Raw genomic sequence first — 72,089 nt, forward strand, 5'->3', positions numbered from 1 at the left:
GATAAAATTGATATAGATACCAAGATCATACATAACATAAAGACAATATGTGAGTCCTGGGACTCGAGAATTTCGCCTCCTACGTTTCCACCTAGATCGATCAACCGAGCCATGTGGTGTTATCAACTGATGCTAGAGAAATGATGAGCAGAGTATCTATTGATGTAGTCGGAGTTTCTTGATTAACCACTGCTTTTAAATATGCGTATAGGATGTTTGACTAGGTAATGAAGTCAATTGCTTAAATTGGAAATTTTCAAGTACAACTTAGATTTGACTAATAGTTTATGTATAGAAAAACGTTTGGATGATAGTTCAAGACAGGTTGACATTCATGATGGTTTCTTAGTAGTTTCCTTATATGTCTTTACATGTAAATCCCATTTCTAAGCTACTTAAAAGAAAAAAACTTTTAACATTGTTATATACATTTGTATAAGTTTAGTATGACTTTGGGGCCTAGTTTTTCCCCCTTAATTTGTTAACGCCTCATTTTGTTGCTAAAAAAATTTGAGTCAGATTTTGTTGTCGGATCATACTATATCCAGTACTATCTGATGGCGTTTACATGGCTGTGCTCATTCCTTTATCACTCACTAGGTATAACACCTAGCTACCTAAAGAGGGGAGTCACATAGGGGTGAGATGGTGTTCACGTGATTATGAGCATACTCCACTTATCTAGTTATCCCCTCACAATAAACTAGTTAGAGCAACTTCAATTGGTTGTTTGATTCTAAACTAAATCAATGCGCATTGGGGGGGGGGGGTTGATATTCAATTTAGAGAATATCCACAGAACTGGATGAAACCAAACATGATAAGTAGGCTCAATGTAATTAATTTTTATTTAAATTTTGATGCAAATTTTAACTCCAACTTTAATAATCTTTCTTTTTGAATTAATAAATAATCTTTTTTTGTTTGTTTTTTACTTTTAACTGTAAAATTAGTTTTTAATAAAAAGATTTATTGTTTATGTAACTTTAAAAATTTTAATAAATTTTTTTTTCTTTTGTGCGTGTGGTTGTTTTATTTACTGTTTATGTAATTTTAAACTTTTATTTATATGAATTTTATTATTTTTATTTAAAATTTATTTACTAGAACTTATTTTATTTTTAAAATAATATGAAATTAAAAATTAGATACCGATAAAAGTATTATAGATAGAAAATATAGAAGTGAGTGATTATGTAGAATATAGAGGTGATTAAAAATGGATGTAGTGTTGGAGGAGAAATGAAAGTTTTTGATATTTGAATGTGGATAAGTGAAAATCTGATGTGCAGCTAATGTGACACGTTTAATTTCTTTTTACTCATCCACCATTATGGATGTTCTTATAGCATACCATGATCATGTAGTCATATTAGTTTACATATTATATATTGTGATATATATATATTAGAGATCTTCTCAAATAACATGTTGGTCTGGCTATAAGTATTTGTCACGTGTATTGATGATTATAGTAATTTTACTTGGCTATTTTGGTATGATTCATATGCTAACATTGCCTTCCTCATTAATCGCTTACCCTCATGTACACTCAATCAATCCTCTCCCTTTGTGTTTCTTTTCCAAAGTAACCATGATTACTCCCACTTTCGCATCTTCGATAACCATATCCTTCGGACACTCAACGTTCGTGAACACTCGCCTGAAGGCATGGTGCGATGAAATAAAACATGTTTAGTTTTCAAGGATCCAAACCACCAGCTAATTATTGGCTCAATGATACTTTTTTAATAAACTAGTTTTCATACACAGACATGCTTTTTTTAGCTAGAAATTTTTAACTTTTTTAGCCAAAAAATTACCTCTGAGTTTAACATAGAAACTTATCATGTAATAGTGATTTAACAAAAAATAAAGTACCTAATACTTGTTGCCTAACTCACTTTATAAGGCTATGTGTAGTGGAGGGGCTACAAAATAAGCGTTTTGCGTCATGTGGTGCCCAGTCAGCAAAGAGTGGATTTTTGTTTTTGATGTGTAATGGTGTTGTAGCCCAATATATATATATAATATATATACACATATATATACCACACACAATCAATTATAATAATAATAAAATCAAAAGCGGAAGCATGCGATAAATAGATGCCCCCCTATCGCCCCACAAATCGCGCGGGGGGGGGGGAGGAGGTGTTCTCGCCCATCATCGCCGGATTTCGCCTAGATTCACCGCCCACTACAGGTGACCTAACAGTCAAACAATTAAAACGGAGCTTTCGTGCATGCATATATATACTTACATTCCTTGTAATTTCCCAATAACTTTCAACGGGTGATTTATTAAGAATGTTGGTATTAAATTATTATAGACGTTAATTTAAATTTATAGAATAACTTAAGTATCTACTAAGACCATAAGAAAACATTGATTCGGTGTTATTATATAAGTAAAGTGTCATTTTCGTCCCTGTGGTTTGACAAATAATGTGAATTCAGTCCAAAAAGTTTATTTTTTACATATGGACCCTTCATGTTTCCCAGTTCTTGTCAGTTACATCCAAATCAATAACCCCATTTAATTTAATCGTTAAGTCTGGGGTAGACATGTCTTTTCACTCTTTCTTTATTATGTAAATTGCGGTTTTCGTCCATGTGCTTTGTCCAAATTTGCAGTTTTAGTCTAGTTATAAATTTGCGATTTTCATCCCCGTGGTTTTATCTTACTTGCAGTTAAACCCGAATTCACTAACCCTGTTAAGTTTGGTTGTTAAACCCATCAGCATGCCCCTCATGTCAGGGGCAGTATTGTCCTTTTTCTCCCCAAATAAACCCCAATCTTAATTCATAAGCCCTCTCACGGAGGGGCTGAGTTGTATTTGGAGAGAAAAGACACAAATTTGCCCCTCACTTGAGGGCATGCTGATGGATTTAACAACCAAACTTAACGAGGTTAGTGAATTCGGGTTTAATTACAAGTAAAATGAAACCACGGGGACGAAAATCGCAAATTTAAAACTATTGGACTAAAACCGCAAATTGGGACAAACCACATGGGCGGAAACCGTAATTTACTCTATTATATATGTTTCTATCGGTCTGGCCGGCCGGCCATTTCATTATACCTTTTGACTTGTTTAAAAGACTTCAGTTCAGCTAATTAAGGCCTCTCATACAGCTATTACTCCATGATCAGTCTAGTTCTTGTTATTCTAATCTTCATTTGCATGGTGTGACATGTGTACATAGTACCGACAAAAGCGATGAGGCTGGCAACGTTAACAAGGAAGACGCAAAACGTGACGGTGGTGGTGGTGATGGTGGTGGTTGTGGCGGTGGTGGTGGTTGTGGCGGTGGCGGATGTGGTGGTTGATGATCCATTGAGAGCTAAAAGAAGATTAATTACAAGTGTGTTCTTCTCTTCGTACTCATGAAAAGTTCAATAATGATGTGTTCCTTGTTTGTTCAATAGTTTTAAAATTTTGTGCGAAATATTATTTGTTCGAGACTTCTTCAAATGATATTTAGTAGACATGCTTTGTAAAACATTGATATTGCACAGTTTTATGCATGATTACAAAATAAATAAAAATGATTTTATTTTCAATTCGAACATGTTCATTTGGTTAGTTTTAAGGGTTTGGTGAGGGTACGATGAGAGCTTGTGGAAGAGAAGAAAATTTTCGAAACCAACAGCGAGAAATAATTTTTTTAATTTGTTTCTGACTTTATTTGTGTTTTCCTTTTATGAAATTAGCTTTAGTTATGTGATTTGCTTTAGGTGACCCGGGGCACCGCGTGATGGAGAAACCATCACGCGTGATGGGATTTGCTACATTGCCGACACTAGCTAATCACGCGTGAAGGAGGGAGTTTGCGTGATGACCATCACGCGCGGTGAAGGGTGAAAACCAAGAAAAAGAGCCGTTGGGATGACCGTTGGAAACTTGGGAAAATTAAAAAAAAAAACAAATTTTACCTATATAAATAACTATAATATATCTTCAAAATACACAAATCCAACTCAAATCCAACTTAAAAACCTCCCCTTCATTCACAACAAAAAAATATGGCATTTCCGAATTACTTGCATCCCTTAGACACCGATAACTCTTCGTCTTCGGACGATGACATTCTCGAATGGTTTCCGTTGCTATATAACGAACTTGAAGGCCCGAGCCGTCCAAAGAAAAAAATGGTGGAGCGTGATCGTATACATGCCCACGACGTGCTAATGAACGACTATTTTATGGAGGAGCCGAAATACAATGACGAGACATTTAGGGAACGCTTTCGTTTGCCGAAATCTTTATTTTTAAAGATTGTAGCCGACGTCGAAGCAAACGAAGAATGGTTTCAAGAATCTTATGACGCGAGGGGTAAACGTAGTTTTACGGCGCTTCAAAAATGCACATCCGCTATTCGTCAACTAGCGACAGGTAACCCACTCGACCAATTCGATGAATACTTATAAATGGCTGAGAGAACTTCACGTGAATGTCTACAATTCTTTTGTAACGGGATTATAAAATTGTATGCCAAAGAGTTTCTACGAAGACCAACAAGACACGACATTACACGTCTTTACGCCGCGCACGAGGCTAGATGGCATTTTCCAGGGATGCTCGGTAGCATCGATTGTACACATATCGAATGGAGGAATTGTCCACGGGAGTTGCGAGGGGCGTATGTTAGGGGTGATATCAAACGACCGACCATCTCACTAAAAGCGGTTGCGTCAAATGATTTATGGATTTGGCATTCTTATTTTGGTGTTCCCGGCTCAAACAACGACATCACTGTTCTGTACACATCACCGTTGTTTCAGAGCGTAACAAATGGCACCGCACCTTTCTGTCCGTACTTTTTCAACGAGAGATATTACAGACGTGGCTACTATCTTGTCGACGGTATCTACCTGCAATGGTCTGTTTTTGTGAAAGCCTTTTCGTTTCCTGTCGAGACCAATGAAAAGGCGTTCAAGAAGTTGCAAGAATCGGAACGAAAAGATGTCGAGAGAGCTTTCGGTGTTTTAAAGGGTAGATGGTGCATACTCAGTCGACCGGTTCGTGCAATGAAAAACCCACGATCTCTAGCTACGTGTATGCATGCATCATATTACACAATATGTTAATAAAAGAAGATGGAAATGAAATTCTCCAGATTGGGTACCGGATCCTCCGACTCAAGTTCCCGTTCCCGATGATGTCCAATTAGACTTGCGAGATGAAGATATTCATCATCGGTTGAGGTGGGATCTTGTTTCGCATATAGGTTCTTTAGGTTTGGAATTTCCGGAGTCAGACGAGGAGTAGACGTTTATTGTAACTTTTATTTTTTATTTATAAATTTTAAGTTGAATTATGTTCTATTAAACTATTGTTTTTTTTTAAGTTTTAATAAAATATATATTTTTTAAGTTGCAAAAAAAAAACAAAAAACAAAACAAAAACAAAAAAAATTCCATCACACACCACCACACCACACCACCACCCCTAGTAAAAAACCATCACATGTGATTGATTTGGGGTTGGTGATGTGGCACCAACTGATTGGGTGGGGTGTGTGATGAGTGATGCCATCACATCCACCCAATGAAAAGGCGTTCAAGAAGTTGCAAGAATCGGAACGAAAAGATGTCGAGAGAGCTTTCGGTGTTTTAAAGGGTAGATAGTGCATACTCAGTCGACCGGTTCGTGCAATGAAAAACCCACGATCTCTAGCTACGTGTATGCATGCATCATATTACACAATATGTTAATAAAAGAAGATGGAAATGAAATTCTCCAGATTGGGTACCGGATCCTCCGACTCAAGTTCCCGTTCCCGATGATGTCCAATTAGACTTGCGAGATGAAGATATTCATCATCGGTTGAGGTGGGATCTTGTTTCGCATATAGGTTCTTTAGGTTTGGAATTTCCGGAGTCAGACGAGGAGTAGACGTTTATTGTAACTTTTATTTTTTATTTATAAATTTTAAGTTGAATTATGTTCTATTAAACTATTGTTTTTTTTTAAGTTTTAATAAAATATATATTTTTTAAGTTGCAAAAAAAAAAACAAAAAACAAAACAAAAACAAAAAAAATTCCATCACACACCACCACACCACACCACCACCCCTAGTAAAAAACCATCACATGTGATTGATTTGGGGTTGGTGATGTGGCACCAACTGATTGGGTGGGGTGTGTGATGAGTGATGCCATCACATCCATCCCCCCCCCCCCCCCTATTTAATACTAAGATAGAGTCCATGTGATACACATGTGACTAAAAAATAAAATAAAATAGTTAAATTCTACAATATAGATAATAACATATATGAATTCATAATATATAAATAATTTTCTAATATACATAAATTTAATATATTTAATGTTTTATTTTAATAATTACCAAATTATTACAATGACATGATAGTGATGTGAAAGGAAAAAAGAAATGTTTTATGCACATATTGGAAAAAATTTCAAAATGAAGTCCAAAATGATTACAATGATAGTGATAATGTTCCGACTATTGTAGCTTTTCAATTCGAATAATTACCAAATTATTACAATGATAAAAATTCACAGCAAAATGAAGTCCAAAATGCAGCGTAATTGAAGTTCAAAATGCGGCCTAAATGCCCGGCAAGTTACTGCCAAAATGCACATAAAAATGTAAGAAAAGCTACACCAAAATGCAAATTTTATTTTGAGTAAAGTATTGTAACACCTCGTAACCGCAGCGGAAACGTAAACGGGATGTAACAGACACGTCTGATATCAACAGCATTGCTTATAAAGAAAACACCACTACATTAATTTACACCATATTACATTGTTCCGAGTTTAGTTATCGTCTAGGCGATAGCACATAGGTTTTACCAACAATACATTAACATATTTAATACAAAAAGATCATTAAGCTTCCACAAATAGCACGCATCGTCAAGCATGTGACAATTATTCCAGTTTGGGGGTACCTAAAAAGCATGTAAAGAAAACGGGTCAACTACGAATAGTTGGTGAGTTTCACTAATTTAAATAAACAGTGACAAATCATTATAATAATCATATATTAGCGATGTAATTATGCTGAGCCCACAAGTGAAACCTCTGACTATCCACACACAACCCCGTGGCATACTCCGCCCACGGATCTGCCCCAAACCGCTATGCCTAACATTACATAGCAAAATAAATAACAACAAAATAGACATGTGCAACTGGCTGGGAAACATCAGCAAATCCATGCCGGACCAGTTGGGTTTGTCAGACCAATAGTACTATTCACACTCTACCGGCTTTTAGCTAATCACTCGTGTTGCGGGGCCTTACAATGTTAGCAACTCAGACAATTACCATCTTAGTACATTTCCGTACGATTCCCGTACAATAAAATATATAGAAATACACGCAAATCCATGCGTTCAGAATGTACTTAAACATTTTAATAGTAACATGCTTTCCGCCCCGGGAAAATATTTAAAAACAATTCAGAAACTGGGGCTCGTGAAACTTACCTTAACGCAAGCAAGCAGTAACACAATACGCAGCTACTAATCCGGATCTGTAATACGATCCCTAAGTTCGTTACTATACAATCACGATTAATATAACTTTAACCGTGTTAACCGGTACATCTGGGGACACTGTTAACCCAGTACTGTACCCGTTCCGGGGGCAATGTTAACCCAGAATCACTTCTCCAGACTCAGATTGTGATATCATTTAGAGTTCAATAGTTAAAACTACTATTAGATCGTTTTCCCCGTTTTGCGTGCCTAGCACGGTTATCCGTTTTTACGTTTCAAAAATGAGTTTGGTCACACACGACCCGAAAATAGCTGTTGACTGATAATTTAATTAAAGTTGTGTTAGGACATGAAATGTCATGTGTATGTCCCCAGTTCTATCAGGATGGTTCGATATGAAGATAACGATCGTGAAACTAAGTTAACGGACTGAAAATGTCAAAAGAAACTGATTCGATCGAATCAGTGACTGATTCGATCGAACCAGGTCTCGTTCGATCGAATGAGAGACTCATTCGATCGAACCAGTTTTCGATATATAAACGAAACTTAGGAAATTTCACAAGAGCACACATTCTACACACAGTCACGAACCACCACTCTGCTGAAATACTCTCTGCCCGTTCTTCACGTGTCGGTCCTTTCCTCCGTCCCTAGGTGTCAAACCGTCTTAGGAATCGTTACCGCGCGTTGTTGATCACCACCGAATCGCCGTGTTAGAGGATTCCGCACTCTAACACGTTGCCCCGTGAATCGTTGGGAAACCGTGTCCCGCACCGGTCCGACAAAGTGGTATCAGAGCCTTTGGTTCTTGATTCACGTTAGATTCGTGGTGAAATTCGTGTTTTTCTCGCGAAAATCGTTATTTTTGCCGGAAAATTCCGAATTTTTGGTGTTTTTGATCTTGGTGTTCGTCGTGTTCTTGTCAAAAACTGTTAAAATTGTCATATTTTGGTGTTTTGATCTTGGAAAAGTGTGTTAAAAGTTCGAGTTTCGTCAAGAACGTTCTTCGCGTTCTTCGTGTTCTTCGTGTTTTTGGTGTGTTTGATCCGTTTTTTGGTTGGTGTTCATCTGTTTTTGTGTTAAAAGTCTCATTTTGATCTTACTTTGCTCCTTGATCTTCTAAGATTCGTGTTTGTGGTTCAAAATTCGAAAATCCGTCAAAATCTCCTAATTTTGGAATTTCCAGATTTTCCGATCGAACCAGTCTATTTTTGGAACTCATTCGATCGAATAGCCCTCCTATTCGATCGAACCAGTTTGAACTTGGACCGAATCAGTTTTTCCCGCCTAGAAATACTCCAAGTTCATTCGATCGAACCAGATTCGTTCATTCGATCGAACCAGTCTCCAGTTGATCGAATAAGTCACACATTCGATCCGTCCATTCGATCACTGTCTTATTCGACTGTCAGAACCCGTTCGATCAAACCATACACTCAATCGATCGAATCTGTTAACCCATTCGATCGAACCAGTTACACATTCGATCGAATAACTTTCAGAAGATCAGTTCGGTTTTCCAGAGAGACATTCGATCGAATCAGAACATATTCGATCGAATAAGGCACTCGTCCGATCGAACCAGACTCATTCGATCAACAGTTCAAAGTTAACCAAAGGATCAAAAATGGCTTCAAGTTCGAGTACCAACAAGAGGATCCAATCGATTCTCGAAAGCGATTCTGAATCGGGAAGCTACAACAAGCCACCAAAGCTGATGACATTAAACGACTTTACTACCTGGAAGACACGATTCCAGATTCATCTTACAGGTGTAAATCCTGGACTTTGGGAAGCTGTCCAGACAAGTTGGGTGCATCCAACGAATGATGATGGTGAGTCGTTGAGTTACTTTAGGCTATCTGAAGAACAAAAGATAGCCTTCGATGCTGAGAAGAAAGCCTTCTCCTTACTATCACAAGCACTCTCCACTGATCTTTTTCATCAGTTTAACCAGTTTACTACAGCGTCAACTCTTTGGAACGCACTGGTTGACCGATGTGAAGGATCTGATTCCCTTAGAGAAATTCACGCACGGGAGCTCAAGCGTGAATTTGATCTGTTTAGTCCAGAGTCGGGAGAAGATATTGAGTCGTTACTGTCGAGATTTTACCATCTAATGTCAGAACTCAAGTCCTATAACGTCAAAACTACAGGGACTGAGAAAGTTAGATGTCTTGCACAAGGACTTCCACCTAGCTGGAGCACCTTCCTGACAGTAATGAGAAGAAGTCATCAGCTGGAGACGATTCTCCTGTCTGATTTTATTAAAGAAATCAGACACGAAGAGGCTGAACTAAGAGCCTCTTCCAGAAAACCGAGATCAACTTCTGACAAATCACTTTACATGTCAAAACCTCCTTTGTCAGATTCAACTGATCATGCTCCGATGAAGACTGCTTTTGTCTCCTCAACGTCAAATCAATCAAAGGGGACTGAAACGAGATCTTCCGTCCCACTATCAACTTCTGGAAACTCAAGTACTAACTCCGGACCCAAGTCAACGGAGAAAGCAACGTTGAATACTGAAGGCTTGGGAACAGTAACAGTGGAGGTTGCCAAAGAACACATGGCAACTCTAGGCACGATAATTGAGTCCTACAGTTTAATGGTGGCGGGTAAGCTAGGAAATAGTCATCTGGACAGCGATGACTATGAACAGCTTGACGAAGATGATATGGAACGCATAGACATTATGTGGGCTCTTGGCAGTGCGTTCCGAAGGGCCAGAAAGTGGACGAAGAAAACAGGTCAGGCCCTCTCAATAAACAACAAATCCAAGTTCGGCTTTGATAAAAACAAAGTAAAATGCTACAACTGTGGCGAACTTGGTCACTTTGCCAAGGAGTGCTCGAAGCCAAGAAGGGAAGGTCACCAATATCCCTTCCGAACCACTTCATCATCATCCACTCCTGCTGCAGCAGCTGCAACTGTCAACCTTGAGAGACAACTGGTCCCTCAAAATCAAACCGCAGCAAACAACGTCGACATCAACAACGAAACTGCTCTTGCAGTTCAAGGGGATGAAGGCGAGACATGGAACTTGAGCATCAACATGGCTGATGTCACAGTAGTAGATGAAAACTCTGAAACAGAGTCTGTTGTTTCCTCGACCAATGAAGAATATACTGTCGATGAACCAGCTGCTGAAGTCCATGAAGGAGAACCTGAGGTTGAAGTGGTATCTTTGGAGATTAAGGAGGATCACGAAAAAGAGTCAAATGTTCCTCAAACATCTCCATGTTCGACAATTCCCGCAGAGGCTGCTAAAGTTGAAGAAGTCAACGAAGTAGAGTCTAAAGCAACTTCTGCATCGTTTCTGGAAAAAGCTGGGAATCTTTGCTTTGCATTCATGGCAGAGACATCAAATGCCAAGGTAAGTTCTAACCCATCAACTCCCAAACCAGAAAATGTTAAATGTTTAAAATGTGAATTGTATGAACAAGAAATTCAATCTCTAAAAGAGAGAATTGAAGATCTCGAGGCTTACAAACAAGCAGCCTCAAGATCTTTAATGGAACTGACTGACGCGCTTGCACAGAATAAGGCTTGGAAGCAGAAAGAGTCTGTTTTTAAAGAAAAGATTGATAGCCTTAAGCGTCAGAACAAGGAACTTGAAATATGTGTTCTGAATCAACAAGACTCTATCAATTTTCACATAAATAAGAATAATGTTTTGAAAAAAGAATTGGAAAACTTGAAAGCTGATTTTGAATCATTGAATTTCAAATTAAAAAGTTACTCAAATTCATCTTATTTATTAGAACACATCATTCCCGAGTTCCGAGGCAAAAAGGAAAGAGGCGTGGGATATAACAATGTCCCACCCCCGATCCTGAATCAATTTTCAAGCACACCAGGAGCTGTGCCGGATGATGAATCAAATGATTATATACCCGAGGACACAAACAAAATTTCTAAGTCTAAGGGTAAAGAAGTCATTGACCCGGCTCCTGAGTCCAAACAAAATGTTGATGCCACAGACTTAGGTTCCACAACTAAATCGGGCCCACCACCATCTAAGTCAAAGGCAACAACAACAAGAAGTTCTCAGAAGAAAAAGTTTAATCCTAAATCTGAGAAAGTCTATGTGGAACATAGTACCCAGTTTGTAAAGGAGGGTAACGTTAATGAAAAACATAATTTCCCAAAACACCCTCCTAGACAAACTTCACCCCAAAATGTCAAATCCAGGGGGTACTATGATAACAGACAAAACCAGAGTTATTTCTCTCCACCAAGTCAAAGGGGGAGAAACTACTGTTTTTCGTGTGGAGAGGTAGGGCATATAGCAAGATTTTGCTATAAGTACACGGATCCTAAGCAGTACATATCGACTCCGGATCCGAGATATGTCAAGTCACCTCCTAGGAGGCGACCGACCATTGACATTCAAGGTCAAGAACGGTTTCACACACCGAGGTCGGTTTCTCCTCGGAAACCTCAGCCAACCTCACCACACCAATCCCCAAACCCCTCAGATCCAAGTATTTCCACTTCGACAAGTGAAACTCAGTCTTCAACCAGCTATCTCAAACATGCTGAGAAGAAGACTGACTTTTGGAAACCTAAGAAAACTAACACTGTTGATAACAACGTCAAATCTGAAAACAGTGTTAATGAGGGTAAATGGATTGAATTGTTCATTCGTGATGAAGATGGAAAACCCAAGACCTTAAGGGCTTGGGTTTCCAATGATATTTAAACCTTTTGTTTTTGTGTGCAGGTTGCTCTATATGATCCAAGATTCAACATGTGGATCATAGACTCAGGAGCTTCCAGGCACATGACTGGAAACATGAATCTCCTTTCAAGTGTCAGACAAATAAAAGGAGGTGCAGTTTCCTTTGCAGGAAATCAAGGAGGTTATATCACGGCCCAAGGAATGGTGTCTAATGGGCGAATTTCGTTTGAGAAAGTAAATTTCATCAAAGAGTTGGAGAACAACCTGTTGTCGATAAGTCAAATCTGCGACAAAGGTTTCAAAGTTATGTTTGACGACCGAGATTGCCACATCTTGCCTAAGGATTTCAACTTTCCTGAAGACAAGGTTTTAATGTCAGCTGCACGCCAGAGTGATCTTTACATTCTGGATATGGCTAAGGCAGGGTCAACGTCTCCAACGGCGACATGTTTCGTGTCCAAGGCATCCGAACGTGATACTGTCTTATGGCATAGACGGATGGGACACATAAATGTCAGGAACATGAACAAGCTTGTGCACCGCAGACTAGTTGAGGGAGTTAATCTGAGAAGTTTTCGTCTCCCTGATTCATGTGTGAAGTGCAAAGCCGGAAAGCAGATAAAAAGGTCCCACAAGTCTAAGAGTTTCCACTCAATTGATATTCCGTTGGAACTCCTTCATATGGATCTTTTTGGCCCAATAAGCGTCAAAAGTATCTCTGGGCACTCATACTGTCTAAAAAGTCCAAAAAGATTTTGTTTTTTATAAATTCTAGGGGGAGAAAGGTTTCAAGAAAAACCAAAAACAATATAAAATACAAAAACCCAAAAACATTAAAAAATTTCAAAATTTTGAGAAGTTGATCTTGTTCAAGAAAGGTGATAGTACACAGACGCTATCATACTGAGACATCAAAAAGATTTGTTATGTCTGTACAGCTTATTTTCATTTTTCAAATATTAAATTTTTATACATCACTATCGCTTAAAATTATGTCGGTTACCTCAGTTTGATGGACACATTTTCGGATGTGTGTTGGTCCTTACTTCTACTAGTAGATTATGAGGATAGCCATTAACCAGATGACTGAAAGTGATCGGGGCGGGTTTTGATGGGTCTTTATTCTTTCGCTGAAAAATAGTCGGTTATACTTAGTTAGAAGGACACATACTCGTATGTGGTCGGTCCAGTTGATCCATTGGATCTTCAGGATAGCCGTTTACCTGAAGACTTTGACTTGATCGGGGCGAAATAATTTAAACGTTATATGTTTTAAAAGACATTCATATATATTCAGAAAATGAGAAATTGATCCAACCTTGGAAAATGATAGATACACTGATTCTGTGTGCTTAACTAGTGAAGTTATTAGGCTTAAAAGGCTTTAGAACGGTCATTGTGTGTCATGGTAGCTTTTTATGGTGCGTAAAAGTAGATGTGATACAAACTAAATCTACTCGATTTTACGTGGAAACTCCTTAAGAGTTTTGTATGTCTTCATATATATCTTTCCGAATGATAGGCAGAAAAGCGATTACCCAGTCATACACGAGCCCATAAGTGTTCTGATTCCCGTAAAGATAGTGTGTGAAGAAACTGCAGTGATCCAGATTCGGGACTTGCAATTGTTTACTACTCTGAAGTCTATGTTAAAAAAAAAAAAAAAAAAAAAAAAAAAAAAAAAAAAAAAAAAATTACATTATGAGTGATTGAAACATTCTAGAGTTAACAATGTCAAGACTTCTCAATCATGGAGTAAGAAAGAAAGAAAACGGGAAGCAGATGAAGACACTTACAACTTTAATCAGACACTATGGGTCAAGGTCAATTCGGGGTGACTTGGGGAAAGCCAAATACGCTTTGAGAATAGATAGGAGGCATCATAATCTCTGAGTTGATACCCACTTAAATTTTGAGACATAATTGAACCTAACTCGTATCACAGAAACGATGAAAACCATTTTAAGTTATTTACATGCTCACAACCTGTTTCTTTATGTCATAATACAGCTAAACACGGATCTGTGTGACAGTCACGTAATTAGTATGATTCCTGTTCGGATCTTTCTCACAAAAAGAATATTCATTATGTCTTGTTTAACTTCGTTTATTCGTAAAAAAAAAAAAAAAAAAAAAAAAAAAAATCTCAGTAGACAGTCATATACGTCTGTATGATTTCTTATTATAGATCCTTCTCAACCAAAAATAATGTGTTTTAAAATTTTTGTACAGTTGTTTATTTCAGTTTGAATATTAAAAAAAAAAAAAAAAAAAAAAAAAAAAAAAAAAAAAAAAAAAAAAAAAGATTTTTAATTCTGAATTAATCTTTTTATTTTTATTTATTTTATTCTGCTTTAATGTTGATGAGAAATCATCGTGACAGGTTGTCTGATCCCTGTCCCCCTCTCTGTAAATATTTTGATAAAAACCAAAAAGATTTTATTTCTATTTATTTTTCATTTTATTTATTTCTCGTGACAGGTAGTCTGATCCCTGTCCCTCTCTGTAAATAGTTTGATAAAAACCAAAAAGATTTTATTTCTATTTATTTTTCATTTTATTTATTTCTCGTGACAGGTAGTCTGATCCCTGTCCCTCTCTGTAAATATTTTGATAAAAACCAAAAAGATTTTAGTTTTATTTTAATTTATTTTATTTTTTTCTGTTTGTTTAAGAATCGATGAGAAATCATCATGACAGGTAGTCTGATCTCTGTCTGTTCCTACTAAATGTTTATCCAGTGTGTAGGAATGAAAGAAAACTTCATGCAGGTTGCTAAATGTTCATCTGTGCAACAGGCTGTGCATGAAAGAAAGAATGAAGTGACAAGAAAACCCAAAGATGTTTGAGCCTGATATTTTTCCATTTGTTACTAATGTATTATGATCTATATGTTCTGTAGGAACGAAGCTCTCAGGATTGGAAAATGTCTACGAAAACTAACCAAGTGTCAAAAGTTTATGTTTTCGTGCAGGTTCAAAGGCATCACGATCGATGGACGGGAAATAAGAAATTTAAAAATTTATTTTTCAAATGTTTTCCCTCATTCGATCGAATAGGTTGCTATTCGAACGAATAACTCGATCGAATGAACAGATTCGATCGAATCAGTGGTTGAGGAATGTAAACAGTTGCGAAGAGACTCATTCGATCGAATAGAATCTCATTCGATCGAATGGTCCAAACGAACAAGTCCGTTCGATCGAATAAGTCCAAAAATAGTATAAATACTCAAACTTATTCGATCGGTCAGTTAATTTCGAAATATATTACGGATTTTTGCTCTCAAATCTATTTTCCTCAAACCCTTGTTTTGATCCGATCACATTATTCGGTTTTTCACGTAGATCATTAAAATGTAAGTTTTTGTTATTTTTAACCGTGTTTTGATCGGGTTGTTGATCGTCTAAGTTTTCCGGGTTCGGTGTTCTTCGTTTCTGGGTTTCTGTTTGAATGAGTCGAACCAGTCCATTCGATCGAACGAGTTTCTTATTCGATCGAATGTGACTTATTCGACCACTAGTTCGATCGAATCAGAAGTCAACGATAAGATCTATCTCATTCGATTGTCTGTGATCGAACCAGATCTCATTCGATCGAATGAATAGCTCAACCGATCGAATGTGTTACTCGTTCGATCGAACTAGTCCAGAAAATTTGAAAAGTTTAAACGCATTCAGTCGTTTCAATATCTGTTCGTTCTAACACGTTTAAGTTTACAGATTCAATGGCTGAAGTTGCAGTAGTGGTTGCTCAGTACAAAACGTCCATCAAGCACAACATCGTGGCTTTTCTAGACGAAAAGTCGAGCCACGGGAAAGACTTTGCAACGGTGATAAAGTTTTTGAAGAGGTCAAGGATTTTTGGACCTATCTCGAGGGTCATTGAGCCGATAATGTCAATCCAACAGGAATTTTGGAGAAATGCCACGCACGACAAATCAGTCGTGCCGTCGGTTATTCGCTCCACCGTTAGAGGGCATGCAATTGTTATATCTGCCCAGGTCATTCGAGAAGTCTGTGGATTTGAAGATGATGAATCAGACCCGACCTCCCTACATCCTGCTGCAACAAGAGGATGTTTCGCACGTATGAAGTATGACGGCGACCTCAATGCCGGTCTGCTTCATAAGGCCAACTTGTGCCCCGAGTTCAAATATTTGGCACACGTTGTGATGCACTGCTTGGGCCCTCAACGAACCAGCTTTGACAAGCTGAGGGAAAGCATGCAGTTCACTGTAGCTGCTTTGGTGATGAACCGACCATACAACTTCTCTCAGATGACTTTCGGTCATATGGTCGAGAACATCACGTTGAAGCAAGGGAAAAGTGAGAAGTTTCTACAGTTCCCACGGTTCGTGCAAATGATTGTCGATACTCAAGCACCAGGGTTACTGAAAGAAAACGAAGGTGATGTGGTGAAACTGGACCACATGAAAAATGAGACTCTCAACCGTCTCAAATCTTACAAGGAACGTCCAACCAGGCCACCAATCAAAAGATGCTTCGGGCATTTGGTGAATCCGTCTTACAGGGCCCCTCCTAAAAGGAAATGGAGAAATGATACCAGTGACTCAGACGTCGAAAACTTACCTTTGCAGGAATCAAGCGACGACTCTGACACTGAGGAGGTGGCGGTCCCTGAAGATACAAGGACCGAAGCTGAAAAGGAGGCTGATTCGTTTCTAAATGACGAAGAGTTGGAAACTGGTGAGGAAGTCAGAGCCGTGGAAAATCCGGCCGACATAGATGTAGGAGAAGAAAGGCCTGCAAAGAGGCAAAAGAAGAAGGTTACTCGGAAGTATCGAAGCTTATTTCCCGATCAACCGCGTCCCTCAATGTTACCATCCGTCGGGACTTCTGCTGCTCCTCCTGCTCAACCAGCACAGCCACCAACACCGCAGTCAGCTCAACAACCTATTCCTCAAGCTCAACCTGAAATGGCCATACCTCAAAAGGTTGCATCCGAACTTGCTGATTTGCACAAGGCGATGATGAAGATGTTACTGTTCAAGGCAGAGCAAGAAGAACAGAATCAGCTCAGAGATGAGCAGATTGCTAAACTTCAAGCTGAGAACGAAATGCTCAGGCTTGAAAATAGTCAGTTAAATGCTACTGTCGCTGAACAGGGATCTTCGATCAATGAACAAGGTTCTTTGATCACCGAGCTGAGAGAGTCAAATCTACGCCTTGAAGCAAGAGTGACTGAGCTGAAGGGTGATGTTCTTCGTCTGGAAGGTCCAACCAATGTCGATGTGGACACAGACGAACTGGACTCTTCTGATGATGGAGGTGAAGGTAGTTAAGAGTATTTTGAGTGAATGTAGTAAGGACTTAAATGTTAAATCTTTTCAATTAATGATTTGTTTGTAAACCTAGTTTCATATGTAATGATATTGTATTTAATGTTTATGATATTACATATGTTTACTTAAATTTGTTGTTACTTTGTGTTTGTGTAATCAAACAGGTGATGCTGATCCGTTTAATGTCCAACCGCTGCAATCAAAAACAGCAGCGGAATATTTCACGTTTTTACTGGACAATCCAGATGAGCAGCAATTCTTCGCAAGTGGAGACTTGGAAGAAGGTGAAATTTCTCACAATTTCACAGAAGAAGAACTGGAACATATGTTTGAGCTATACAATGAAGAAACAGGCAAGTATCTGGCTTTGCCTTCAACAGAACAAACATCTTCTTCGGCTGCTACACCTGACTCAACATCATCCACGGCCGCTGATCCCTCTCAATTCGATGAAGTCGAAATGGAAGACTTGACGCAGGAAGAATATCCAGAGTACTACACGTCTCAAACTGAAGATCTTCCTAACTCGGCAAGCTTCTTTCAAAATGTAACAGAGGAGGAAATACAGAAGAAGGCTGACGAAAGGTCAAACACAATGAAACAGCCTTCTGATGCAGATCAAGCCGATTTCGTTGAGAAAACTGAAGAGTGCAAGAAAGCTTTCAACGCTATTCTTGAGAAGATAAGGTCCAGACGACAAGCAAAGCCGACCATTCCTCACACAATGTCCTATAAGATGAAGGGTCGTAGAACTTCAGGTGAAATAATTGCTTGGGCGTGTCTGAAGGATCTTAATTGCATTGCTGTCAAGAGAGAAAAAGGGGTTGAGTACTTTCAACGTATCACTGACTTGAAGACTCTTCCTACTTTTGATCTAAACCGTCTTAACTATCTTGATATGCTTTATGCAAGTTCATCTCCATTTGCAACGTATTATCAGAGTGTATTGCGAATGGAATACAGCTCAAAATGGAAGATGATCACTCCACAAAGGCCAAAGAGATATACAAGTAAAAGGGAGATCGATCCGATCACCAACAGGCCAAAGATTGTTTTGAAGTACATGCCACCACTCACGATGAAGAAGATTCCTCTAAGAAAGATGAAGCAGGACTTCTACAAAGCGTTCAGGCATTGGTACTATGACGGAAGACTGCATGAAGCAGTCATCGTGCTCAACGACAATGGAAATTGGAGCACAATTCGTATCTTTGATCCTATGTGGCTCACAAACTTGTCACGGGAGGACGTCTACACGCTGTACAAGACAGAGATTCTCTACGCCCCCGAAGACATGGAGCAAGCTTTAACGTATAGAAATGTCATTAGGATCTGCTTTGCCTATGACATACATGCAGGATCAAATTGGAAAGAGCAACAGAAGAAGTATGCACAAGAGACTGAAGCTTAATTGTCATGTTTATTTTGTTTCTTGTTGTAATGAAAGGTTTAATCTTCTGGTTGTAATTGTTTTTGAGTTGAATGTAATTTGTTTTGGAACATTGTGATAGATTGTGCTTAAATGTTTATCTAAAGTTTCAATTGACAGCTTCTCAGGATATGCGGAACCTATGGTAAGTCTGACTGACTGGACCGTTTGATCCTGAGAGAACTTCATGATGAAAGGAGTTCGTGGATGCAACATGCGCACCATTAGCTTTGAGAAAAGAGAGAGTGAGATAACTCCAAGGGGGAGTTACGATCGAGCAAGAGAACTCGATTGATTGTAAGTAAATAGAACTGGCTCCAAGGGGGAGTTTGTTAGGACATGAAATGTCATGTGTATGTCCCCAGTTCTATCAGGATGGTTCGATATGAAGATAACGATCGTGAAACTAAGTTAACGGACTGAAAATGTCAAAAGAAACTGATTCGATCGAATCAGTGACTGATTCGATCGAACCAGGTCTCGTTCGATCGAATGAGAGACTCATTCGATCGAACCAGTTTTCGATATATAAACGAAACTTAGGAAATTTCACAAGAGCACACATTCTACACACAGTCACGAACCACCACTCTGCTGAAATACTCTCTGCCCGTTCTTCACGTGTCGGTCCTTTCCTCCGTCCCTAGGTGTCAAACCGTCTTAGGAATCGTTACCGCGCGTTGTTGATCACCACCGAATTCGATCGAACCAGTTTTCGATATATAAACGAAACTTAGGAAATTTCACAAGAGAGCACACATTCTACACACAGTCACGAACCACCACTCTGCTGAAATACTCTCTGCCCGTTCTTCACGTGTCGGTCATGTGTATGTCCCCAGTTCTATCAGGATGGTTCGATATGAAGATAACGATCGTGAAACTAAGTTAACGGACTGAAAATGTCAAAAGAAACTGATTCGATCGAATCAGTGACTGATTCGATCGAACCAGGTCTCGTTCGATCGAATGAGAGACTCATTCGATCGAACCAGTTTTCGATATATAAACGAAACTTAGGAAATTTCACAAGAGAGCACACATTCTACACACAGTCACGAACCACCACTCTGCTGAAATACTCTCTGCCCGTTCTTCACGTGTCGGTCCTTTCCTCCGTCCCTAGGTGTCAAACCGTCTTAGGAATCGTTACCGCGCGTTGTTGATCACCACCGAATCGCCGTGTTAGAGGATTCCGCACTCTAACACGTTGCCCCGTGAATCGTTGGGAAACCGTGTCCCGCACCGGTCCGACAAGTTGTGAAATTAGAGCTCGGTTTAGACGCCCCGTTTGGCCGTGGGACCCGTTTCCGTCTTTAGTGCACCGGAAACTGTTAAATCGGATAAAATTACCCAAATCATCCGAATTATTTTCTGTGCTTTAATTCACTTATCCCGAAGCTTTAACACTTCGTAAACATCACTAAATATTATATATATCGTCTATAATGTAATCCTCGATTCGTTCGGGCTTCAATAACCGTTAATCGGTTAATCGTATTTCCAATACGATTAACTGTATAATCGAGTATAATCCGTACTGTGAATCATACATACTCGTATAAACGCATTATAATTCACATATTCATTATTAAATAACACATAAATAGTATATACCGGTTAGGGTATACCTGATTTTGCCGGAATCGTTACAAGTATTGTATTCAGATCTGCCGAATTGTCCTATTTATTAAGGCATAAATGATATAAATACTTAAACGAAATAAGCAAACAAGACACAAAGAAACGGGTTTATAACGAATTTGGGAATCGTTAAATTGGAAAATTTTAGTTAGTTTAAGTATTCTTAAAAGTCATTAGTATTATTATTGTTAATATTATTATTACCATCATTATTATGGTAAAATATATAGATTTATAAATGATTATATATATATATATATACTCGAAAACATTTAGCGAGAATTTATAACTGTTACTATGATGCAATTAGGATTGGGGTTGGTTTCGTGATGGTGTGGAGAAATTTAATTGAGTTTTGATCACGTATTTATAGGCTAACAAGTTCAATTTCAGCCGCGTTCATAGTTAAAGAAAATTGATTTGAATTGATGCGATTAGCTGTCAATTACGCGTTATTTTCATACACATGGCGGCATGAAGGTTATGAGGATCCACGAATTAAACCAAATTCCAGATTTTTCGAGTTAATTAGAAGTAAGAAAAGGAAGGGGGGGATTGTTGGTGACGACGGGGATAGGGGAATGGGAGGGAGGGAAAAATATTTTTTTTCGTTATTTTGCAATAAGGTCCCATGGGTTTAGCTTGGTGATCAAGACTCAAGAGTTGCGAAAATCATAGCGTAGGGGCTAAAATGCACATATTTTATACATTAAACGAGTAGGATACGAGTCACGTGTAAATACAATAAAAATAAAATCATAAAACATAGTTAATAGCTCAACGTTTTTCATTAAATACTAGGATCAGATTACAAATGGGTATGTAAAATGAAAATTGCTTATTATTATTATTATTATTATTATTATTATTTGTCTAGCTCAAAAACTAACTCACGCTCAATTTACATACATACGCTATCCGTGTGTGCCACTCCGAGAGTCGCAGTCGCTTCATGGTAGAGAGTAAGACAAAAGGATGACTTACAAGTCGTAACCACAAATAAATGAATGACAAAGAAATGAATGTTTTGGAATCTAGCAACCAAATTATCATAACCACAAATAAATGAATGGCACTTATCATCAAAAAGAATCTAAGAAAGCATCTTGTATATACGTTTTAAACTAGCAACTGTATTCTTAATTTTATAATAAATGAGTTGTCTCGGAAAACACCCCCCCCCTCCCCCCCCCCCCAACCACCCTACCACCAGGTCGACAATGACAAGTAGGCATAGAAAAACAATGTTGATTGGTAAAGCACTGATGCTAACCCATTTTGTCGGGTTTTACATATACGGATTTCGATATCTAGCAAAAAACGATAACTCGGAAAAAAACTTGCAAAGCGAAAACCCTGAATTAAGGGAAAACTACGAGATTAATTGCAAGCGAGAAATACATGGTGTGACAACGGTCGTGGAGTTTTCGCAACTAGAAAGGTTTCGCAAGGGTATACTTTTCGTATAGTTTATTATATGCACAGTAACTCAACGACGCCAAAGAATGATAATTTTGTTTTCAGTAGGATCGGTTTTTCCATTCAAAAGGGGGTGGCGGCGCAACTTATTGCCCGCTTACCTGCCTCTTATTATAATTGGATCCTTTTATTTGAATTATTAATTTTAGCTAAAAAAATTTGTAAGTGTGTCTTTTCTATGGGGAGACAAACACCTAGGTGGCTTAGGACACAAATTTGTATGGGTATGTATGGCCTTGTAATCTTTTGGTTAATAACAAATCATTCGATTAGATCATCTACCTATAATATTTCTTGTTCGTTATCGATTTATTACACATCCATCTCATTGTATATCAAGTGTTATATGTTCAAGGATCAAAGTGGACCTTACACGTTTTGACCTTTTATAAGTTACGTTTTGCGATAGTTACTTATTTGACCCGTTAACTAATTCAAGGTAACCCAATTTGAGTTGTTGACTAGTTTATGGTTACCTATTTTAACCCGTTGACTACCTTAAAGTGACTGAAATTAACTCATATACAGTGTTTTTTTTTCCCAAATTAGTACCATTATTGGATACGATGGATCTTAACTACTACTTTAGATTTACCGACGTATTAAACTTGAACTTTGTTCATTCTAAATTTCAAGATTTGATGTTATATCTATCAAATTTAGGTTCGTACGATTTTATGTAATGTTTAATTGTCATATTTTCCTTTGCTAAGGTCATCAACTACATATTTCCCTAATCATAAAAATCAATTACATATTTCAACTTCGTATGATTCTTAATCACATATTTTTCTAAACTAACAAATGAATTACATATTTCGTCTTCCTAAAACATACATATTACATATTTGTTAATTTGATTAAAATTAAGTTATTGAATTACTATATATTTTTCTCTTTTTTTACATTAAAGACTTTTACCGACCGTGAACGAGTTTAACCAGCGTCGAACTCATTAACCGGGTTCAGACGCATTACTTGCACTAGACAAGTTTACCGGCTTCGAGCGCGTTAACCGACTTCTGACGCGTTACTGATTCATATCCATTAACTAGCGTCAGACGCATTAACCAGCGTTGAACACATTAACCGATGTCAAAAACATTAAGTGGCTACGTTGTGCAAAGTGCACCCGTGAAGTAAACGAGGCTCAAACTAATGCATGCACTAAATCTAAACAAACTTCCTTACAAAACAATATTAAAATCAACCAAAATAAATTAACAATAATAAAAGCAATACGCATGTTATAAAAAACCGTGTAATATACGGTATTTCATAAACTCACGTGGAGCATTTAAATAATTCTATGATATTTATAAAAATTTTATTTATATATTGATGTCTAGTTGCTCAAGGATGGGCCCGGAGGGATTTTTCGTGGTGATTTCAAGTATTCTTGGGATTTTTAATATGTGAATCAAACGTACACTATAAAAAAGGACATCTAGGAATACAAGAATGACATGGTTAAAGCCTACAGGTGGTAGTTAATTTAATTAATAAAATAATTTTTTATCATGTCTGCAGGTTTGGTTATTGCTTTTGGAGCGATTGGGATATGCATTATGGTATGTTTGGTTGCAATTGCTGCCGCTAATAGCAAACAAGAAAAACCTGCCAACGAGGAGACGCCAGAAGGTCAAAGCAATCAAGACAAAAAGAAAGATAAGGATCGAGAATTTGAAACGGTCGTGGATGTTTGTTGTTTTGGTGGTGATGGTGATGGTGGGGGGTGTGGTGGTGATTGAACTAGTCGTGAAAATAAGCGTTTATGAAAACGTTTTTCAAGTTTTAAATGTTATTTACAAGAAATTCCCAAAATATGTATTAAACTAGTCGTGACGAGTAGGTTATGATTACACACGAGTAGTTTGTAGAACCAGTTAAAACTTGTCATGTGCCCTTAAACTAACCGTAACGAGCAGGTTCACTAATAATTGGCTCGTCATGACTAAATAAGTTTCATGCCTCGCAATCAACGCTCACGAGTAATTCATAAATCATTTAGTCGTGACGACTAGTTTATCTGGTTTACATTCCCCACACGAGTAGTTTATTAGTAGTTAACTCGCCTGCGACTAGTTTAACCTTGCAATCTACTCGTTGCGACTAAAGAACTTATGAATTACTCGTGGGCGTTGATTACGAGACATAAAACTTATTTAGTCGTGACGAGTAAATAGTTAGTAAATCTACTCGTTACGGTTAGTATAAAGACATGTGTCAGGTTTTTAATTGGTTATACAAACTACTCGTCACGACTAGATTATAATACCTATTTTGAGAATATATTGCAAATGACACTTAAAACCTGAAAAAATTTTTCATAAATAAGAATTTTCCCATTCTTTTAACCGTACTTTTAAATTACTTTCAGGAACGATTTTCGTTGATTAAACACAACTAGTCAACTAGTGCAGCAAACTAAAAGCAAAAGACCATATTAGGATTACAAACATATTTACTATTACTGTTCATAGCCACAAGGCTATATGTCACGCTAATAATTCTCCATATATCCTTTGGGTGAATCGAACTCTGGTATATTACTTCCATCTTGTAGGCCTGCTCCATAAGTGATTTTTACTAGGGTTGTGAGTGAATATAAATCCTTAATGAATTCAAATATTGGTGGCCCAATTATTCTTACTGCCGAAAGCCCACATAGAACACTTTGTGAAGAGCATGACTGACTTAATGAAGGAAGACCAGAATCTTTGTAATGTCCTGTTTGATTTTAAGGGCGTTCAGATTTTTACCACCAGTGAGTCTTCGAACGGGTGAGTTTTCCCTGAAACTGAAGATAACTTAGAGACGCTTAGATGTTTTGTACAACAGGGTTGGGCGGCTGACGGTGACCAATTGAAATTGGGTCAGCGCGTACAAAGTACGTCTCTTTTTGTTGGCCGTTAAAAAAAGAATGCCCTTCAAATATGCATTATAAATAATAATATAATATAATATTAAATAAATGCTATTGTTAAATTATACACCTTAAAATAAAGCAAAGTAGATAATAATAATAATAATAATAATAATAATAATAACAGTATAATAATATCTATTCGAATATTCACTTGTTGATCTCTGGTTTAAGATAAATACTCCATATTAGTTTGTTGTTTCTTAAAACCGTTAAATTTAGACAAATGCGAAATAAATAATCCAAGCTTTTGTGTATTGTCTGATAATAATTCAAACTTAAAAATCACTAACAGCAGGCCCAACTTCCAACTATTTTTGTCTCAACAGACCTCTGTTAAAAAAACACTTAACGTCGTTAAGTTTTCTTCCGAGTTTCATACCGATGTTTTAGGGCTTTTGATTGGAAGAACGATACGATTCGACTGATGTAAAACTTATCTCGAAACGGTCACTCAAATGACTTGATTTTTGTTAATTGAAAATTCAAACACCCGAATTGATACATTGTTTCGTAGCTTGGATCACCGTTTCGAGATAAGTTTTACATCAGTCGACTCATATCGTTCTTTCGAATAAAAGCCCTAAAACATCGGTTTAAAACTTGGAAAAAAACTTAACGATGTTAAATGTTTTTTAACATAAGTCCATTGAGACAAAAATAGTTGAACGTTGAGACCACCGATAGTGATTTTTAAAGTTAGAATTATTATCGTCTAATACACAAAAGTTGGGGTTATTTATTTCCAATTTGCCTTAAATTTAATTAGATAAAAACTAACTCAAAAATTATTTAAAGTGTAGAAATTATTTATATACTTTATATTGAATTTAGACCATATCAGAAATCTTACAACTAGATCAAACGAGTTACAAAAAATTTGAAATTAAAGCGGTAAAGAGGCTAAGGATTCGTGTCCAACATGTACAGGCCTTTAAAACAAATTCCGCATCTCCATGTTGACGTGATTAATAATTACCGAGTTGCATCAATTATCAACAACAAATATTTTCCTCTTAACATGAACAAACAAATGATATTACCAGGGGACTATTAATGTGAGAGTTCCAACATATCCAAACAAAATTAAAAGAAAATGGAACTAGAAATGGTCAATAATCCATCGATAAGTAAATGTGAAAATATAGATGGGTTAAAACTTGCAGTTATCGAGAGATTGTCGATGAGGGACTATGCGACAGTAAAATTTTCTATAAGTTTATTCCATAAGCTTGGTGGTAACTAACTAACTATAGAGTCTTTCAAGTCTAAAAATGGCAATCTAAGTATATATATATTTTAGATAGCTAGGCATATATATATATTTATTAGAAAGTTAGTGAATTGATATTCTAAAAATTTAAATATTTTCCTATGTGTTACTAATGTGTACACACGTAAAGATATGTTGTAGTGTAACAGTTTGTGTCTTAGTTTATACCATATCAATTTGATAAGTAATGTAGATTGGAAATTGCAAATATCCTGCATTGTTACTTAAAACTAGGAAATGACAAATGTTAAGATATGTTATCCTTAATAAAAATCTTAAATGAATAAATGATCAAATAGATATTACCAATTTTAGGATCCTTGATCCTGTAAGGATACTCGATCCTCAGAGGATACTTGATCCTGATCAGAAAAAGTACTTCTTGAGGTGGATAGCATTCCAAGCTCTTGGTAATCTGTTGCCTTCCAAGTGAGCAAATGATATGCCCTCCTTTCCTGCTTCCTATTCGATCAGATAAGGGCCTTCCTATTTGGGTGCTAGCTTTCCATCAGCTGGATTGGTTGTATTTTGGATTGCTTTCCTCAAGACCAAATCTACTTCTTGAAATCTTCTGATTCTTATACTTTTGTTGTATGCCTCAGCTACCCTTTGTTGATATACTGCCATCCTTATCTTGGCCAGGTCTCTGAGTTCTTCAACAGTATCCAAGTCTTCGAGAAAGATTTCTTTATTAGCTTCAGGATCACGATTGCTTGTTCTGGCTGTAGGAACCACCATCTCTGTAGGGACTACTACTTCGGATCCAAACACCAATGAGAAGGGTGTTTGACCTGTTGCATTTTTTGGTGTCGTCCTGTCGGCCCAAAGTACATATGGTAGCTCTTCGGCCCATTTGTCTTTCTTGGATCCTAGCTTCTTTTTCAAGTTGTTGATGATTATCTTGTTGCTTGACTCTGCTTGACCATTAGCTTGAGGATGCACTGGAGTAGAGGTAATCATCTTGATGCCCCAACTGTCACAAAAGTTAGTGGTTCTTTTCCCAATAAATTGGGATCCATTATCACAAACAATTTCAGATGGGATACCAAATCTAGTTATAATATTTATTTTTATGAAGGATATGACTTCCCTTTCTCGGACTTATACGAATGCTTCTGCTTCAATCCACTTAGAGAAGTAGTCTGTCATAGCAAGCAAAAAGACCTTTTCACTTGGTGCCTTTGGTAGCTTGCCAACAATATCCATTCCCCACTTCATGAAAGGCCATGAAGAGGATATATGATACATTGGTTCTGCTGGCTGATGAAGGATGTTCGCATGCCTTTGACAAGCATCACACTTCTTTGAGTACTCCATCGCATCCTTCTTCATCGTACGCTTACTGCACAGTGCACACGATGTGATACGATTCTATATAAATAAAGTTTAATATATTATTTAAGTTTATTTGTTATTTAGTTTCCTTATTATTTTATAATTAGGTTTCTTTATCTTTTCCTATTTTTTGTGTCTTGGATTCCTATATATTGTAATCTAAGTTTAAGAAAAAGAATAAGAAAAATAATCAGAAAATTGTCTCAAGTTTCGTTTCTCTTCTCTTCTTCTTTCTTGTTTATGGAGCCTAACCCACTCTATAGGTCTATCGGGAGATTGACCATCTCAAATCGGTCAATTTCATTATGAAATGTAAAATATTTATTTGTATGATGTAAATTTGTTTGAGCAGTGTGAAAATGTGAAGTAATTTGTTTATAATATGTGACATTAATGTTATTTATTGTAACACAAAAATGCCACTTATGACCTAATTTGGGGTTAATGAAATGTCCTGTGGTTGCTGCTGCTGCTGCTGCTGTTGTTTATATTATTATATCATGTGTATTAATCGTTTCAGCTTACAAGTGACATTTTCATCAGTTTATTTTCGGCCAAAACAAACTAGCTTGCTAGATTGCCCTCATTCACATCAACAGAGCACCACCCGCAACCCTTGTTGAACGTCATTTCCGCCAACCACAACCACTGTTACACGACACCAGCATGTGTGTTTGTTAATGAAACTATCTGACGAACATGAGTAAAACAATTTACTTAATAACGAACATGAACAAGAAGCTTTACTCGTCGGTTATGTTGTCGTTAATGGTACATGTACATTTGTTCGATAAATGCATGACGTATGAAAACAAGGTCTTATAATTTGGTTCGCTGCGATTCGTAATACAACCCTAGAAGGAGTTATAATTATTTCTAAGCCGCCAAATAACCCAAAGACACATTGGATAACCACATCAAAGACTAATTAATTTCTTAGGTTTTCATTCAAAAGTAAATGAATACCGGATCTTAAGCTTCTATTCCGCCCATTGCCTAATGGACAGACAGCAACCCAAATGAGGGTAAGAAGAAGCCGATTTTGAGAATATAACTTTGTGATGTTAAATTTCATTAATAGAGAGGGCCAGACTCAAAATTTTCGGACGAAACGGATAAATTTACACTACTGAGCATAAAATAGGGACCCCGGTCTCCATGAGTACACGTGCACACAAACAAACACACATAGTTACTAAAGGTTACTACAAGGTTCTGGTTTCCTTAGCATATCATTAATATCATTACATATTTATAATAATTTTTTAGAAAATACTGCACATGATATTACATATAGGAAGGAAGATAAGAGTCTCTAGTGGAACTTAAGGCTGGTCAACACATTGTTGTTAACTGGATCAGCCAAATGGTCCAAAAGGTTCTGGAATGGTCCAACACCAGTCACCAAACCCTGAATGAAGTAACCCAAAATAGCCAACATAGCCAATCTACCATTCTTGATCTCCTTTAGCTTCAATTCCTTGAATGATTTCTCATCTTTACCAAACCCTAACGGGTTAAAGAACGGCCCACCGGGGTACGCTGGGTCACCAGACCCAGCGAACCCTTTCTCCAAGCCCAAAAAGTATTGTTTCCCCATTGAACCGGGGTTGTACCAATCTTGTAGTCTTCTGTGTTCCGCAAAGCCCATAAGCGCCATTTCGAATACGAATAGGGTGAACGGGTCGGCCCAGTAGTTGTATGTACCAGCTGGGGGAATGACACCGGTTTTGAACCATGGGAGGGCAGTTTCCGGAGGGATGAGGCCAAGCTTGCCGAATATTTCGGGTGCTATGGCTCCAGCTGCGCCTAACATGGCGAACCGGCCGTTGATAACCTCGCCGTATGCTAGCCATTTGGGTTCAATAAATCCACCAGTCCCTTCTGGGTCTGAAAGACCAAGTGGATCAAATCCATAGTCACCTGGGAGACTGTAAATATTCTAAGTATTAGGTGTTAAAAGAACCATGCTACAAAGGCTTTCACTTTTGAGTTCAAACCTTGGTATTCAAAATTAATAACCAAGCAAGCACATACCTTTTTCTCTTTTTCTATTTGTTAGAATTTAGTAAGGTTGTGCACGAAACCGGAAAAACTTATCCGAAACCGAAAAGAAATGATGGTTTGGTTTTATGCTTTTGTAAAAACCGAACGTTTGGTTTTGGTTTTACATGTAATAAAATGGCAAATCAGAAAAAAACTGAAGCAAAACCGAAAACCGGAAAGACCAAAACTGAACAGTTTTTGAAAACGTAAAAACCAAGGTTTCAGTTTTTAATTTAGTTTTAGCCCAAAACGAATCATGCACACCCATATAATTTAAATTATATCAATATTTAAGATGGAAAGCACTTAGCTTTGACTTTAATAGTTTAACTACAACAAATTTCTTTTGTTGGGATAGATCTTTAATATAGTTAAGCTACACCATCATTAGCTAGTTAGTATTTAGTATTTACTATACAAAACAATCATCTTTATTCACTACAAATATTTAGATTTCATCTTAAGCTATAAACCACTAAGTTCTGACTTCAAAAGTTTCCTAAATATATCATTTTATAGAAATGAAACAAATATTCAAGTTCTTCAGCTATATATTACCTTCCATCCAGGTAAGAAAGTGATTGCTTGGATGCAAACCACAGTTGCCTGTTAGCTCCTTGCTGATAAGATAAAGTAAACCATCAAGTATTGATCAACCTCAGACATACATATATACATGCATACATGCATTGATACAATTACATATATCAATTATCTTACCTTAACAGGAGGGGTGGAAGCAGCTTTAACAAGAAAAGATATCTTTCTTGCAGGTGTGTTTAGGGGCCTGGCTCCAAAGATTTGTCTAGCAGACTCCACTGATGAAGTCAGTGATGATGAAACCAGTGCTTGTGTTGCCATTTTTTCTTGAAACAATTAGAGGGTTGTTTGTGGCACAGCAAGGGAATGACAGGAGGGAAACATAAGGAAGAGGGTGGAGGGTGGTGGGCCAGGTGAGGTTGTGGTTGTGGTTGGTGTTGAGCCAGCCTGAATTTGCAGATTAGGTTTAGGATCTTTATCTCCAATGAGGTTATCACATGTGGCAGATCACTTGCTTGGATAAGAGATTTTTATTATCTCACCTGTTGGTGGCCTTAGGAATTTGATAAATATTATATTTTTGTTAGAATATTATTACTTGAAAGAAATATATAATTTTTAGCTTATATTTAGCAAGATTTTCAAATACCAATTCCATCTTATTAAACAAATATTTTCTTAAAAAATTATAAATATATACGGTTCAAGATGATATATATAATTTTTTTCAAAACTATATATATATATATATATAGTATCAGGATCATGAGAGAACCTATTTGAAATTGAGAACTATGAGAACCATTTTGAACCATAAAAAACCCAAAAATAAAAAAAATCATAAAAATAAAAAAAACACAAAAATCAAAAAAGTATAAAAACCAAAATTCTTATTTCATCATTCCGATTTATAAAAAAAACTCGGTTTAGCTAAATTATATACACATATGTATAATATATACATATATGTATATTTACATGTTTTTTTGTACACATGTGTATAATTTAAGATAAATGATACTGTACATATGTGTATATTACGTAACTAAAGATTATATAAAATTATACATATGTGTATAATACGACGTTTTTTTTATTTATTTTTATTTTTTTATTGAAACCGGAATGAAATATAAGAATTTTGGTTTTTTTACTTTTTTAAAATTTTTATTATTTTTTGTTTTATGATTTTTTTTAAATGTGTTTTTAGTGGTCCAAAATGGTTCTCAAAGTTATCAATTTGCAAAGGGTTCTCTTAGGATCCTTACCATATATATATATATATATATATATATATATATATATATATATATTCAACCAACGACGGACCCAAGTTATTATTTTAGTTATTGAGTAAAGTGTCATTTTCGTCCTCATGGTTTAACAAATAATGTAAATTTAGTTCAAAATGTTTATTTTTTGCATATGGACAATCCACGTTTCTCAGTTTTTGCTAATTACATCTAAATCACTGACCCCGTTAAATTTAATCATTAAGTCAGGGATAAACATCTTTTTTCCCTCTTTCTTTATTATAATACTTATTTCAGTGAACTGCGGTTTTCGACCATGTGGTTGTCCAAATCTGCGGTTTTAGTCCAGTTTCAAATTTGCAATTTTCTTCCCTATGGTTTCATTTCACTTTCAAATAAAGCCGAATTCACTAATCTCAATAAGTTTGGTCGCTAAACCCATCAGTGTGCATTTTACGTGAGGAGCAGTTTTGTTCTTATTTTTTTCATTTTTCCCAAATACACCTCAGACCCTCAAGTGAGGGGGCTTGCGAATTAATACTGAGGTTTATTTGGAGAGAAAAACGGCAAAACTGGTTGTCACGTAAGGGGCACACAGATGGGTTAACAACCAGACTTAACTAGGTAATAAATTCGGGTTAAATGCAAGGGGAATGAAACTAGAAGAATAAAAATTGCAAACTTGAAACTGTTGAACTAAAACCGCATATTTGAACAAAACATATTGTTTTAACGATTAAATTTAACGGGATGACACTTTATTCTTATGAAAAAAATTGGCAAGAATTGAGATTTTAATGTAATTGGCAAGAATTGGGAAACATGGATGACCTATATGAAAAAAATAAACTTTTTAGACTAAATACACATTATTTGTCAAATCACAAGGACGAAAATGAAACTTTATTCTTAGTTATTTTTACTTTCTATTATTAATCTTTGAGCGGTGTATGGCTAGCAGGTTCTGAAGGTAATGACTCATATATCAACCGCTTTTTACCTAAGTTTGAATATTTTTACACTGATTTTCCCGGTAAGTAGCATACAATTATGAGAACTAAACTTAGAACCTCTCTAGGATAAGCCTTTTGGAAAACCATTGTTTTTATCTGCCATAGTTGCAATATTTAAGGTTGACCTCACAATTTATTGTGTAAATTCATTCACAACCCATATCAAATCCTCCCTCATCTTTAAAATATAAAAAATTCTTCTAAAAACACACACTCTTAAGTCTTTCACCGATTCATTTCTCTAACCCTAAAATATAAAATGTTGCGATAGTTGCTTTTCATACTATTTACTCTTGCTGATGCATAATTTGTCTATCTTGTACTTTGTTTTCGTTTATTTTGGTCTAGATTTTAATTGGGGCCATTTATTAAGGCTCATTCACTTAGTGTGTTAAGCAAATGATACCTATTCGCTAGTTTATAAGCCATGTGCATAGATTGTATGCCTATATTCTCATTCGTTTAGGTTGATAGCTCATACGTTGTTATGTCAGCGTATGGGGTGGGTTGTGAAGCGTATTGTCAAACCCTAACCTAAGACGGAAATGCTGGAGCGTGAGCTGATTACTCATAGCTCTCAAGGTAATATTATACAATAATTAAAATGACAATATCTATTTAATTTAATTAAATATTAGAATAAATTCATATACAAAATACAACTCATTAAACAAACAATGAATACAAATCTAAGTCTTAATTATAATTCTTCTAACTCAATTCTTTACTAAGTCTTCATCAAATCTTGAAACTAATTCAAACAATAACCTGCATATGCGTATAAAATAGAACGGTTTGCCAACAACACATGTTGAGTGAGCAAAACACCAATTTAAGACACTACAATAATAATATATAATGGTACTCTTGACCGCTAAAAAGCTCGTTTAGTAGCTCAAGGGTTCACTCAAGTTCCCGGTCTTGATTTTTCGCATACGTTTAGTCCGGTGGTCAAAGCTTCCACCATGCGTGTTGTACTTAGTCTTGCTACAATCTACAATTGGCAACTTCGTCAACTTGACGTCAACAATGCATTCTTAAACGGTCATCTTACCGAAACCATTTACATGGAACAACCACCTGGATTTGTAAATCCGCAATTCCCGACTCATGTGTGCAAGCTTAAACGAGCTCTATATGGACTAAAACAAGAACCATGTGCTTGGTTTCAACGTTTAAGTTTCTTCCTTATCACCCTTGGTTTCAAATGTAGTCTAGTCGATCCATCACTCTTCATTTACAAAACCAATTTGGTTCTCCACTATTAAGTCGTTTACGTAGACGATATCATTATTACCGGTAACGACTCAAATATATAGACATCGACTATCATTTTGTTCATGAATTGGTCTCTTTCGGTCGTCTTCATACAAAGTTTGTTCCTAGCGCGCTTCAGGTAGCAGCCATATTTACCAAGAGTCTTCACAGACCTCTTTTTGAAAGATTTTGCATGATGCTTTGTGTTGGTCCGCTGCCAGTTTCGCTTGACGAGGAATGAAAGGAGTTAAATTCAATAAAATTTAAAATTTAAAAACAAACCGTTGGTCAACTCCGTTTCACATTTATTTGAGGAGATGTAATCTCTTTAATTCTTGGCCGTATCCTTGTATATAATATTGTATTTGTGCTATTGAAAAAGAAACCTCCACAGCCTTTCACTTAGGATTTTATTAGTGGAAATTTTTATAGCACGAAGAGTGCCTATGCGTCGGGGCCTCCTTTATTCTAGAGATGGAATGTTCAAATCCTATATTCAGCAACATAAGTGATTTATAAAAGTATTTAGAAGTAGGTTTTTGTTTCGTTTAAAAACAAAGAAGAAGAATATGCGGATTACAATCGTGTCTCAAGAAAGCTCAATCAAATATTAAGGATAGTTTTAAAAGTCGTTAAGAAAAAACTGAAAAAATATTAATTTGTTGTAATAATGACAATATGTTTATGGTCAACATGGTGGATGTGATCTTTCCTATTAATTATTATATATTATAATTTTGAATGTCGACACAATAACTACTCAATTTTTTTACATGCTGCCTTATCATTTGTACTTTGTATACTTCTTCTATGCCTTACACGTACGAGTCTCGCCATCCACGTGGTTATCTGTTCTTCACTCTCTAACACATCAATACATCAGAAAGTCGCATCTGATTCTCCGTCTCCACCATCGCCTACGTACACCACGGCATCTCTCGCCATGACCACGGTTTAAGTTTGTTGTCTGTCACATCACAGTTGGATTTGGCACCATCGTCACGTCATCAATGTCTTCAACAGTTGACACATCATCGGCTTTAGCACCACCGCTATCGTCACTGTCGTCTTCAACCTAAACTACCACCGACGTGCTAAGGAAGCCATCGATTGAACCAATATTGATTGTTGATTTACAGTTTCTTGGTGATGTGGCGATGGTACGGCGGCTATTTTCGGTGGAGGAAGTTACACGGCGATGTTCAACTGTTATAAGGTGGCTGCGGCGATCCCGTGGCCTGCTATTGCAGCTGATGTCGATCGGTTGATGTCATTTAGTTAATTTTAAGTATGTTTTGTTTGATTTTGTTTGGAGGTTTTGTTTATTTCATGAATGGTGTTCAACTTCAACTTACTTCGAAGGTCTAAAGTCTAAACCAATTGACAATATTGCACCACATGTAGCTTATGAGCAGGCATTTTTAATTGGGATGTTTGAAAAATATTATTTGAAACTACTTATCTTATGTATTTTAGCTATATCAGCTACTGGAAATAAATTTTATTGTGAATTTTATGATTTCTAGGTTTGGTATTCTGTTTATGAATTTACCCTCGGTTAGATTTTGTTATTCATTTTCTAAAGCTTCAAAAGTTTCATATGCAGACATTTGCCCCCTTTTTGATTTACATTAAACATGCAAATTATCCAAGAAAGAGTGAGTACCTTTCAAGATTAAAGTGTTCATTTTGCTACAAGAAGCAGTAACCACCACGGACCAAACCCAAATTCTGTCTCAAATCACAAAAGTCAAGAAAGAAACACCTAGATGGGATTATTCTCATTGTAGTGGTGGTTTTTCGGTGTTTATGGCTTGAATGGTGTTCAAGATTCTGAATGGATTCGTTGTTATAAAGGCTATGTTGATGAACTTGGCTTCATTTGAGCCTTCAAATTTGTCTTTATGCTATGATGATACAGTCGCGGATTTGCAGCACTGGGGTTTGAGGTTATGATGATTATCGAAGGTCTGAAGCGATTCAGATAGATTGATTGTTTTTATATCTTCGATGTGATGCTTTGATTACGAGTTGAAATGATGAGACTGTGCTTATTTAGTTGCGGTTTTTGGATGTTTATGTGGTTTGAAACCGATCTAAGCACAATTGGTGTCCATTCGTTGCTGCTCCATTCTTACGAGTTTATAATTGGTCTGCTTATGTTTGTACTTTGTGTTTTGCTATGATGCTATGTAATTTGGAATGGTAACGTCTTCCTTTTGTACCGTTGAACGAGATATGCTTCTTCCTTTTGTACCGTTGAACTTTGAATTACTTTCATTTTTCAAATACATGATCGAAATTGAGAAGTTTCGATTGAGTCTCCAATCTCGATAACCAAGATCTGAGATTTTTCTACAGTTTCACAACCCCCCGCAACGCAGGGGTCGAAATTGTTGTATATATTTTACAAGTGATGACATCAATAATTATGGTGCCAACAAAATTCAATTAAATCCCTTTTATAGAATAACTAATCTATTTATTTGGTCAATAACATTTAATAGTAACATAGCATTAATAACTAAAAGTTGATTTTATTTGAACAAAAATATAATATTTTGAAATGGTATATAATTAATTAAACTTAAATGGTGGCAACACATGGCTTTGTTTAAAGGATATGGTAAGAACTTAAATTGATATCAAAAATATAAATGAACAATCAAAGAAATATTACATGAAGACCAAATTAAAATTCAGTCATGAAAAAAGAAAAAGGAAAAACGACACTTTAAAAAACTAGAAGAGATGTGATAAAAGTACAACTTTCCTAAGTTATCACATACTTGAGACTTCAAACTAGTTAATATTAAGTATTTTAGAGAGGTCGGGGCACCGGGTGCCACAACCAGGGTAAGAGTCACCATGTGAGTACATAGCTGCCGATAAAGCGGGTATATGAATCGGATAGGGGCAGGGGTTGTGGTCATTAAAGAAAGAAGATGAGAGAGAGAGAGAGAGAGAGTTGTGTTTGTGTGTGGAGAGGAGAGAGACAGGGCAGGTTCATGAGTATTGCGTTACTACTAGAAGTGACGAACGGCTGGTTTCAATTTCGCATGTTTTTGGATGCTAAGCGGGTTTTGGCGGGTTACACGTGGACCTTCCTTATTTGATCTCTTCATCCTTTGCTTAGTCTTGTCTTTCCTATAGTGGCCCGAAATATGACCAGCATAATGTTGTGAAGTATTAAATACCCTTCCACATCTAAAACATGGTCCATAATAGTCACGTTTTATAGGTATTTCTTTACTAGGGCCAGCAAATCCTTGGGTTTGATCTGGTTGAACCTGCAGCATGACACTTGTACCAGGCAGACCTAGACGAAGTTCTAGGTCGACGAATGGGGCGGTTGTGGTCGAGGGATTTGGCCCCATCAGAATGTTAGACGTAATAAATTGGGGCATTTGGGGAATAGAGATTTCCGGAGAGAGAGACCATTCACATGGTGGTAACATAAAAGAACTATGCCTAGCATATGTGTTGCTAAGCATGGCCCTGTTATGACTGCTTTCGTTAGAGAAGATAAACATGGCTGAAAGAACAATAGCAAAGTATTACAAGAAACAAGAGATTAAAAAATTATTGAGGTGATTTGTATTGATGTCTTGAGGTGATTTTATACTACTCATGCATGATGGTAGCATTTAATTAGTTTAGTGAGTAATTAATGAAATTATTTTAATTAGCAATATAACATACTCCTAATTCTATACATTTGATATCACTAGTCAAAAGACCATTTAATGAATTTAATTTTTCTAAATTGTAATAATGACATTTTTGTAGATGGTCTTCAACAAAAATATCTAAAATCCACATAATAAGATTTGTTGTATATATATATACACACTATTTACTACCTGTGGACAATAAATGTTTGACAAAGAAATATTTCATATTCATATTTACTTATTGGAAAAATTCTTAAAATTATTCTTTTTCACAAAGAAATCTAAAATACATTTATTTTCTTTAAAATTCCCTTACTGCCCTTCTGAAATTCATCGCCTCCATCAATTTGGTTTAGCTTCATTGTTTGGTTTTCAATGCCAAAAATAGATGTTACTGACGATTGGGCTTATAGGTTTAACATAGGACCGTTAAAACCGATCGTTAACACCCTAACCTAACATATTGAATTTTTATCATTTATAAAACTATTGCAATACAATACTCAAACTAAAGTGAATAAAATGTTTGTTTTTATGGTGCAACTTTTTTGAAAAATATTAACTTGGTTATGGCCATTTAAAATTTCGGGGGGTGGGGGGGGGGGGGATAAAAATTGAAATTTAAGTTAATATGGTTAAAGATGATAGATAAACTTGTAATTATTATTTAATTTAACAAAAGTTAATTAAAGTTGATGATGCAAAATTACAAATATTCTTAAGAGTTGAATATTAACCGTATGAATTGTGCTTAAGATTCAAGTTTGCCCTTTTTTACACATATACCGTGTATACTATTATTTGTAAAAACTCTTAAAAAAGTAAATGTTTTAATTTGCTATTGTCTTCCCCAATATATCTTAAATATATATAAACAAAACCTCCATACATTCTCTCAAACTACCAGATTGTTTTATTTGTAAATGGAGGCTTCATGCGTTTGACCCGACTTCACGGGTATGTGTCTCACCAAACCCTGATAACCCTTAAACGGGTCATAATATCTCAATAAATTAACAATTAATCTCATCAAATATTTATATATGAAAATCCTATAAAATATGGATGCACTAAAAATTAATATACGATTTTTTCTAAAATTTTTCTAATTATAATTAAGAAACAATTTTATAGTAAAAAATTAGCGGGTCATGAGTCTCACCAGATAACTTTTAACTGGTTATAACATCTCATTTATTTGTGAAACCATTTCATCATCAAACCCTAAGTAATAAATGATATTTTACACTAAGAAAAATAAAAATAAAAATATATATAAATATTAGAAACGAATAATATAAAACAATTACGTAATACTTGAGGATAAAAACTAGTATAGTATATAGATATATCTGTCTTTAGTTGTGTATTTGCGATGATTTAGTAATAAATGATATTTATTTACATAAAATATAATTTATGATGCATTGTATAAGTTGGTTGACAAGTAATCTTAAATATATATATATATATAATATATATATATATAATAATATATATATATATATATATATAGAAAAGAAATTTTTAAAGGTTTTTTGGTTGCTCCTCATATCCTCTCAAGCTACTAAATTATTTTATTTCTAAATATAAGTTACCTATGCATTTGATCCGAATTCACGGGTATGAGTCTTATCAAACCCAGATAGCCCTTAAACGGGTTTTAACATCTCATTAAATTAAAAAGTAATTTCATAAAATATTTGATATGAAAATCCTATAATATAGGGATGTAGTAAAAATTAATATCCGATTTTTTTTTAAAATATATTATTTATAATTAAGAAACAATTTTATAAGAAAAAACAGGTCATGAGTCTCACAAAATCCAAATAGCTTTTAAATGAGCTATAATATCTCATTAATTTGTGAAACTTTTTCTTTAACAAAACCTAAGTATACTATTAACTTTTTTACAATAAATAAAATTAAAATCCAAAAAATATATAGAAATAATAAAAATGAAAAATTTAAAAACGATGGATAAAAGCCAATTATATTTAATAAAAAGGAAGTTTGGCGCCACTAGACTATGACTGGTCCATTTGGCGGCGCATGATTGTCCAAGTATTATATATATTTTTTTAGTTTTTTGTTTTAAGATTGATGATTAAATGGTTATTCGTGTCGACTCACCAATACAACGTCCGGAACAGACAACGCGTGGGATTTACCAACGACCGGATTTTAAGGACATTTTAGTTTTAGTTTCGGAACCATAATGAACGTAACCGAAACCGACCGAATTGATGTCGACTCATTACCGTAACGCCGGGACCGACAACGCTCGAGTTTTAACACCCGGGTTTTATGACCGAATAAATGTCATTTTAGATATTATCTTTTTTTATATGTTATGTTGACAAATTTATTTGTTGGGTTTAAAAGCTTAGGTTTTACAGACATTGTTTATACTGTCCCGTAACAATATAACTGAAACCCACCAAATTCGTGTCGACTCACCACCACAACACCGGGTACCGACAATGCTAAGGTTCTTTACCGTAACTGAAACCAACAAAATCCGTGTCGACTCACCGTCACAACGCCGGGTACTGACAATGCTCGGGTTTACCAACGTTCATGTTTTAACGACCAAATAAACGTCGTTTCAAATATTTATTTTGTTTTAACGCTTGCGTCTTAGGATTTGGAGTAACATGACAGGTATATAAGCATATTTAACCAGTCCCGGCGCAACGCGCCGGGTAATTTACTAGTTATATATAATACAAATTTTATATCTTTTACAAAATATTCGACATAATGTACCCATATTTTTAACTTGAATTAAAATAAGATCCTAGATTGTATATATAGTCTGCAAACCTTTTTAATCATTTAATTTTGAACTTTTAAGTTAAGTGCATTTAATATGATACGTGGGTGGTTGTAGAGATGTTCAAAACGGTTTGGGACTAGGAACCGGAACCGGTTCCTAACCGGTTCTTATATTCAAAACCACATTTTAAACCGGTTCCAGGCTCGAACTGGTTAGGGAACCGAACCGGTTCTCCCACCCTCGGACCCCTAACCTATCTAACCGGTTCTTACCGGTTCCTGTACCGTAACCGGTCAAAAAACGGCTATTTTTGACCCCAACGGTCAAAAAACGGCCAAAAAACGGTTAGGAACCGGTTTCGGTTCCAGAACCGGTTCCGGTTCGGTTCCGGTTCCTACCCGCCCCCACTCAGAAATGCAAGAACCGGTCACGGATCATCGGGTTGAATCAGATAGGGTCCGGTTCCTACAAAAAACGGGTAGGAACCGGTTCGGGTCCGGTTCTGGTCCACCGGTTCGGTTCCAGGAACCGGTTTTGTTGATCATCTCTAGGTGGTTGGGGTAAAGTTGAAATACAGAAGAGAGAAAAAATAAGAAATGTAAGAAGGATTTATGATCACATAAAAAATATTTTAAAAGTAAAAAATATTATAATTCAAAATATAAATAAAAAAATGAAAAAAATTAAAAAAAAACTTAAATGTTTCCGCCATCATTCCTGTTCAAAGAAAATAAATAAATAAAATTGACGAAAAGACACAATGCCGAGATCAAAGACACAATAACGAAAATGAACAAAAGACACAATTATAACTAAAAAAAGACACAATAGATCGCAAAATATAACACAACGTCGAACAAAATAAATGTCGAGTAATATAACACAATGTGAAATAACAAAGACACAATGTTAAGCAAAAAAAGACAATTAATGAAGAAAATAAACACGAAACATAATAATTAACAAAAAGACACGACTTTTTTCACTTACCAGTGTGTTTTTTTTATGAGAACGAGAAAGACGGTGGAAACATTTTTGTGTTTTTTACTTTTTTCGTTTTTTATTAAATTTTGAGTAATTATTTATTTATTTATTTATTTTTTTTAATTTTTTAGAGATTTTTGTGTAGCTACAAATCCTTGTTATCCTTGTTTCTCTTTATAGAATAATTTAACCCGTTGGGGCCATAATATGAAGATGAAGTGATGATATACCCGACATTGGTTCTCGTATCTTATTGAGAATTCTTGTAGCCAAAGAAGTGAGAAGCCTAAACCACTTGTTTTGTGGTTTATTTATTTATTTATTTATCAGTTAATTAATTAATTAATTTATTTATCAATTAATAAATTAATTAATTTATCAATTAATTAATTAATTTATTTATTTATCATATAGATTATTTTTTTTATTTTAATTATGTTGCTTTAGAGATATAAAACTTAACGGAATAAGAATCAAACAACGTTGTAGAGTATGTAATGAAACTAAAAGAGAGTATTGTGAAATACTTAAGTGAAACATTGACAATCAACTAAACGTGAATTGCTTATTGCTTCAACTTTTTCGCCAGCTTCCATATACATCTCAAACATATTCGTCCTAACTACTAATTCTTCTTCGCTTAGAATCAAGAACTATAGTTGATTAATTGCTAGTCGGTCTTCTTCTTCTTCTTTGAAGAAACCGTCGGTCACCTGTTTCAAAAAACGTCGCCAGCGACGGGAACACCATCTCAATTTTTGCCGATCGACAACGTGTTTAATATGGGCGGGAATGTGTTAGACACCCTTAGTTTGGTATAAAAACTTGTTGGGACGCCGGGTTTGAGTAGATGTGGGAGCTTAAAATTTTTTTTGAAAGGGGGGTCATTTTTTCTAACTAATCACTTGGAGGCTAGAAAAAAAAAATGTTTCTAAAAGAGGGGTTACCTCCTTTGTTAATGGCGTGAGTTTTTAAATCTTATAGGGTATAAGAGGATGTAAGATTTTTGCCAGGTATAAGGTTCAATCCTATAAGATATAAAACCTCACGCCATTACTAAGGGAGATAACCACTAACCTCTCTTTTAAATGCATTTTTTTTCTAGCCCCCTAAGGGATTAAATAGGAAAAAATGGCCCCCCTTCTAAAAAAAATCGGATGCTTATGAGAGGTTTTCAAAACCTGTCGTCGTGAAAACCAAATTGGCGTAGACGATGTCCATATTAGGTTTCTCATTACTAGAAAATATTGATCATTTTGGTAATTTTCCCTTATTTATTTTCTTTCTTTTTTAGGATAAGCAGGCATAATAAGCTTGAATTAGAATTTCAAAATATTTTTTTAAACTAGCTAGAAGGTGTACATGTACCCATGAGTTGCGGCTGAAATTTTAAAATATTCTCAACATTGTTGTATAAGATAAATTTGAAACATTTACAGTTTTAGAAAAGTTTTCATTCCTTCTAAATGAGAAATCGTATGCTATATTACAATTTACTGCGAGTTACTCGTTAAGATCTAATCTGGGGTAGGCGATTAAACAGCTTCCCTCAAATTTCAACTTCCCAAAGTTACATCAATGTGTTTCTTAAGTTGTGCTCATAGAATCCGTATCAAGCGAGGACATGAAATGAGTTTGATGAACGATAATAATCAGTAAATGTCCGTTTAACTAGTTATTAACTAACTAGTCAATAATAATGAATAATAATCTAAAGCCCAATGACCAAAGGAAACTTGACAGTGCAACAAAACAAATGGTTATGCCTTTCATAACAATCTCTGGTGGAAAATGTAAAGTAATTAACTATCATTTTTCGGCCCCCTATGTTTTCGTCAAGCTTTGCCACTGCACTCGAGGTTAACAAAATAGCATATAAGGCACCATTAAATACCGTCTACTTATACCTTACTAGTCTACCGATATAATCTCATGATTATACATGTTCTCGCTCTTTGTCACCTTCATCGAGATCTAGTGGCTCATCTCACTGAACTACCAAAACAAGCTACCAACTGAATTACTAAACAGTTGTCTTAACTTAAAGAAAGACCTCAATTTCCAAAACTCAATTTGGATATGTGGTTAATCACAAACAATTAATTGTCTATTTACCTAAGATCTTGTCATGATGTTGTAAACACTCATCAATCGGTCATCATGAGACTACGCTTAATTAACAAACAATTAATGTTTGTGAAGCAAAACAACAATCTTGAAAGTAACCTCACCGTATACTTTTATGAACACACTTTTGTTAATTCTTTCACACCGAATTGATGTTTATATCATCTAGACATGACTTCAATTTGGAGGCCTTGTTCGTAAATTTATGGATCTTGGTCAATTAATTTATGAATCCGATCCCAGGATTTGGATGAGAGCTACTAATTTTGTTCATCAATTATAAATCTGACCTAAGTTTTGGTATGCAATCAACTTCAAAACTCTACAACAAGTATTTTAATAGTTTGGAATGCAATCCAACAATATTACATGTTCCAGTATATATCACTACAAAAAAATAATCCCCTCATTTGTTGAGTGTAATTAAAGGTCATTCGCAAATGGAGGTTTCGGTTGCAAATACGTTTGGCGCTAATATACTTGGCAACCAACTTTTTGACACAAAAGTTAATTTGTGTCCATTTTTAGGGATGAAATTTACAACCAATAGGTACGGATAGATTTTGTGGTCGAATATATGTGACATATTTTGAGATAGAATTTTGTCGAGGGATTTTGTGAAAAAATTTTCTTCGCAAATCCCGTGCTGAAGTTTATATTCTGTTTGAAAATATGTATATGTTCTTTTCTAATGGACGTGAATATACATACCACTGATGTCATTTTACCAGTTTTGGAATAAGTTGCCAGAAACTTTTACCTTTAGCTATCATTTGTTCAGCCACTTATAAAGACCATTTTTCTGCAACTTTTAGTCATCCATAAGACTCCGTCAAGGTGTTTTGCCCCCTTAAGACCCAATAGAGACAGCCTTGACCACCACCAGGGCGTTGTCTCAAACCCCGTTAAGGGGTTGCAACCCCCTCAGTGGTAGGGATTCGCCCCTTAAAACCTTAGAGGTTTCTTATTACCCATGATCATAATAATATTGAGCGGATGTATACTCCAGACCTCCAATCTCGTATCAGTGTTTGTTATGATCTCATTTGGTCTTAAAGTAAATTATGATTATCTAAAATATCTTCATGACACTAAAAAATCACCAATAAAGTCTACTTCATAATCAAGAACTCAAAGGAGTTATATTTCTGAAAATCAAGAACTCAAAGGAGTCAACCTCGTTTGTCAACGAAGGCATAAAGTTGAATTAATATCTGGACCGATAGTTTTCATTCACACGTAAGGGAGTACTTTATGGTAGATTGGCCATTAAAATGGTGAGGGTTCAAACAAATATTGAGCATATTTAGTTTAAGTGGGTTTTAGGTGGTATCTAACTAGAGAGTGTGTGACTATGGTTGCCATTCTAAACAAATGAAATGACATTTATTAGAGAATATAATTGATATGTGTTACAATAGTTAGAAAGTTGTATATGTTGCTGAAATGATGTGGTTGTACAGGGCAATATAGTTTGTACTTCATTTCAAGTTGTGCATACCTTCTGCTGTGGATTTTGTAACTTAGATTTTACCTTTTTCAATTTAGAGAGATTTTAGGTTGTTCTTGGTTTATTTGTTTGCCTATAATTCGGTTTGCCGTGGTTTAATGCTAAAATTTGAACTTAATTACCTAGGCTCTTTTATTGGTTGTCTATAATTAGCTCCTGGGATATGAGTGTTTACGGCGTGTTATTTATAGAAGTTACTGTCATATTAGGTAATTGGGTTTTGTGTATATCTGTGAGAATCATGAGCGGTAACTTCAATATGTTTTGAGTTGTTTAGACCATTCCCTTCTTTTGTTTGTTGTGCGCGCAGACATTGAAAATTAACCGAAGTACTGGAATTCTTTTATTTTGTGAAACATTGGAATTAAGCTGCTATAAAAGGGTATTTTGATTTGTTTCTTGTTCTGTAGATTTGGATCTGTTTTCGCTTGGTCCATTTTGTAATCAAGGTTGTGATGACTCCTAGCTTTTTTGTGTGTCGACTTATGTTCAAGCGAACTGACACTTGTGAAGTCAAAGGTTGCTTTGCAACGACAGAATTATACCATGAAAGCAATGTGTGTAACGTTTTTTTTTTATTTTATTTAGGTTTTTTTAATTTTAGTGTGACATTATTTTCAGGGTCATTAGCGTGTCAGTTAATCTGCGCAAAAGTAAAGGAACAAAGATGCCACTAATGTAAAAACTTATTGTTACAATTTCTATTTATTCAATTAGTATGAAGTATCGGCTTAGACATTAAACGTATTTCACAATTAGGTTGTTTATACACGAACGTCGGTATATAATTAATAACATCATCTGGATTCATTACTCAATGAAGTAGGCAAAGTAAAGATCGAAGACGACGAAGAGGCTGAGTTCTGGGTGACTCCTTGCATCAGCACACAAAGTTAAATTTCTCATTGAGCTTCATTGTTTTATTCCTGTATGTTTTTAATTAGCAGTAGTACAACTGCACTAGGTATCATAATGTGTGTCCACACATCTTTTTTTGTTTCACTTACTGGAATTTGTGAATGGTTTGTTTTTCGTTACATCCATACATCTTTCTCGGTTTTATGCCCCCGCCGCAAAGCGGGGGATCTAAATACTAGTTCTGACTAAAAGATGATTTTATTTGAAAAAAAATAGTAACAACTTTTAATTAATCCTTAATTAATATACTGTAAATTTCCGTGAAAAAAAAATATACGGTGGGGGCCTTAAAATTTTTTTTTATGAGTGGCATTTTCTATAACACGAATAGTACGCACCTCCTTTATTTTAGAGCTCAAGAGTTTAAATTCTACTTGCGACAATATCAATGATTTATAAAAGTTTTTAAAAGTAGGTTAGTTTGTTGTTAAGTAAAGCAAAAGGTATTAATTTGATGTAATAGTGACACTATGCTTATGATCAACATGGTGGATGTGTTCTTTGCTATTAATAGTATATCAATACAACAAACTTGAATTAAATCTCTTCTATGGAATAAGTAATTTATTTATTTAGTCAATAGCATTTATCGTCCTAGCAATAATAACTATAAGATTATTTTATTGACAAAAAAATATCTTTTTTGAAATGGTATATAATTAATTTAACTTAAATGGTTGTGATACATGGCTTTGTTTAAGCATCTGGCAAGAACATAAATCGAAATCAAGAAACAGATATTATCAAAGAAATATTACATGAAGGCCAAATAAGGATCCGCAAACCTTGAAACAAAAAAGGAAAAAAAAAAGATACTTTAAAACACTAAAAGACATGTGATAAAAGTACAACGAGCTTTCCTACTTTATCACAAGCTTGAAACTTCGGACTAGCTAATATAAGTCACTTATGGAGGTCGGGGCACCCCCCCCCCCCCAGCCCGGGTAAGAGTCCCCATGCGAGTGCACCGCTGTCTGTAACACAAGTAAAGGAAGGGGCATGGGGTATTGCGGTCATTGAAGAATATAGAGAAGGAGATCTATATTTGATCGATCTCTCCATCCTCTTCTTAATCCTGTCATTCCTATAGTGACCCCCCATGTGGCCAGCATGTTGTTGCGAAGTTTTAAAGACCCTTCCACATCTAACACATGGTCCATAATAGTCACGTTTATTAGGCATTTCTCTACTAGGGCCAGTAAAACCTTGGGTCTGATTTGGTTGAACCTGTGGGATGACACTTGTACCAAGTAGACCTAGTCGAAGTTCTAGGTCAACGAAGGGGGTTGTTGCGTTCGAGGGATTTGGCGCAATGAAAAAGTTGGATGCAACTAATCGAGGTATTTGGGGGATAGATACTACTGGAGAGAGAGACCATTCATATGTAGGTGAGGTAAAAGAATTATGTCTAACATAGGTACCGTTAACCATAGCCCTTTTATAACTGCGTTTGTTAGAGAAGCTAAGCATGACTGAAAGAAATATAGCAAATTTCTACAAGAAACAAGAAATTATTGGGGGTGATTTGTATTTGATGTCTTGGGGTGATTTTATACTACTCATACGTGATGGTAGCATTTAATAAGTTTAGTGAATAATTAATGAAATTTTTTAATACCAATATAATGTACTAATTAATTCTACATACTTGTTATTATGAGAATATAATTTTACACACTTTGATATTACCTCCCTTTAATGAATTTTAATTTTTCTAAATTATAATAATGGCATATTTATGGATGGTCTTCAACAAGAGTACATAAAATCCACAATAAAAGATTTTATATATACGTTATTTATTATTACTTGCGGACATTTAATTTATCTTTGACAAGTTTATGAATATATGTATACTTTTCATATTTATTTATTTTCTTTCTTTTTAGGATAAGTTAGACATAATTAGTTTGAATTTGAATTTCAATCTATGAGTTGGAAAAGAAACGTTCAGTGAATTGTTTGTGAATGGTTCTACAGAAAGTTCATAGAAAGTTCATTTATGTTTGTTTATTAATTATTTAATAAACGAACAAAACATGAACAAAAAAGTTGTGTTCATTTAATTAAACGATCGAACAAGAACATATGTTTCCTTCTTTCATGTATGTTCGTGAACGTTCGTTTACATCCGTTTATTATGTTCGTTTATGTTCATTTAAATATATATATAGAAAATAATTATATACATAAATGAACACGAGCATGTTCATTTTTCAATAAACGAACATGAATACAAATATTGTTTGATTAAGTGTTCGTCTTCGTTAAAGGTTAATGAACGCACAGACACACCCTTATTCATGTTTGTTCGGTTTGTTTACAGGACTACGAAAAAGGTAGATATATTTTTGAAATTTTTTGTAAAGATGGGATTTCATCTCTGAAATAATCAAGAATATGTGGAGATTACTTTGCTATTTATAACTTATTAATATATGAACATAAAATTATAAAATATGTGTATATTTTGCTGATATGTTTACACAGCCAGAAACAACAAAATATTAAATGACAAAAACGCATCCACTTCGAATTTATTAAAATGCTTCCTTTTTTTTGGTAATTAATAGGGAGAAAATAAGAGAATTAAAATCGCCTTTTTGTTGTAACTAGTAACCGTACCCACATGTTGTGGTGGGCCGAGTTGGTGTCATGATTTGTGTGTATTAGACATGCTCATAAAATCATTTGCACTTTAGGGAAGCAATATTGTTAAGGCGGTGTATACCTTGGTTGGTTAGAAGTTGGTTTTTTAAGTAGATTATCCACCTTAGTTAAGTACAAAATATGAGATGGTTTCTACGATACATATTTTCTCAAAAGCAAGCATGTAATTTCTTCATGGTTAAAAGGTGGTTCTTGAAACCATGGTTGACTTCATTGTTCATATTTTCCAAAAATTATCTTTGTTCTTCTATCCACGGTCAAAAGAAGGTTGTTTTCCAAAACGTGGTCCGTTTTGGTTTAGATTCATACTTTGCAATTGTTATTGAGCTCAACTTTTCGCCTACGGTAGAATAAAAGTTGGTTTTAGACCAAAGACTCGGTCGAATCAACCTTTTTAATGCCTACGTCTAAACACTATCAAGAGATGTTTGAAAGAAAGAAATTTCTCAATGCAGAAACAAAGGACATGCTTGCATCTAGTGGCCATTACTATATTTATGTTTATTTGTATGAGGCTTTATATGTGTCATTGAATCAAGAGATGATTAAAATCAAAAGATTTTTTTAAATGGTGGATGCAGAAATTAAAACATCTTTAATAAACTGGCACTTGCAGAAATTAAAACAAATTTGTGGCATTTGCAAGAAGATTTTGGATTATTCTAATGGTACAGATTATGGGAAAAAAACTATTAAAAAACTTTTTTAATACACTTTTTAAAAAAAATACAAAATATTAAAAATTTTGTATTTTTTTTAAATAATGACAGCTAAAAAACTAATAAATAATAAAGAGACAAAACGTATTTTAAAAATGTTATTTGTTAAATACACTTTTTTTATTTGTTAAATAAGGTTATTTGAAAAAAGGTTATTAAGTAAATAATAAAAAGAAAAAAGTAAATAATATAAAGAAAATGGGACTAGTGTTGTCAAATCAGTTAGAAATCACTATTCACATCCGTCATTTGAAATGACGGATATCAGGATGACATCTTCCATTCAAATGACGGATGTCCATCAAAAATTCATTTTTACACATAGGGGTAGCATACTTTGGATATTGTGACCTGCCAGTCAAACTGGCGGATCACCAAAGTTGACATCCGTCATTTTAAATGGCGGAACACGAATAAAATATTCGTGATCCGACATTTGAAATGGCGGATCTCCTGGTTGTCGTCCACCTCACCAGACATGATCGATCTGACAGGCCTACATGTTTGTTGACATCCGTCATTTCAAATAACGGATCTCCTATTTTCTAATACAACTTTTCTCTCCTATAATCCATTTTATCCTACGTCTTCTTCCTATTTTAAAATTTTTTTCCAAAAATGTGACCAAAGGCAGTCACAAAGACCCCTCACATGTGCAGAAACAATATCATAGTTAATTACACACATCGTTGATCAAATTTACCATACTCTAAATAAACTTTTGTATCTACCGTATGTAATTAAACTAAATGTTACTTTGAATGTACCTTCACTTTTCCATATCAATTGCAGACTGCCCCAGCGGTTACATGTGGTATCAACCAAGCCGTGTTATAGTATTATTTACACGGAATGAAGAAATGACAATGGTAACCTAACTAAGGCATATTAACTAGCAGTTGATAGGCACATAGGCACACTGTCCAAACCTAGAAATTCCCAAATTAGGGAAAGTTAAGAAATACCTTGAGCTGGGAACTTCGCGAAACGTAGAAGTAAAAAGAAATACGTCAGCCGAGGAAGCCATGTGAAGAAACGTGTATCGACTTACTTGTATACGATCAACGTCCCTCAGGTACGAGTATGCTATATCACCGATGGTTTTCCGAGATACGAGTTCTTCGACCTACAAAACGAACAGCACCGTGAGCTTACCCCTCAGAAAGGGACAGAGGGATCCTCTTTGGGGTAACCCTCCGGTGTGAGAATCAGGTATTGTAGGAGAAGATAATCAAGATGTGAAAATGAGTAAAGGACTTAGAGTATATTTTCTTGCCTGCCTCCAACTGTGGAGGTGGTGTGGTATTTATAGTATTAGGGTTTCCAATGATTGGGCTCAGACCCAATTAGGGCCTTTTTGGCCTCCTCCTATTGCTTCGCGCCACATGTACTTAGGACACCTGGTGCTTTTTCATTGATTATTCTCTGACCAATGTATTTCACCTGACCCATGTGCCATCACGTGGTGGCACATGGGCTTTGCTGAGTTGTCCACCCTTCATTGGCAGCTGTCAACATCAGCACATTCTTTATTCCTTAAAAGATACCTTCTGGAAGGTTGCCTGATGAGTACAATCATGGTTGTCCTTATCCTGATTTGGATTAGACTATTGTCTCATTTGTTGTGTGTCGCTTACGCGCGGCCTTTATGCGCCTATCCCGGGGATGCGCAAGGTCTTCTCTTTATTCTCACAGATGTTTCATGCGCTTGCGCGTATGTGATATGCGCCACGCGCAGATGTTTCATGCGCTTGCGCATAGGTTTTGGCTTTGTGTCTTCATGACATCCTGATTTCAAGCCTCTTGTCTATATCTTGTGGGTTGACCCGCCCCGCTCGATGTTAAGGCGGGTGCATACCCCTTCAAGCCCCCCCAGTCTAATGTGTGTCTTGTCTCGCGCGAGCGAGGTAAGATAGGTATTAGACTTAATAGTTTGCATTTTCAATAGGGCTTGTTTTTTCTTTTTCTTTTCTTGTATGCGCGTTGCGCGAAATTCCATCCCTTTGGTTAAAACGAATCGTCAATGCACGTGGTTGGTTGGTGTTGACATGCATCAGAGATAGAGACGTTATGTGTCAGACCTTTCGTGTGCTCGAGGTGCTACAGTGGCCTTTCACGTCTCCTCATGCAGTGTCAGGAACACGTGTCGCGCTTATGTTGGCCTACGCCTGCGAGTGGGGGCGCGTGAGCGTAGATCTGATTATTACTTGTTTCTCTTTCTCTCCCCTGGGCCTATAAAACCAAACCTTTTGAACGGATTTTTCTTCATCTTCACTGTCATTTTCAGAGCTTTCGCTTATCATTTACATTCCGATTAAGAGCTTTCGTCTTCGTCCCTGAATTCCGTGCTTAAAGTAACCATATTGTTCGATTCGCAATTGTATGTCTGATAACCCAGACACCACAATTTTCCCTAGTAAAGGCCGTGTAAAATCAGTGGTTATGTCTACTTTGAAGAAAACCGGCAAGGGTATTCGGGTTGCCGAGGCTTCGTCGGAGGAGGGGGGAAAGAATAAAACGGCGAATAGATGGGACGAGATCCCCTGCAAGTTGAAACAGCCCAAGCTTGATAGTCTCATTGCTTCACAGGGTTTTCTCCCTGAGTATGGTTGTCTGCTCCCGGCAGCCGGGCAGACGGCGGCGGATCCTCCTGCCGGCTATATCTCTCTATATTCTCATTTTCTTACTTACTGTAACCTTCGTCTTCCGATGACAATGTTTATAGGTGCACTCCTTCAATTTTATGGGATTCACATATCCCAAGTTCATCCTTTTGGGTTGGTGCGCATGACTCATTTTGAGTTTATGTGCAAAGCTCAGCGCGAAGAGCCTACTCCTCGCCGCTTTCAATATTTCTATAAACCAAAGGTTCAAGATTCTTGGTTTTCGTTTACTCCGCGCAGTCAGAAGGTTAAATGCTCTACTGTCACTTTTAAGAGCCTTCATGACTGGACTGAGAAGTTTTTCTACGTCAAAGCTGGTGTTATTCCAATCCACATGAGTGTGCGCGCGATCACTTCTGCGCCCGCGGATGACAATGTCCTTAAGAACCCAACGGGCACATGGGTTAAAAAATTAACTGCTGAACCATCCCCCGCCAAGAATATTTGCGAGGAAGCGTTGGTGGGGGTTGGTATGAGCAAGAGGTGGACTGACAGCGAGACTGAGCATGTCATCCATGTTGATGGCTTAGGTGGGTTGTTTGTTCATTGCATTAATTTTGCGCGAGTATAATTCGTTTTGTTGATATCACTTGTCTTGTTTTATGCAGAAAGCAAGGAATACATCCACGCCGCCTATGACGAGCATACAGAAGGTGGCTCTGTCGCCCTGAACGCTGGGGAAGTTGCTTTCCCTGATCACTTCGATGATATGTTCATCCCTGTCGACTTAGAGTTTTGCTTTGACAGCGATGCGCCTGGTAAGCCCTTGTATTTGTGTTTAGGCCCTTAGAATACCAAATTTGGTTTTAACATTTCTGTTGCGCGTATTGTAGATGCGCTCGCTAATTATGGGTTGGAGCCTGTGGAAGTGGAAGGGGAGGAGGAAGAAGCTGAAACGCAAAAACTCAAGCGCAAGGCTAAAGGCAAAACTGGCGCAGGGGCCAGTAAAAAACAGAAAAAAGATGATGCCTCTGTTGCCCAGAATCTTCCTCCTACTCAAGTGAAGGGACTTGAGAAAACCAAGGGTTTTACTTCCAAGTTTTCCTCGTCTTCTTTGCCTCGAGGTGTGGGCACGCCTCCAGTCCACACGAGGTATGGTGCTGCCACCTCATCTCTGCGCGCGGCGGACAAGGGAAGCGGTGCTGCGCCTGCTGTTTCGTCTTCTCCAACAGGTATACTTTTGTTTATATTTTGTGATTTTATGAGCGTGATTCCGATAGAGTTATTAATGAAGCTTTGTTCACTCAAATGTTTGTAGAGCCGGCAACGTTGGTGGCTCAACCTCAGGCGCAGCAAGGTGCCAAGGCTATGCCGAATGTTGTTTTGAAGTCCTCTGTTTTGCCATCAAAAAGGGGGGAAATGGACTTCATGGCGATGCTTAATTCGCGGACTGCGGTGCGCCAAGGTATTTATTGCGCTTTGATTGTCTGATTTTTTCCTTTAGTTCAGGTCATGAATCATTTCTCCTTGTTGGTTTTTTCATAGGAATTATAGCTGGCACACAAGCTGCTTGTGGCGCTGCTAGCGCTGGCGCCGTTAGTTCTGCTCCTGCTCCAACAAGTACTGAATCTCCCCTCATTGAGATCACTAAGGAGCAGGAGACTATTTTTCGCGCTGCTCTAACAGCGTCAAGACCTCCCTCACCTCCTCCTGCGCGCAGCCCTCCTCGTGAGACTATTTTTGATTCTTCCAAGTCGCAGGAGAAGAGACCTGTTATAGAGGATGATGAGGAGGTTAATTTTGAAAATTCTGATAGTGGCCGCGTAAGCCCTATAGCGCCACGAGACTTCGTGGCGCAGCCTTTTTCTCATGGGGCAGGCAGGAGCTCATCAGCTGGCGCTAATCTTTCTGCCGGTTCTCCTCATGTATAAGTTTATTTTGCTCCGCTGTGCAGACTTCCAAGTTAGTGTTTAGATAACTAAAACGTTTCTTTGCGTTGCTTTATGTTTGTAGGGAGCCGATCACATATACCGCCCGAGCTGGAGTATCACTGAAGAGAGCTCATTCCAATCCTTGGGCGTATGTGAAGACTTTTGGGCTCACTCTATTCCTCCAGCTGAAAGGAGGTTTCAAGAGGACCGCGCTCACGTGGATTTGCTTAATGACCACCTTTTTGCTGGGTCTGCGTTTTTTGCTGCCTCCCAAGAGCTTCGCAATGATTATATAAAGGTACGTGATGCCCTTGTGGAGGCCAAGCAAGAGGCTAAGGTTTCTGCTTGGAATCTTTCTGATGCCCGAGAGAAAGCTGAGAAACTCCAAGCAGAACTTAGCGAGAACCGGGCAATTTCCAACGCTGCTTTTGTGAAGCGCGGGCTTGAGCTGCAAGCTGCGCGGGAGAAACTGCAAGTGGCAGAGGCAGATGCGGCCAAGTACGCGCGTCAAGCGCATGACCTGGAGTTAGCAGTGGAGGCGCGTGACCAAACTATTGCGCAGGTTAATACTGAAAAATCTTTATTGGAGACTGAGGTTGCGGGCCTGAAGAAAGAGCTCGATGCTGCGCGAGCGGAAAAGATTGAAGCCTTGGCGGCAGCAGCGTCTGACAAAGAAGAGCTAGAACAAGTCAAGGAAACTGTTAAGTTATTAAACTCTCAAATCCCTGCTCTTGAGACGTCTGTTTCTTCCCTCGCGCAGGACCGTCAATGGCTGAGTTCACAGGGTGTGACTCGTTGCGCTTATGCCATGAAATACTCAGACGAGTTTCAGACCCTTGTGATGGACTGTAATGCGGCGTCGCGCTTGGTGGGTCGGGCTGAGGGGTTTAAGGATTGTTATGATCCTTGAGCAGGTATTTTATCCTTACTGAGTTTACTTGACTTATTTTCATAATCTTTGGTACTTATACTGTTCCTTGTGACTTGCAGATAGCCGCGCTTGCTGACCAGCCCGATCTTGGCTCTTTAAAGAAATTACTTGATGAATGTGAAGGGACTGGTGGCAGTGATGTTGGCGCGGGCAACGCTACCTCTGCCAGCGGCTCTAGCGTGGCCAAAGGACCTACTCCTGACGCTATCATGACAGAAGACGACTATATTCAAGACGAACAGCTTGATTATGGTACGTTTGGAGATGACGAGGAGCGGGTTGCGCCAGATGCTGAGGGAGGAAATAATGATGAGGAGGATGAAGAGGCTGATATTAACATAGAGACTTTAAAAGCCCTTCTTTTTTTTTATTTGTAGTTTCTACCTCATCATTTGTAAATTTGTAAACTTCTATGTTTCGGAATGAAATTTTGTTTTTCCCTTATTCGCATCTTGCGCATTCCCAATTCATCTCTTTATATTGCATGTGTGTGCTTGTTGAATATAAGGTATGCTTACACATTGAAACTTGAACAAGGTTGAAAGGAAATTATTTTTACTTAATCCTTAACAGTTGTCATATTTCAAGTTATTTTGCGATATTCTGAATATGCTGACACGTGCCTTGGCATTTCATTATTCCTCTTTCGCGCGACGTTATCGTGCATTTATTATAGGGAATTATGAATGAGTTTTTTAGCCTTTACTTGTCAGTATGTGTTACTCTACCTATATCCATTATGATCCTATGCGCGGCCCCGACCTGAGACCTTAACAACTATGCTTTGACATGTGCTTTGCCTTAGTTGTGCTTAGGTATTTTTATGGTCCAGCTGCGCAATACGTAGGATGGATGCTATGAGTAATTTGAGCTAAGGCTCATATTATTGGGCTAAGGCCCTGACGTTTTAGAGTTAAAACTCGTTAACGCGTCTGAGCTTGAAGCTCGCGCATGTATGCTTTACTTCGTTTTATTTTTAGTTTGATGTCAATACAATGTTGTCATATTGCTCAAAATTAATAAAAGGAAGTGTGAGACATGTATGCAAAAGGTAATAGAACGCATATAGAGCGCATCATTATTCATAATGGCTTAAAAAGCCTTGATTACAAACTTGACAACTTTTACATGAAACATTTTCTAAGTTGTGCTGCGTTCCATGTGCGCGGGATCTTCTTTCCATTTAAATCTTTTAAAGCGTATGCGCCTTTTCCCAATTCTTCCGAGACTTGATAAGGTCCCTCCCAGTTGGGAGACATCTTTCCCGGGGGTATTGTGCGACCAGCTTCATTGTTCCGAAGGACAAAATCATTCTTCTTGAAGTGGCATTCTTTCACGCGCTGATTGTAGTATTTTTCTAGCCTTTTCTTGTATTTGGCTTCACTGATGATAGCCGCCTCTCTGCGTCCCTCAAGCAAATTGAGATCCAACCTCCTTTCTTGCTCGTTATCCGTCTTACTCATCATGAGCACTCTATAGGATGGGCATCCAATCTCTGCTGGAATCATAGCCTCCGTTCCATAGGTTAGGCTGAACGGGGACTCGCCATTGCTGGTTTTGCTTAATGTCCTGTGCGCCCACAGGACATTAGGTAACTCCTCGACCCATGCATGGGACTCTCCCTCCAACCTTTTCTTCAGCCCATTCGGCAAGCTTTGGTTCGTGCGTTCCACTTGACCATTCCCTTGAGGGTAGTATACTGAAGTGAAGACCTGATTGATGTGCAATTCCTTGAACCAACTGGATATCTTCCTGTCAGTGAATTGTTTGCCATTGTCGCTCACGATTTCCATGGGCAGGCCAAAACGGCATACGATGTGGCTCCAAATAAATTGCTTCATTGCCTCGGCTGTAATTTTTGCCAGTGGCTTGGCTTCAACCCATTTTGTGAAATAGTCTACTGCCACTACCAAAAACTTTACTCGCCCTGGCGCTTGTGGTAAGGGACCCACAATATCGATTGCCCACTTGTGGAAAGGCCATGCAGAGGTCACCGGAATCAAGTTGTTCTTTGGCCGCATGGTATTTGGCGCATAGCTTTGACACGCTTTGCATTTTTGGATCTCTTTTAACGCGTCCAAGTGCATGCCTGGCCAATAGTAACCTGCGTTCATTGCCTTGGCGATCACCATGCGCGGGCCAGCATGTATTCCACAGATTCCTTCGTGTATCTCTCTGATCACATAGCTTGCTTCCTCAGCGTCTAGGCATTCATGAGTGGTCCAAGATAAGAGCGTCGATATAACGTACCATCGAGCATTTCGTAGTTCTGCGACTTGTGTCTTATCTTCCTCGCCTGTGCGCGATCGTCTGGTAACTTTCCCTCCTTCAAGAATTCCATTATTGGAGTTATCCATGATGAAGGTGTTGTATGAATTACAAGAACAGACTTCGCTCCCACCGACGGGTTGCTCATTACTTCCACCCTGACATCTTTGCCAAAATGATCGAAGCTGGTTGATGCCATCTTGCTTAGCGCGTCGGCAGACTTATTTTCACTGCGCGGAATGTGTATGATTCTGAAAAAGTCAAATTGTTCAGTGAGTTTCTTCGCCTGCTCTAGATATAGAGGCATGGTGTTCTCCTTGGCATCATAAAGGCCATTGACTTGTGCTGCTACCAGGTATGAATCTACATGAGCCTCTAGCTTTTTAACTCCGAACTTGTGCGCGATGCGCAAACCAGCCAGCAGGGCTTCATACTCAGCTTCATTGTTGGTGCTCTTGAAATCCAACTTGATTGCGTAAGTATACTCATGATTTTCTGGATCCACCAGTTTGAGGCCTGCGCCGGACCCTTCGTTGTTTGAAGCTCCATCAGTGAATAATCTCCAAACGTTTTCTTCATTATTGGCTTGCGGAGGGTCTACTTCGCGCTGAGCCTCTTCGACTTTTCCTTCAGGGATTTCTTCGATGAAATCAGCTAAGACTTGTCCCTTGATTGCTGGACGAGGCTTATAGGTGATCGTGTGCTCCCCTAATTCCAGCGCCCATTTTGTCAGCCTTCCTGAGAGCGCGGGACGTCGCAAGACTTGCTGGATGTTGTAATCAGTCAGGACTTCAATAGGATGACCATTGAAATATCTGTGAAGCTTGCGCGACGCATGCGTTAGTGATAAAACTAACTTTTCTATGATGGTGTAGCGCGTCTCAGGATCTGTCAGCACCCGACTTACATAATAAATTGGTGTTTGGATTCCCTTGCGATCCACCAATAATACTGCGCCAATGGCACGCTCTCCTGCTGACAGGTACAACATTAAAGTTTCACCAGGTAGTGGAGCTGTGAGCGCAGGCAGATTTATCAGACATTCTTTTATCTCACTGAAAGCTTGCTCGGCCTCAGGCGTCCACTTGAATTGGCTTTTCTTTAAGCAATTTCTCAATGTGTTAATGAATGGGGTAGATTTGCTTGCATGGTTTGCTAAGAACCTGTTAATTGATACCAATCTACCATTCAACTTTTGAACTTCCTTCATGGTGGATGGTGAGGGCATGCCGAGGATAGCCTCCACCTTCTCTGGGTTCACCTTGAAACCATCCTTGGTGACCATTACGCCGAGAAATTTCCCTTCTTCAACACCGAATGTGCATTTGCTCGGGTTGAGCTTCATGTTTACTTCTTTTAGGCGCCGAAGGGTTTCTTCGATGTCTTTGAGCATTTGTTTTTCCTCCCTACTTTTAATCACCAAATCATCCACGTAGACTTCTAAGTTTTTTCCAATCTGCTCGTTGAAAATTGTATCCATGAGTCTTTGGTAAGTGGCTCCTGCATTCTTCAAACCAAAGGGCATTTTTGTGTAACAGGAAACACCCTTGTCAGTTCTGAAAGCAGTCTTGTCTTCATCCTGTGGTGCCATTTGAATTTGGTGATAGCCCTTATAGGCATCCAGGAAACATTTGAGCTTAAATGGCACCACAGAGTCCACCTTCATGTCAATGTTTAGGAGGGGGTAACAATCTTTTGGACACGCCTTGTTGAGGTCCTTGAAATCAATGCACATTCTCCATGACCCATTGCTCTTCTTTACCATCACAGGATTGGCTACCCATGTTTGATATCGTATTGGGCGAATGATATTCGCGCGCAGTAGATCTTCTACTTGCTTATTCATGGCCTTTGTCTTCTCGTCTCCCATGACTCTTTTCTTTTGAGCAATTGGCTCCACGGACTTGAATGTGTTGAGAGAGTGCTGCGCCAGGTCTCGCAGAACCCCAGTCATGTCAGAATGTTGCCACGCGAAGACTGACATATACGTTGTGAGCAATCTTTTCATTCTCACTCTTGTGTCATCTAATATCGTAGCTCCGATTGTGATTGTTTGTTTTGGGAATTTTGGGATGAGAATCCATTCCTCTGGCGCGTTGTTTGCCACTGGAAGCTTCATTCTCCCCTCTCGAGGTATACTTATTACTGCGCATAAGTGATCTCGGTACACAAATGTTACTCCTGTTGGTGTTGGGAACCCCAACGCGCCATGCGCTGGTGACGGTATGGCGTTGAATTGGGCAATCGTTCCTCTGGACAAGATCATACTATGGCATGAAGTGGTGGGCAAGACCAGGAAGTTAACAATTTCAGCTCGCTTGTGCTTCTCATCCCCCATAGTTAGTTCGAATTGTATCTGACCTAGGAGGTGAATAATTTCGTTTGAGACACCCGAGATTGGTGCACTCACAACTTCAAGCCTTGCTTGGTCTTCTGGATCCAACTTCCTGAAACATTGCTCATACATGATGTCTGACTCACTACCGGTGTCCACCAGGACTCTTGACACCTCATAATGAGCGATGTGTGCAGTGATGACTAGAGGGCTGCTGATAGACGGGCCTCCTCTGATTCTTGGAAAGATTACTTGTTGCTCACGCCAATCTCCTTGGATTTGCGCGCTTCTCTTCCTCGATCTTTGCCTTTGCCTTCTTCCTTCAGCTACACAGATTCTTTTGAATTTTTTACTGGCTGAGGCTCCGTCCGGTTGTTCGTTCTCTGGTCTTGGATTTTTTACCAGGTGAGCCAACTTGCCTGATTTCACATCTTTTTCGATCGCATCCTTCAAATGATGGCATGCATCAGTGTTGTGCCCTGTGGATTTGTGAAACTCACAATATTTGCCACTGTTCGGTGGTCCCTTATGGAGTAATGGCCTGGGGTTTTTAAACTGGACATTCTCTGTGCTTAACACTTGCGAAGGCGTTTTGGTGATGGGAGTCCATATTCTTGGTAGAGGTCTGTTAGGCTCTCTGCCGCCTTCCTTCTTGTCACCTTCTCCGCGATTAAGAATGTCTTTTTGGGGTTGGGGTGAACTTTGTTGCGCTTGCTTTTCTGTAGAAGAATAATTGGTTTGTTGCAACCTGGACCATACGGAGTTTTGTTTGCGCCTCTTTTCATTGTTGCGTGGTGCTTCTGTTTGATGCCCTTTATCTCTTGCTCTGTCTTGGGCAATTTGTTTTTCATTTCGCGCGAAGACTCGCGATGCTTCCATAAGCTTAGCCCAAGTGGTTGGCATGCCTTCTCTGCTCACGAGAGCTCTGCGGAGTTGATCACTGCGCGCACCTTGTATAAAGGCCACGCGCAAGAGTTGTTCAGTGATGCCTCCAATTGCAAGAGATTCCTGATTGAAACGAGTTATGTAGTCTTCAATGGTTTCATCATTCCTGCGTACGCAGTGCATGATGTCATCGGGGTCGCTCGTGTGTCTGCGCTGCTGTACAAAGTGAGCCTGGAACTTTTCCAATAGCTATTCGAACCCATCGATTTGTCCTGTCGGCAAGCTTTCGAACCAGACAAGCGCTGCGCCCGTGAGGCAGCGAGTAAACATGTGACACCATGTTGGCATCGTCCAGCTTTCTAAGTTTACAGTGTTATAAAAACCTTGTAAGAAATCATCTGGATCTGTTGTACCATCGTACTTGCCTAAACCACTTGGCATCTTGGTTTTGTGTTGAATGGGAGCCTTCGCAATGCGCTCAGCGAATTTTGAATGTTTTACCAAGATGGCTGGCCTATATGGTGTGGTTACGTCCACTTGCTCTTTCGTTTGTGGGTTGTATGGTGTGTATAAATCCATATCAGCTTTGGCTCCGGTGCTATGTGCATGTGTGCGCGAAGCTGTGAACCTCCTGCATGAGTATCTCGCGTCTTCTTCATGCTGTGCACCTCTTCCTCATCACTAATATCAGCTTGTTCGGTGTGAACAGAATGACCGTCTTCCAGTGCGCGCGTCTTTTTTGTTGTTCCCTGAATGGTTTGTTTATCAAATGCGAGCCTTTGTGTTAAATCGGCTAACTTTTTGTGTTTTACCAACTCATTGTATTTGTCCATTAAACGCCGTTGTTCGTTTATGAGCCATTCTTTAGGGTCATTGGTTTCAACTTCCGGGCCCATTGGTCCTTTTTGTTTTGCACCAGTCAGATTTTGGAACGTGAGATCGTCTGGGGGAGTTTCAGTTTGACTATGAGGTGCTGTGTTGAAGGGATGGTTACTGGTGGTGCGTGCAGTGTCACGCGGCGCCCACAGAACCTGATGTCCCTCATTAACATCCTCAAGCTCATTATCCTCCAGAACTTGATCATTGTTTCGAACACCGGAAACCATGGTGAAGAGAAAATTGATGAAATAGTAGTTTTGTTGCCGTTGTAACAGGTGATGGTGCCAATGAAGAAACGTGTATCGACTTACTTGTATACGATCAACGTCCCTCAGGTACGAGTATGCTATATCACTGATGGTTTTCCGAGATACGAGTTCTTCGACCTACAAAACGAACAGCACCGTGAGCTTACCCCTCAGAAAGGGACAGAGGGGTCCTCTTTGGGGTAACCCTCCGGTGTGAGAATCAGGTATTGTAGGAGAAGATAATCAAGATGTGAAAATGAGTAAAGGACTTAGAGTATATTTTCTTGTCTGCCTCCAACTGTGGAGGTGGTGTGGTATTTATAGTATTAGGGTTTCCAATGATTGGGCTCAGACCCAATTAGGGCCTTTTTGGCCTCCTCCTATTGCTTCGCGCCACGTGTACTTAGGACACCTGATGCTTTTTCATTGATTATTCTCTTACCAAGGTATTTCACCTGACCCATGTGCCATCACGTGGTGGCACATGGGCTTTGCTGAGTTGTCCACCCTTCATTGGCAGCTGTCAACATCAGCACATTCTTTATTCCTTAAAAGATACCTTCTGGAAGGTTGCCTGATGAGTACAATCATGGTTGTCCTTATCCTGATTTGGATTAGACTATTGTCTCATTTGTTGTGTGTCGCTTACGCGCGGCCTTTATGCGCCTATCCCGGGGATGCGCAAGGTCTTCTCTTTATTCTCACAGATGTTTCATGCGCTTGCGCGTATGTGATATGCGCCACGCGCAGATGTTTCATGCGCTTTCGCATAGGTTTTGGCTTTGTGTCTTCATGACATCCTGATTTCAAGCCTCTTGTCTATATCTTGTGGGTTGACCCGCCCCGCTCGATGTTAAGGCGGGTGCATACCTCTTCACCATGAATTGATCAAAGGTGACTTCGGAGACATGGCAAAAGCGGGTGGGATAGCCTATATCCAAGTTCAAAACCAAATATTATGTAATTTAATTAATGTGCACAATAATAAAGCAACATAATTTAGCACGCATGTAAATCATCAACAGAAAACAACTTCTTAAAAAAGAAAATCATGTAAAGCATTTCATCAAACACCGGAGAGGCATCTTAAAAATCAAACGCAAACAACAGTTTCAATAGAAAAAAATTAATCGGAGTATGCATTTTTTTGTTGTAATTTTTAGATTTTTTCTTTGTTATTATAAATCATTATTTATGTAAATTGGTATAATTGTTGGTACTGTTTCTTACGTTATCATTTTTTCATAAATTGGTATCATTTCATGCGTTCTAATGTTAATATTAAAATATACATGAAACTTCCTCGTATTACATATATGCAATAGTGTGTATTGCATATGTGCAGTAGTGTTCTATTATATGCAAAAAAAATTTAAAAAAGTATTATTAGTGCATATATGCAATAGTGTTGTATTATATATATACAATAATGTATATCGCATATCCAATAGTGTTGTATTACTTATATATAATAGTGTGTATTGCATATGTACAATAATGTGTATTGCATATGTACAATATTGTTGTATTATATGCACCGACGTTTATTTTTTATTTATTTATTTTAAATTTTTAAACAATAAAAATATATAAGAAAGATGAAATAAACAATATTATAATATTTTTTAAAAAGTTTTTAAATATATATTTATTAGTTTCTCTCTTAATATTGTGTGTGTGTGTGTGTGTATATATATATATATATTAGGTGGACCAATGGGGTGGTATTGGTCAGTAAAACTTGGGTTTTGGTCAAACTCGAGGTTTGTCACGTTGAGACAGAGAGTCTACGCGAATTCGACCTGTTCCGATCATGTTCGGTATGGTACCAGAACTAAAACAAAGAAAACGATGCTTAGCCAGTTTCCTTTACATTCGTTATGGTACACTAACTAACATGAACAAAATAGCAAGTTTTCATTACTTTCTTTCGGTCAACTGACGATCAACTCACAAAGGGGTGCAACTGGACCCATCGGAAAAGTACAAGGGTCCAACCTTTCCATTTTAACATATGGACTTGCGATCTTCTCCATCCTTTAAACCACATGGACGCAAATAGTAGTTTTCTCTTATTATAAACCAATATTCCTAATAACAACAACAACGCTCAAACTTTGTCACCTTCATCGAGATATAGAGACCCGTATCACTGAATTACTAATACGAACTACAACAGAACTTCCAAAGCAGGCTACTAATATACCTCGATGCATATAAAAAACTAAGTTACTGAATTGCAACTTTATGTATTGTACACTCCCAAATAGGAATGATTTAGATAGTATTTTCCTCTCAAAAGTGCTAAAAAGTATATGAAATTGATAGTAAACATGCATGTAAAACATGTATAACTAATGACACATTATTAAATTAAACTGCATGTATTAGTTTGCTAATTTTGGAATCTGACAAAAAGAAATTAAAAAACGAGATTAAAGTAGCAGTTACTAAGTTTATATGCATTTAGTAAAGAGATTACTCTATAAAATAGTAACATATTTTAAAATTATTCCAATCAGATCACTCATAAAACGTTTTGTTCAAATCAGGTCACTAAAGTGTGTAAAAAGTGTTCTAATCCTAGAATTTTTACCTGGATAGCGAGTTATGTATATTTTTTTTAATATAGTTTGACATTGGAAAATCTTTTTTTATAAAATTTACAATATTAGTAAAAATTGAGAAAAAAAATTTTGAATTAAAAAAAAACAGATTTTTTTTTCAATTTTTCTTTTTCTTTTTTGTAGTTTTCTAGACTTTTTTTTTTGCAATTTTTTAGATTTTTTTCCTCAATTTTTAAAAAATATTTTTCAATGTCAAACTATTTAGAAAAAAAAAAAAGAAGAAACATACATAACATGTCATCCAGGTAAAATATATAAAATTAAAACACAAATGTAACTTTAGTGACCTTATTAAAACAATGTATTTTATTAACGATCAGATTGGAACAAATTAAAAACTAAGTTACTATTATATAGAGTAATCCTATTAGTGAGAGTTAGACGTGGCAAAAAACGTACGTTTTTAATTAGAGTTTATAGATTATAAATTCTAGAATGTCAAACTACAAAATAAAATCCCCTCATATGTTGTAGTGTCGTTAAAGGTCGTTCGCAAATGGGGTTCCCGGCTGTAAATACTTTTGGCATTAATACGCTTTACGACAAATTTTTTCGCAAAATTTAATTTTTCTATTTTTAGCACAAACTTTACAATCGAAAAGTACGAATAGATTTCGTGACGGAAGATTTGTGACTAATTTTGAGATAGAACTCTGTCGAAGTATTTTGTGACAAAACAAACAAAGAATCTATATATTCACCATATTATGCAAATGATCTAAACATAAAATTAGGTCAATAGACAAGTTACTAATGAACACCTAACCCATTAAAACCCATCATAATCTTGAAAGAAAGATAACATACACACTAAGTTGTTATAACTGTAACAAAAATGGTATTTATTTAAATTATTTGTGAGAACCATGAATAGGAATTTCAATAAACAACTCCATCAATTGAAACTAAGTCACCATTGTCCAACGATGGCATGTTGACATGGATGCCAATGTACTGAATGTCATTTTACCATTTTTGGACTAACTTGCCAGTAACCTTTAGTTATCATTTGTTCAGTAACTTTAAACGTCACGTTTCACACAATTTCAAGCAACTTTTAGTCTTCCATAACCCCCCCCCAGAGCGTTGCGTCAGATCTTGTTAAGGGGTTGGAACCTCCTCATTGTAGCTTCGCCGCTTACAACTTTAGAGATTTTTGTGTAATTTCCTCAAACAACATATTAGGGTTTTTTTTAGCAGATGTAGATTGTTTTCTCTTTTGGTCCATTTTGTAATCTAGGTTGTGATGATTCGTGCCTTTTTTTCGTAGCAACTTATGTTTAAGCCAACCTGTAACATCCCGAATTTCCAAAATAATATTATATATATTATTTAATTATGAAGGGAAAGTTTACTCGGGTTATCGGGAAATAAATAAATAGAGAAGGAGTTGGTATGGGTCGGGCTAGTGTTGGGTAATGGATATGGGTTATGGACTTGGGTTATGAAGGAAAGAGGGAAGGACCATGGGCCTAAGCCCATGATCCATAATTATATAAACCTTAAATCACCAATTATCATTCATTTCTCATACTCCATACACCACCCAAAACACACACTTAGTTATCTCTCATTCCACTCTTTCTCTCTCTAGCCGAAACCAAGAAGAAAAAGAAGAAGGATCGATTTCCGACCTGAGGTAATGATAGTATGTTATTGTAGAGATACAAACCCTTTAGATTTAGTCACGAAACGACGAGCCGACACCGTTAAACCGTTTAAGTCATGAGATCCGGATGAAATCGGGTATAAACCGAACCTAAGATGAGCTTAGGGGTCACCCTAGCTCAGATCTGGATCGAACGGGACGAAAAACGGTGAAAATGGTGGTGAAACAAGCGAGATCTTGCTTTTCCGATGAGATCCCGTTATTCCCGCAATGGCGGCGCCGAAGATTCTGGTACGAGGTTCAGATATTGTCAGGGAATGTTCTGACCTAACCCTAGTTCGCTAACGGGAAGTTAACGAACTAGAGGTGTTTCGCTAAGAGGTTCGCTAAAGAAAACCTAACGAATTAGACTTACTTCGTGTTCAATTCGTTAAGGGAAGAAGATAACGAATTACCTTTAATTCGTTATAGCCATTCGTTAAAAAAGATAACGAACTATAAGGGTTCAATTCGTTAAAGAAGGGCCATTCGTCAAGGGTCCCATTCGTTATAGGGTTCAGTTCGCTATAAAGGTCAATTCGTTTTAAAGTAACGAATTAGCCAGAGATAGAAGTAACGAATGAGATCCAAATCGTTAAGGGACTGTAACGAACTAGAAGGTTAACCTAATGACAGAATTGGTCCCTGGACTTGGAAAGAATGAGATAATTACGTATTAACCCTTGGACTCTGATAAATTATGAAAGATGCCTTTAAAAGGTTAACAAGTAAAGATTAACTAACCGGGTAATGATTTAATGAAGTAAAACCGGATTAGACACGTAAGACTAATTAAGTAGCAATGAGAATGGCTAGAGTAGTATTTGATATTCAATTATTAAACAGTTAGACGCGCACAGCTCGAGAAGGAATAACCAGTAGCAGAAGAAGTAACCAAATTCAGGTGAGTTTCTAGCCCCATTTCCTTGTTATGTTTTCGGGGCTGTGTGCATACTCGATGTGAAGTGTGAATACACTTACCTTAAGTGGTAAGTGTATGCTATAGATGTTATACGAGGTAGCTATTATATAATGTTTGTCCGTACGTGAACGATCTTCGGATATTGCACGTATCGCCAAGGATAGTGATTGCCAAGTGGTTATTAGTGTGTATGAATGCTATGATGTGACTTGCTTATTATGTAAATGATATGAAGCGTGTTGTAGACAAGTAGAGGTAGAGTGTGTTAGAAGTGGCAAGAGTCTAGTAAGAGTGTTAGTGGCATGACGATAGTACGTGGTAGGGTAAGCCTATACGTGACTACGTCATTAAAGTGGCAAAGTGGCAAAGTGGCATAACGTTATACGTTATTAAAGTGGCAAAGTGGCAAAGTGGTAGGTGTAAATAAGAGGCTAAGTGGTAAGGTGAGCAGGTTAGATAGTGAACTACGTGTCTTCGGATACGTATATGATGCATGTAGTGGTTGTATGATAAGTTGCTTGATTAACTAGAACTCACTCAGCATAGCTGACTTTTAGTATGCACGCAGGTGCTCAGACCAAAGAACTAGCATGAGGATGGCACATGGCATGGATTGAACGGCTGGCATCTGAAGATGGAAGAAAAGATGTTTTAGATTTAATGTTTTGTAATGAATTATTTAAGTTGATGTTTCCGCGAAAGTTTTAATTAACTCTGATTGTAAGAACTGTGTTTATGAGTAAATCTGACGCTAAAGTAGGGCTACCGGGTACGGGGCCTTACACAACCGAGACTTATGAAGTCAAAGGTTTCTTGTCAATGACCGATTTAGACTATGGAAGCAAATGTATGTAATGTTTTCTTAATTATTTCATTAAGATTTTCCTAATTTAATGTCACATCATTTTACGGGTCATTAGCGAGTCATTTGAATCGGCTTAAAAGTCAAGGACCGAAGGTGCCACTAATGTAAGACTTAATTGCTACAATTTCTATTCATGCACCAACAACGTCGTCAGTATATAAATAACGTCACATGAATTCGTTTTTGTATTCAAGGAAGTAGATGAAGAGAAGACAAAGAGAGCGGGTTTCTAGTGACTCCCCGCAACAACGCATAAAGTCAAATTTCTCATTGAGCTTTATGTTATTAATCCCGTATGTTTTTAATTAGCAGTAGCACAAGTTGTTCGTAGCATAATGTGTGTTGTTACATCTTCGTTTGTTTCGATTGGCTTGACTTTGTGATGGGTTTGTTTTTTCTTTACATTTATATCGAACTTCCTTTTCATGGGTTTATACCCCCACCACGAGGGCGGGGGTCTAAATACTAGTTCCAACTAATATGTATACGGTTAATATGTTCTTATATTTTTTTCGAACGACAACACATACCTTATCTAATTCTACACAATGAAACATCCATTTTAAAACTTACAATGGAGCTTGAACTCGCTACTTGGTTGAGAGGAATTCATCAATGTTGTTTACCGTCTACAGGGGCATGGTACGGTGAACCTCCTCTATTAGGAAGGTGGAGGATTCAAATCATACGCGCTACCATAAATGATTATAAAAGTATATTAGTTTGTCGTTAAAATAAATAGATATACAGATTACGAAACAAAGTTGGTCGTTCAACAAAAAAAAATTGTTGTAAACTTGTAATAATTATACTATGCTTTATGGTCAACATAGTGGATATGTACTTGTTATAAATAGTATATCTATTACATGCGATGACATCGATCCTTAAGCAGTCAACAAACTTTAATTAAAGCTCTACTATGAAATGATGTATTTATTTCGTAATATCTAGCAATAATAACTAAAAGTTGATTTTTTATTTAACAACAAAATATAATTTTTTGAAATGGTATAATTAATTAAACTCAAATGAAATCAAATTGAAATCATGGTTTTAAAACATCTAGCAAGAACACAAATTGAAATCAAGAAACAGATCACTTTAAAAGAAATATTACATGAAGGCCAACCGAAGATACATAACTCGAAACAAGAAAACGGGAAAAAGATACTTAAAAACAGTAAAAGAGATGATAAAAGTACGACGAACTTTCCTAACTTATCACAATCTTGAGACTTTGGACTAATTATTATTAAGTCTATTAGGGAGGTCGGGGGACCTTTGGGTACCCCAGCCTGAACAAGAGTCACCGTGTGGGTACAACATTGCACGTATTGCGGTTATAGACATCGGGTAGGGGGCACAGGTTGTGGTCGCTGAAGAAATGAGAGGAGAGGGAGAGTTATGTTTGTGTGTGGAGAGGAGAGAGAGGGGGGTAGGTTTAGGGGTATTGCGGTGCCGTTGAAAACGACTAACGGTGGGTTCAGAAACCGCTGATGAGTTGTAGGGCGGTGATTGGATGGTAAGCGGGTTCCGACGGGTTACACCCCATCCTTCCTTAATCATTTTCTCCACCCTCTCCCTACTCTTGTCCTGCATATAGTGGCACCTCATATGACTAGCGTAACGTTGTGACGTTTCAAACACTGCTCCACATCTAACACAAGGTCCGTAATACTCACGTTTTTTAGGCTTTGCTCTACTCGGGCCAGCAAAACCTTGTGTTTGAATTGGTTGGACTAGGGCTGGAGTTGGTGGCCCTTCAGTCAAAGGAAGTCCCCCTATCATATTTGAGTCATGCCCCAAAGTCTTGTAACCCAAAGGCGGTGTTAGATTAATAGGTACTTGAGGGGTTTCATTCCTTCCTCCTACCTCATTTGCACTAGTACAAGGTTGACCTAGTTGAAGTTCTAGGTTGACCTCTGGGGCCGTTGTGGTCAAGGTATTTGGCCCAATCCAGAAGTTCGACGTTACAAATTTAGGAATTTGGGGGACAAAGATTTCTGAAGAGATAGATCGTTCATTTGTCGATGGGATAAAAGAATTATGTGTAGCATTTTTTGTGCTAATCATAGCCTTGTTATGACTCTGCCTGTTGGAGAAGGCAAACATGGCTGAAAGGACAATAGAAAATTTTTACAAGAGACTATCGGGGTGATTTGTATTGATTTCGTGGGTTGCTTTTATACTACTATTGCGTGGCAAAGCATTTAATAAGTTTGGTGAATAATTAATGACATTTTTTTAATATCAATCTTAGACTATGTGTTTAGTTGATGGTTAATTAATCAAAAGTGATGTCACGTAGGCAATGAATCATTAAAAGCATTCACATTCCCTTCCATATCCTCATTTTTTATAATTATACTAAATATCAATACATCTTTTCTCTTTTTTCTCAATTAAATAATATTTTTATAGTTTTATCATTACATTTTCTCTCCTCTATTCCAATCCAAATTCATTGACAAATTGATGAAAACAAAGCATCAAACATGCGGAATTCGATCAATTTGTCAGATTAGTTGATAATTTGGATTGCACATCCAACTGTACAATTTCATATTCTTCAACACCAATGCTTTGGCAAGAAAAGACTAGTAACGCCCCTTCGATTTTAGGGCTGTAACAATGGTTGGCGCCAATGCTGCATGCATAACCGATGGGTGGCGCTCCTCAAGAGACCTATTAGCAGAACACATGGTCTAATATACTTATAATGTTACACATTTATTCATTAGAAGACTCAAACCCATGAGGACATCATTTACATTTCTATACACACTTTAATATCACCGCTAAAGACTATTTGGTGAATGCAATTAATTGTAATAATGAATTTTTTGTAGATGGCATGGTTTTCAACAATATACAAAATCCACAAAATAAGATTCAATATATTCGTTATTTATTACTTGTGAACATTTTATGTATGTTTGACAAATTTATAAATAATAATTTGTATACTTTTCATATTTATTTATTTTTATTTTTAAGAAAAGCTACAAAATTAGCTTAAATTCGAGTTTCAATCTAGAGGTGAAAGGTATTAAAACTTTGTTCTTCATATGACAATTATTCAAATTATGAGATTCTCCTAACAGTGTGTATATATATATATATGGTGGGATCAAGAGAGAACTCATCTTAAAGAGAGAACTAGAGAACTCAATTAAAACCACTGATTTTACATGATCAATGGCTGAAAATAAGGGAAGGGGAAATAGAAAAAAAAAGTTGGGTTTTTAACGAGGGGTAAAACTGGAATTGACCTAATTATAAACATGTCATTATCTCTTCTCTCACTCTATCATTCCCTGTATCTTTCACCCGATCTAGTTCTAATATATAGTATGTTGTATTACATATATGCAGCAGTTATCTATTACATATATGCAACAATAATATATTACCTACATATATAGTATGTTGTATTACGTATATGCAACACTTATATATTACATGCATATGAGGGTCTATTGTATTACATATATTCAACACTTGTCTGTTACGTATATATGCAATCTGTTGTATTACATATATGCAGTACTAGTTATCTATTACATACATCTACAGTCTCTTGTATTGCATATATGCAACACTTATAATTGATTGGATTGAGGTGTGTTTGCTAAGAAGCATATGGAATGTTTCAGGGTTTTGTTGTTACCTATGTGCATTTATCTACAACAAAATGCATCATGGACTGGTGGTATTACATATATGCACTTATGTGATATACATAATATTAGTATTGCAGGAACCCAATAAACAAAACGCAATTGGTTCATAATCCTCAAAATTACCTCATCAAAACTACACACTGATTAAAGAAACTAATATAAACATACTCAGAATCAATAATCGACTCTCAATCAACCAGCAATTTCATCAATATAACTCTAATTTTGACGTTTTCTATCCAATTTTGACCAATGACGAAGTCAAACTCTTAAATCTAATAATTTACAGACTAAACCGGAAATTGAGCATTAAATTTGTTCCATAACATCTCGAAATAATTACTATATCATCAAACTCTCATCAATTCAAACAAATAACAGACCTGGATCATCAATTTGTGAAGACGGATGGTGAAGAAGGTAATTGGGTGAAGTTGTGGGTTATTGATATTATTTGGAAAGCATTTTTACAAAAGCAACCCTCTATTTATGAGTTCTCTAGTTCTCTCGCAAACAATCAATTCTCTCTTGATCATTTCCATATATATATATATATAGGGGATGGTTCAAGAGAGAAATGATATTACTGCACGAAATGCGAGAAATGAATATGGGCAACTAGTTTTGTTTTAAATTTTAAATGTTTAAAGCTAAATAAAGGAAGTATTAATCATTGTCTTTCTTCAATTAATATAACTAATTAACCATAATATTTATCTACTTAATTAATATAACTAATTAAATTATTATAATTGAAAAATATTAAGAACTCATTTATTTTTTAACTTATTTTTTGTGTCTTGAATTTTTATCCTACACAAGTATAATTTATTCATACATTAAAATTTCTTTTTATCCAAAACTAATTTCTTCCAGTTGAATATATTAATAAAAACATAGCATTAAAAATCAACAAAAAACATACAACCTACACAGAAACGTATAATCAACACTTGTTCTAAGAATAAGACAACAAATATCCTACACACGAAAAACATGTAACCTACACACAAAATTTATCATCAATGAAATACACACGCACACTGTAACATCCCAAAATTTCGAATAATAATAATGAATATTGACTTGTTATGACGGAAAAGTTTACTTGAGTTAATAAATAAAAAGTAAGAGGGTAAAAGGGAAAGATAAGTAGGCTAATTAAATGGAACTAATCATGGACCAAAAAGGAAAGATGGGTCTTAG

General features: G+C 36.9%; 1 protein-coding gene across 1 annotated transcript; it reads right to left on the reverse strand.

Moving 5' to 3' along the window:
• Nucleotides 1-28,661: 28,661 nt before the first annotated feature.
• LOC143577865 (photosystem I chlorophyll a/b-binding protein 3-1, chloroplastic) lies at nucleotides 28,662-30,534 on the reverse strand. The gene is made up of 3 exons (XM_077061590.1): nucleotides 30,329-30,534; nucleotides 30,167-30,228; nucleotides 28,662-29,493 (listed from the first exon to the last, which is right to left on the reverse strand). The coding sequence occupies exons 1-3, from the start codon at nucleotides 30,467-30,469 to the stop codon at nucleotides 28,878-28,880; spliced, it is 819 nt and encodes a 272-aa protein (XP_076917705.1). The 5' UTR covers nucleotides 30,470-30,534; the 3' UTR covers nucleotides 28,662-28,877.
• Nucleotides 30,535-72,089: the final 41,555 nt, after the last annotated feature.

The sequence above is a fragment of the Bidens hawaiensis genome, unplaced genomic scaffold, assembly GCF_021521415.1.
Source record: "Bidens hawaiensis isolate Kalapana, Puna unplaced genomic scaffold, B.hawaiensis_p1.1 tig00028865_1, whole genome shotgun sequence".
Lineage (NCBI taxonomy): Eukaryota > Viridiplantae > Streptophyta > Magnoliopsida > Asterales > Asteraceae > Bidens > Bidens hawaiensis.

Coding starts and splice junctions, on each gene's coding strand:
- LOC143577865 (XM_077061590.1), bottom strand. CDS start 30,469: ATGGCAACACAAGCACTGGTTTCATCATCACTGACTTCATCAGTGGAG. Junction 30,229..30,328: donor CTTCCACCCCTCCTGTTAAG/GTAAGATAATTG, acceptor TTATCTTATCAG/CAAGGAGCTAACAGGCAACT. Junction 29,494..30,166: donor CTTTCTTACCTGGATGGAAG/GTAATATATAGC, acceptor GAATATTTACAG/TCTCCCAGGTGACTATGGAT.